Source organism: Mustela nigripes, chromosome 17 (genome assembly GCF_022355385.1).
Source record: "Mustela nigripes isolate SB6536 chromosome 17, MUSNIG.SB6536, whole genome shotgun sequence".
Lineage (NCBI taxonomy): Eukaryota > Metazoa > Chordata > Mammalia > Carnivora > Mustelidae > Mustela > Mustela nigripes.
Genome location: NC_081573.1, coordinates 41362236 through 41430506, shown reverse-complemented (window position 1 = coordinate 41430506; position 68271 = coordinate 41362236). Strand labels below are relative to the sequence as shown.

General features: G+C 53.0%; 4 protein-coding genes across 5 annotated transcripts; 3 read left to right on the top strand and 1 right to left on the bottom strand.

Moving 5' to 3' along the window:
• Positions 1-17231: 17231 nt before the first annotated feature.
• LOC132004964 (uncharacterized) lies at positions 17232-44300 on the bottom strand. The gene is made up of 25 exons (XM_059381627.1): positions 44124-44300; positions 39713-39917; positions 38581-38722; positions 37846-37979; positions 37506-37764; positions 37150-37248; positions 36743-36883; positions 36533-36613; positions 36137-36281; positions 35584-35721; positions 35001-35073; positions 34148-34330; positions 28805-28941; positions 27530-27734; positions 27288-27426; positions 26988-27121; positions 26401-26554; positions 26192-26296; positions 25462-25563; positions 24916-25053; positions 20441-20521; positions 19229-19376; positions 18449-18598; positions 18219-18297; positions 17232-18114 (listed from the first exon to the last, which is right to left on the bottom strand). The coding sequence occupies exons 1-25, from the start codon at positions 44197-44199 to the stop codon at positions 17919-17921; spliced, it is 3444 nt and encodes a 1147-aa protein (XP_059237610.1). The 5' UTR covers positions 44200-44300; the 3' UTR covers positions 17232-17918.
• A 1048-nt stretch (positions 44301-45348) lies between these two features.
• Positions 45349-47317, top strand: CIAO2B (cytosolic iron-sulfur assembly component 2B). The gene is made up of 5 exons (XM_059383805.1): positions 45349-45557; positions 45716-45793; positions 46020-46145; positions 46603-46648; positions 47105-47317. The coding sequence occupies exons 1-5, from the start codon at positions 45414-45416 to the stop codon at positions 47200-47202; spliced, it is 492 nt and encodes a 163-aa protein (XP_059239788.1). The 5' UTR covers positions 45349-45413; the 3' UTR covers positions 47203-47317.
• A 5291-nt stretch (positions 47318-52608) lies between these two features.
• RRAD (RRAD, Ras related glycolysis inhibitor and calcium channel regulator) lies at positions 52609-55924 on the top strand. Of its 2 annotated transcripts, none has more exons than XM_059382130.1 (5): positions 52609-52736; positions 52981-53365; positions 54053-54126; positions 54257-54461; positions 55273-55924. In XM_059382130.1, the coding sequence occupies exons 2-5, from the start codon at positions 52996-52998 to the stop codon at positions 55548-55550; spliced, it is 927 nt and encodes a 308-aa protein (XP_059238113.1). In that variant the 5' UTR covers positions 52609-52736; positions 52981-52995; the 3' UTR covers positions 55551-55924. The 2 variants fall into 2 exon arrangements, with proteins under 2 accessions (XP_059238113.1, XP_059238112.1); XM_059382129.1 differs by having other exon boundaries at positions 54041-54126.
• A 2562-nt stretch (positions 55925-58486) lies between these two features.
• Positions 58487-67827, top strand: CDH16 (cadherin 16). The gene is made up of 18 exons (XM_059381653.1): positions 58487-58595; positions 59545-59602; positions 59890-59973; positions 60389-60544; positions 60614-60752; positions 61103-61261; positions 62011-62207; positions 62824-62946; positions 63155-63305; positions 63521-63748; positions 63829-63905; positions 63979-64167; positions 64269-64507; positions 64957-65090; positions 65862-66104; positions 66257-66364; positions 66592-66708; positions 67457-67827. The coding sequence occupies exons 2-18, from the start codon at positions 59558-59560 to the stop codon at positions 67552-67554; spliced, it is 2487 nt and encodes an 828-aa protein (XP_059237636.1). The 5' UTR covers positions 58487-58595; positions 59545-59557; the 3' UTR covers positions 67555-67827.
• Positions 67828-68271: the final 444 nt, after the last annotated feature.

Here is a 68271-nt window from a genome sequence, read left to right as displayed (position 1 = left end):
GCAGTAGGTCCATAATGCAGTGGCTCCTTGGTGAGGTCGCTGGCATGCTTTTCCACCAGCATCTGTGGCCAAAAGCTGGGAAGGGATGAGTCCTGGACCACAGCTGGAGGGGGCTGGGCTGGAGTATGGTCCTCCTGGGATTGTTCCCAGATGTATGGATGAGGAGAACTGGGCCCAGAGAGGCAAGTGGCTTGCCTGAGGACACACATAGAAGAATAGGCAAAGACAGGAATATTCAGTTTCCCAATTTGTCGGAAAAGAGGCATGTTGAACTCTGCTCTGTGACACCATCTGATCTTGAGTTCTTTCAGGCTTCAAGTGAGTCTTCCTCCCCTCCCCATTTGTCCCACAGACCAATGGGCCCAAACCCATCTCCTTATGGCCATGGAGTTACCAATGTGATTTTAGAGAGTAAGTAGTAGGAAGCTTGAGTCCTGTCCTGATCAGCTTTCCATGGAGGAGTTGGGGAGAGAAGAGGTTTCCCCAGCAATAGTGGGCCCTGCCTCTGTCCCCACCATGGACAGCACATCCTCTTGGCGTTTTCATGGATCTGGTGGGTAGGGGCTGAGGTCCCCCAGGCCCTGGGGGTGGGGGAAAGCCAGCCCCAGGCTGGGCTGGGTGGGAGACCTCTCAGCCAGAGTGTCCTAGGAGCCCTCCAGTGAATAGGGGAGAGGGAGTCGTCAGACCTGGCCTCCGCTTTTGTCTAAAACTCCTTAGAACAATAGGACATCTAGGAGTCTCTCTAAACTTCTACCTCCCCTTCCCTCATCTGTCACCTAGTCCTGTGCAACTGTTTTATGAACTTGCTTGCTGTCTCCCACGAAGGACTCATTCTTTGGTTCTGCATTGCCCTACCCATGCCACTGCATCCAGCACTGGTCAGGAGCCTCAGCACCTTTAACACAGCCCCCTGTGGCACTGATGGGGGGAAACAGAAGAATTGTGAACCTTCCTCCTGAACCCTCCCTGCCGCATCTTCTCTCCTAGAAACTTCAGCCTCATCTAGCGTGTCTTGGGCATAAGCTTACTTTGTCCCTCACTGCAGGACCCCAGTGTGTCCAGCTTGGGCTGGAAAGGGCTCAGTTGGGAAAGACGAAGCCTTGAAGTGGTAGCACCTGACCGTACTGCTCCTCTTCCAGGCCGTCTTTCCTTCACCTGATGCCTCCCTGGACCTCAGAGCTTCTGTAAACTTGGGATCCCGGCCTGGTCCTTGGAGCACCTCCCCTGGCAGCCTGTGGGCTCTTGGAAGGCAGGATTGATCCCTTTTGGGTCTTCTAGAGCCCACAGGTGGCCAGTCACGGCACCGGACCCAGGGAAGGAAGTCCATGATTCATTCATCGGTGATGAACGCTTGTGGCCCTGCGCTGCCCACTCAAATTCCTGCCCACCTCCGGCCACGGGGGCACGAGCCAGCATGGGGGCACCAGGAGGGACCTGCTCTGCGCGCGGGCAGCCCTAGTGGGGCCTTGGAGAGCCAGAAGCCAGGAGAACCACGAGACCGCAAGGGGCTTGGGCAGAACTCACCGGTTCCACGGCTGCCAGAGACTGGGGGCCGCTCCGCTCCACCGCGTCGCCTGCCGCCCGCCGCCCGCCCGCCGGGAGACTGCTGACTGGCGCCTAAGCTCGGGCCGTCACAGGCGCAGGAGCCCTTCGGGGGAGGGAGACCCCCCTCCGCTGCCGCCCCCGACTCCCGACCCAGTCCTCACGCCGCCACCGCGGGAGTTTTAGCTCCCGGCGCCCTCGCGTCCGCTCGGGCTCTGGCCCGGAGCCAGGCGACTGGATCTATCACTGCCGCTGGAGGGAGGCGACGGCGGGTCCCACGGGGCTCCCAGGCCGCCGGCGCTGTCTGCCGGGCCGGGAGAGCGGAGGCGGGGGCGGCGGCGCTGCGGGGGCTGCGGTCAGCTGCGGCACAGCGGATCCGCCGCGTCTCCCGCACTAATTGGCCCTCCCTCCGCCGTCTTCGCGAGTAATTGCTGCTTGGCCGGGTAGAGGTGGCAGGCGGGGTGTCGGAGGGGAGGAAGGGGCGCCGCTTCCGGAGCGGGGCGTGAGGCTCAGCCCGAGCTGAGCCGCGGGGCGGGCTGGAGCCGCGTGTGCGCGCTGTTCCGACGCGGGCTTTGCGCCGCTGTGCCTTCGTCCTCGCGGCGGCCCTGGCACGCCACGGTAAACCCAGGGAAAAGCCACCCAAGTGTCCTGGGGCCTTCACCAAGATCTGTGCACCGTTCCCTGCGGGATGGGGCCTGGCGGAGACTTTAGGAACAATTCTGTCTGGGTGGCCGTCGGAGACTCCGGTGCAGCCAGGAAGCCCAGGTGGACGCAGGCCGGGAGGCGGCCTTCCCCGCCTCCCTCATCCAGTGGTGCCACCTCAGGAGGAGCAGACAAGAACAGGGGCGTCTTCCTGAGAGGACAGGGTGGGTGTGGGGCAGGGACTGTGGGAGGCAGGGGGCCAGCTCACCATCCTGGCTGCCCACTGGAATTCCTCCAGGCTCCAAATCTGAGAGAAGGTCCTAGGGTATCCCTGGGAGTCCTTTATGAGCCTGGCATCTGCTGCAGCCTGCCTGAGCCCTGACTGAATCCTAGTTCCTCCTCAGCGGCACACCCTCCGATTTGGGAGATAACAGCCTCTGGGCAGGTGGCTCTTCAGAGCACATTTCTTCCCCAGACATGCAAGAGAGCCCAAGGAGGGATCAGAGGGACCCTAGGAGCAGGCCTGGACTAACCTGCAGTCAGACCTTTGGACCTCCAGGTCAGGTTATCACGCCCAGCTAGTCCCTGCTGAGAAGTAAATCAAGCCCAGCTAGTCCCTGCTGAGTTGTGCACAGGTGGCCCAGGACCACCTTCCAGGGGGCTGAGCTCCTAGCTCTCACTCAGGGTCCCACTGAATGGCTGTTTGGTTGACTGTTCCCTGGTTAGGGTGGGCGGGGATGTTCTGCTGTATAAGTCCCCTGAGAGTAGGGCTGCCACACCTCCTCTAGAGGCCATCCTCCCTCAGGGATTGCTCCAGGTCTGGATGGAAGCGACAGGGTGGGTCAGACAGGCCTGTATCAAATTCCCACTCTGCCACTACTAGGTCATGACCTTGAGCGAGGCCTTTTATGTCTTGTGTCTCAGTTTCCTTATCTGTAAAATAGGGGTAATAAAATGTTACCCTTGTAAAATAGGGGTAATAAAATCTGAGACAGGGTTGTTGTGAAGATAAATAAGGGGTGTTGTCTCCCTCTTGCAACCGTTCCTTTGCTTTCGGGGCTTAGATGCTGGGGCATGGAAGATTGGGGGACCCTGCCCCCCACCACTCTCTGCAGCTTCTAGTTGTCTCTGGATCTCCGGAGGCCCTAGGAATAGAGACTAAGCATCACTGTAGTTTGGGGCATAAAACCTGTGGGAAACTACATAGCAGCATTGTTCATAGCAGCATTACTCACAAGGGCCAAAAGGTGGAGACAAACCAAAGGTTCATCAACAGATAAATGGAGAGACAAAATATGGTGTGTACATAGCATGGAATATTATTCAGTCTTAAAAAGGTATGAAATTCTGATGCACACTACAACTTGGATGCATTCTGAAGACAGTATGTTCAGCAAAATAAGCCAGACACAATAGGACCGATACTGTATGATTCCACTTCTATGAGGTACCTGGATAGTCACATTCACAGGATAGAAAGTACAATCGTGGGTACCAAGGTTTGGGAATGAGAGGAAATAGGAAGTCAGTGTTTAATAGATGTAGGGTTTCAGTTTGAGATGATGAAAAAATTCTGGAGATGGATGGTGGCAGTGGTTACCTAACGACATGAATGTACTTAATACCATTGAACTGGGCATTTAAATATTACTAAAAGGGCAAATTTTATGTAATATATATATATATATATATATATATATATATATATATATATATATATATATTTGCAAACAAAAACCAACAAAAAACTAAACTAAACCAATAAAACTTGTGGTACAGGTTGGGGTATGCCCAGATCCAGTTGTAGCAGAGGCCAGAGTGAGGAGTCTGGCTGCAGCACAAAAATCTAAATCTATGGACAAGTGAGCATGGAGTATGGATGTCCTTGAGGGGCACACTTGAGACAATGAAAAAGCTGGATGTTTTACAACCCAGGCAAATTGCCATAGCCCCTGTCACTGACTGTAGCAAAGCAGACTCAGCCCAAGGAGGAGCAGGCAGCAGTGCACCCTTCCTCTGAGGACTCAAATCAAGATGCCATCTGCTTCACTCAACCATTTTACAGATGGAGAAGGTCAGGTCAAGTCAACAGGTTTTTTTGTTTGTTTGGGTTTGTTTTTTTTTTTTTCAGTTTTTAAAAAAGATTTTATTTATTTATTTGACACAGAGAGAGAGATCGATCACAAGTAGGCAGAGAGGCAGGCAGAGAGAGAGGGGGAAGCAGGCTCCCTGCTGGGCAGAGAACCCGATGCGGGACTCTATCCCAGAACCCTGAGATCATGACCTGAGCTGAAAGCAGAGGCTTAACCCACTGAGTCACCCAGGTGCCCCAAGTCAACAGGTTTTTATTGAGGACCAATCCTGTGTCCAGGCTTTGGGGGGGAGGATTTGGAGGGGAGGTGAGTAGGGGAGGGAGAGAAGATCCTAAGCTGTCAAAGCTTCATTCCACATAATAAGAAACCTTCCCAAGGCCTCAGGCCAATGTGATATGAACAGACACAAGGCTGAGCAGGATGAATGGTAAATGACAAGCTGAGTTCAATGTTAGGGGCAGTGGCAGTTTGGGTGGATTTCCCAAAAGAAGTGGCTTCAAGTCGACCTCGAAGGGTGGGGAGGATTTTGAGAAGGGTGAGTAGGATTTGCCCTGAGGCTGGGTAGCGGGGCACAGCATAGCAGTAAAAGGATCTGGCCTAACCTGATGGCATCAGCGAGACCTGGGGCATCATGGGATGTCAGGCTGAAGAGGGAAGTACAGGGCCCCAAACAACAAGCTAAGGCTCTAGCTCTGGCCTGGAGGTAGGAGGGAGCCTCTGCAGGGCTTACGTTGGGGAAGACAGGTTGCTTGTTTCAGATGAGTCCATGGCCAGTCTCCCCAAGGCTTGGGTGGTGGCACAATCTCTCAGACTCCCTCCCTGCATAACCACCCTCAGAAATGCCTCTGTTTCTCAGGTCTGCAATGCTGGTGCAGTCACACTTGTCTTACCATGCCTCTTTCTCTTACCCTTCCCTGATTCACCTTCCCTTTGGAAGTTAGGGTCCAAGAAGTCTTTACAGAGATGATATTTAGACCTTTAAGGAAAAAAAAAAAAGAGAGAGAGAGTATGTGGTGGCAAAGGGCTTCCAGGCAGAGGCAACAGTATGTGCAAAGTGTTGGTATGAAAGATCAGGGCTTTTGAAGGAAGCACAATTATAAGATTACAGAAAAACATGGGGGTGTGTGAAGGGGATGGATGTGGAGAGATGTCATAGGAAAGATTTTGAAGATTTTCATGCCAAGAGGCTAATGGTTTGGGACTTTAGTATGGGGGCAGAGGGAAGCCATGAGGAGTTTTAAGCAGGTGAGTGACTTGGTCTGATGATATTTCAGAAAGATCCCTTGAGTGTCATATGGGAGATGGATAGGAAGGAGAGCACACCTCCTCCGTGCTCTCAAAGCACCTTCTGCTCCCCCCAGTACAGCAACTTACTGTTTTTGTTATAACATTAACAAGCAGCTGGAGGATGTGTGTCATGTCTGCAAGATTCTTGAATTCCAGCTCCCAGTATAGGGCTGGGCAAAAACCAGAGCATTATGAATACAAGAGTGTGGCCATGCTACAGAGAAAAACACATTCTAGGGACATTTAAGACCTGGTGACTGGGGATCATGCATTTCCTTTGGGACACACAGAGACAAATACCTAAGCAGCTGGTCAGTGGGTCCAGCACTGAGCAGGAGGACTGCCCAGAGGTGTCAGGGGACCAGACTCAGACTGTATGGGCAAACTTGGCCCAGTATTTCATCATTTGGCAACTCAGCACCTTTTCCTCATCTGTGGAATGTCTGGGGGCCAGAATAGGATGTGACATTTGGAAGAGAACATTCCACCCTGCTCCTTCCACTATTGCTTCCATACCAAAAGACTTTCATTTCGGGGAACATTTCAGATTAGGAACTGCCGTACGGTCGGTCAATGGAGGGGTGGTGTCCCTCACCCCACACTATCCACCCAGCCCTAGGGGCCTTTCCTATCAGCTCTGCCTACCCACCTACCCAGTTGCCCCATCCTGCCCATCTGGCCTCCTGCATCCCTCTGCAGCGACCTCCCACATTCCACTCTTCCTGCCTCTGTTTCATCTCATCATCTTCTCTGGGATAATCAGGGTCCGGAGCCCCGACCGTCTGGTTGCTCAGGGGATCCTGCCTGGTTCTGCCTGGCCCCGCCTCGCCTCGCCTAGTAGCCTCAGTGCGTCCCTGAGACACCCGGTCTTGGGACCATACCTCTTTCCCCGAGAGTTAGGTCCCTCGCCATTGGAGCATCCAGTGAAGTTAGGCGCCGCCCCAGCACGCACGCTTCACAGCCGCGCCCCCACGGCCCCCTCCCCTATCCTTCCATCCGGCCCGCACCTCCTCCTCCCTGAGCCAGAGTTCGGAGGAGGCCGGGTCCCTGGTTCCTCGTGCTGGTCCCCGGCCCTGCCTACCTCGGGAAGCCCAGGAGGTCGAGCCTCGGCTACAGCAGCACCAGCACCGCTTTCTCGCGGGCGCCCTGTTCATAGGCACAGTATGCGGAAGCGGAGCCCATGAGGAAGGCGCCTCCTGGGCACTGGACCATCACCTGGGCACCGGGCCATCACCTGGGCGGGGAGAGCCGAGGCCTGAGAGGGGCGGCGCGCGTGGAGATGAACACTCGCCCGCAGCAGAGCGTCCCCACGCGCGTGCACTGGCGCGTACAAGTTCAGGTACAGACCGTCCTCCCGGAAGCTTAGCCACTTGTATTGTTTTCGAGTGTTGAGATACATGGAGGCGGTCGGCCCCAGGCCTCCTGAAGATCCCTGCGGAGCATACCTTTTGGGCCCAATGGGATGGCCATAGAGGGGAGAATGATTGCAAATCCAGGTTCAACAGTTGAGGGAATAGAGCCAAATGCAAAATTTAGGGGGTGGTGGTGGTGGTGTGTATGTGTGTGTGTATCTGCGTATCTGCCTGTGTTCGAGTGGCTTTCACTAGCGTTAGAGTCCAGGGGTGGGAGGCGGCTTGGTCTCCCCAAGGTCTACCCTCCGCCTGGAGCCTACCCCCATGAGTCTGTGCAGGGAGAAGCTCCCTGCTCCTATTGGAGACCCTGTTGGTGTTGTCAAGCCAGAAACCTGGGTACCCTGAGCACCTCCCTGTCTTTCATGCCCCCTTCCTCCCCTCAGTCTCTGCTCTGCCTCCCAAACAGCTCTTAAATAGCACTCCTCCTCTCTTCCAGAGCTGGTGCCCTGCAAAGGCCATTACCACCTCTGGCAAGGACACTGCCCCAGCCTCTTTACATCCTTTCCAACGCATCCTCCACACAGGACTGAGAGAAAACAGAAACGTGACCATTTCCCTCCCCTCCTTAAAGCCTTCCTGGGCCCCGCTGTGCTCAGGATAAGATCCAGATTCACCTGTACTGTCCCAGACCTTTACCTTCTAGTCTTCTTCTGGCCACCCTTTCCTCCAGATACACATGGACCCTTGCCTCTCACCTCTAAGCCCCTTTGCTTCTTTCCCCTCTGCCAAATGTTTTGTCCTCTGCCTTGCAAAATCCTACTCATTCTTAAGGCTCTGCTCAAATGGTGCCCTCTCTGCTAGGCGCTTCCCCTCTGTGCTTCCCCAAAGCTCTATCCATGTTGACTATAGTACTGGGTTGGAGTTTCATTTGGTTGTTTTTCTCCCCAAGCAGTCATGCACTCCCCAGGGGCAGGGATGGCACCCATGTGGACATTTGTAGAGCTTGGGTCTTGGACCATCTCACCTTTTCTCCCTGCTGGGCCAGCCCTGAGAATGGCTGTTCTCAGAAGTTGGGGCTGGGCCCATCTGACTGGCTACAGGAGACCCTGTTTGCTTATTCTGCTCCATTCTCTGCTGGTTCCCTTGTTGCTCTGGCCCCAAACTAGTCACTATCCAAACTTGTCACTGGTCTTTTTCCCTTCTTAACTACTACCCTGTAGTCTGTTCTAAGCCATCCACAAAGTCTTATACCTGACACTCTGTGTTTCAAACAGCTATTGTCTGACATCTCATTGCCAGTGTTCCAACAACTGACATCCGGACTTTGGTGTAATGGATACTCCAGTCTCTAAACCCCTGATCCTTAGGGCCCTCGTAAAGGCTATCCCATGTTCTGTCACCTGATCCATGGGATTCCCAGAGTGTTCAGAATGACTGGGCTTCTCTCAGTGGTGGACATTGTTCTAATGACTAACACCCCAGCATTCTAGTAACAGCCGTTCGTGTTCTAACAGTGGATGCCCTGTTCTCAACAATCAGACATCCAGGGCGGTGGTTGTCTTTTTTTTTTAACATTCTTTTTTTTTTTTTTTTAAGATTTTTTATTAATTTATTTGACAGAGAGAGAGAGATCACAAGTAGGCAGAGACGGAGGGGGAAGCAGTCTCCCTGCTGAGCAGAGATCCTGATGCGGACCTTGATCCCAGGACCCTGAGATCACAACCTGAGCCGAAGGCAGAAGCCCAACCCACTGAGCCACCCAGGCTCCCTTTTCTTTTCTTTTTTCTTTTTTAAGATTTATTTAATAGAGAGAGAGAGTATGCACATGAGCAGGGGAAAGGGCAGAGGGAGAGAGAGGGAGAGAGAGAGAGAGAGAGGATCTCAAGGCAGACTCCACACTGAGTACAGAGCCCTTGGGGGCCCTGATCTCACGATCCTGAGATCATGACCTGAGCTGAAACTGAAACCAGGAGTTGGTCACTCAACTGACTAAGCCACCCAGGGACCCCGCCTTTCTTCTAGAGAGAGTGAGAGAGGGAGCACCTATGCATATGCGGGATGGGGGAGGGGCAGAGGTAGCCGGAGAGAGAAAATGTCAAGCAGGTTCCACAGCCAGCACAGAGCCCAGCATGGAGTCTAGTGCAGGGCTTGATCTCCCAACCCTGAGATCTTGACCTGAGACAAAATCAAGAGTGGGATATTCAACCCACTGAGCCATCCAGGCGCTCCGATTGTTTTAGTTTTTTCATATCAACTGACACACAGGTTCTTACAATAGATGTTTTTCTAAACCCAGTGCTTTATCTAACTATTAATGATTGCCATGAAAAATGCTGGATGGTGGGTTACTCAAGGATCTGAGTAAATAATAAATACATTTTGTTCTGGGTAAATTTCCAAGCCAGGGCTTCAGAGGGCAGCCATTCTCTCTCTCAACATGCTCATGTGACTCAGGGTTTGAGCCTTGCCAGAGGTTACATTAAGATTCTGGAACATTAAAACCGAACCTAAGCCTGTGAGCTCCCCATCTTGGAGGTCCTCTCACAGCGAAGGGCTGGATGTGCCATGTGGGCTTGTCCTTGGGCTCAAGCCCCAAGTGAGTATCGTGTGTGTGTGTGTGAGAGAGAGAGAGAGAGAGAGAAATAGAGAGAGAGAGAGAGAGAGAGAAAAGGAAACAAGAAAAAGGAAAGAAAGCAAGAACAAATGAATTGCTTGTCAGGAACTCAGCACCCCAGAAGGTCCTGGGTGAGCACCTCCTCCTCACCTGGAGCTTTCCCATTTGAGAGACAAGAACAGAATTATCAGTGCCTTAAACACCATCTAGGCCAATGACTTCATTATACAGGTTTGGAAACTGAGGCCCAGAAAGGGTCCCTGGCCTGCTTATGGCCGCACAGTGTACTCTTTTTAGTGAGTGGTTCAAACTCTGCCTCAGAGGCATACATAGGTCCACCAGCCTCCTTAAGGTTTGCCCACCTCCCAGGCAGTAGTCCTTTGGCTCTTACACAGGGGCATAGGTGGTGGGTGTCTCCCCATGAGCATCTATTTTTCTTGGAGGGTCCCATATTTGGTAACCACTTCATGGTTACCTTGGTGTGCAGGGTACCTAGGAAGAGAGGAGAAGGGTCACTCTGGTCCCTGAAAAGACACTGGCCCATCTCCCATGACCCAGCTGAAGCTTGACGTTTTTCACAATTGTGTATTTGTACCTTTTCTGTGTTTCTCTCAGTATTTTTCTCTCTTATTATTTGATTTACGATTTCAACACTATGTTGGTAGATGCATTAAGGTTCATATCTATTATAAAAATTATTTCTTGTCGGGGCACCTGGGTGGCTCAGTGGGTTAAAGCCTCTGCCTTCAGCTCAGGTCATGATCCCAGGGTCCTGGGATCGAGCCCCGCATCGGGCTCTCTGCTCAGCAGGGAGCTTGCTTCCTCCTCTGTCTGACTACCTCTCTGCCTACTTGTAATCTCTGTCTGTCAAATAAATAAATAAATTTTTTTTTTAAATTATTTTTTGTCATTTAAAGATTTTATTTATTTATTTGACAGAGAGAGAGATCACAAGTAGGCAGAGAGGCAGGCAGAGAGAGAGAGGAGGAAGCAGGCTTCCCGCTGAGCAGAGAGCCCAATTCGGGGCTCGATCCCAGAACCCTGGGATCATGACCCGAGCCGAAGGCAGAGGCTTAACCCACTGAGCCACCCAGGCGCCCCTATTTTTTTGTCATTTAATATATCGTTTAATGTCAATAACATTGTATCATTTTGATTCTGCTTACCTGATATTGATATTATCATACCTCTTTCTTATTGCTAACATAACATACTTCTGGGAAGAAATTACACACATATAAGCATTCTCGTTTGTATGTCTATTCGCATTAATACTCATATGTACATACGAATCTATGTGTGGGTAGGTATCTACGAGCTCAGTTCATTTACAATGAGACATGTGGAAATACAAGAGCTATATGCATATGCATATATATATATGCATGTAAAAACAGTTATCTAAAGGTTCCAGTGTATCTGTATGTAGCATACATTCACATATTACACACAGGCACATGGACATGGACACACTACAAGTAGATCTACATCTTAACCAGCTCTTGGAATAAATATGATCTAGACCAAGTTGAATTTAAACTCTGCCAATGCGCACTTTCTGGGCTTTCATCCTACCCCCCATTTTGTTGCCAAACATCACTTAGCCCTCGCATCTGTTGCCCTTTCCTGAAGCACCCTTGTCCTTTCTTCCTCTCCTTTATCAAGACTGAATTATTCTATGTTCTGATCCCCTGGGGCTCACTCTGCAAATGACAGAAAGCAAATATGATCCAAGTATTACTGAACTTGGCTGTGTATCAGAATCATGTGGGGGAAATCATGTTAAAACCCAGGTTTCTGGGGCACCTGGGTGGCTCAGTTGTTAAGCATCTGCCTTCAGCTCAGGTCCTGATCCCAGGGTCCTGGGATTGAGCCCTGCATCAGGCTTCCTGCTTGGTGGGAAGCCTTTTCCCAATCCTGCTCCCCCTGCTTGTGTTCCCTCTCTCGCTGTGTCTCTTTCTGTCAAATAAATAAATAAAATCTAAAAAAAAAAAAAAAAAAACCACACACAAAAACCAACCCACCCAGGTTCCTAGGCCCACCCTCTGAGTGAAAATCTCAGGGTTGCGTTCGGAAAGTAGATTTACAAACACCTGGCTTCGGTAATAGCTTTTGGAGTTGACAAGATGGAGTGCACCCTAGTCCCTCCAGCTGCAGCTGGCCAAAAGTACTTCTCTGTGCCCGTCTCCAGGTCTCCGCAGGGCTGACAGAAGCAATATCTGGGCACAACGGGGTGGTTTAACAGTGAGCCTGCAGGCACATAGGCAGGTCACTGGGGGCAAAGGGCCATCTCAAACCTCCCATGTGTCCTGTCCTTTGCAGTTTACAAAGCCTTTTCATGTGGTCCTGCCATGTGAGCTTCTCATTGGCCCCGGGGAGAGCTGGGAGCAGCTCAGAAGCCCAGTGTGGGGCAATGACCAGCCTGAGGTCTCATAGGACTGAAAAAGGAAGCAGAAGCCGGCCACATAATCTGGATTTGCCCCAAAGCTTGGGTCTACACACGATTAACTAGCCAACAACCATGAGTTTCTGATGCTTTGCACTGTGCCAAACACTTTACATGGACTATCTCACCTTATCCTCCTAAAATATGTAGAGGGATGGGACACCTGGGTGGCTCAGTAGGTTAAAGCCTCTGCCTTCAGCTCAGGTCATGATCCCGGGGTCCTGGGATCCAGTCCCGCATCGGACTCTCTGCTCAGCGAGGAGCCTGCTTCCTCCTCTCTCTCTGCTGGCCTCTCTGACTACTTGGGATCTCTGTCTGTCAAATAAATAAATAAAATCTTTAAAAAAAATACGTAGAGGGTAAATGTTGTTATTATTGCACTATATAAAGGTGACAATGGAAGTTCAAGGGGGTTCTAAAACTTCCTTGAGGCCACACAGTGAGGCTCTCCTGCTCTAAGTGGTATTGTTTTGTGGTCTTCACTCCAGTCTCTGGGGACACCTAAGCATACAGCAGAGCACTCTACACCCCTGAACAGGAGATGACTTGGAGCGGTCTTCATTGCAGCCTTGCTATCCAGAGACAATGGGTAAGCACTTATGAAAATATTCCACCTTTTGAGTAGACATAAAGTGTTAATTAAAACCAGTAGTTAAAGGGTACCAGGGTGGCTCAGTGGGTTAAGCATCTGCCGTCGGCTCAGGTCATGATTGCTGGGTCCTGGGACTGAGCCCTACATTGGGCTCTCTGCTCAGTGGGAAGTCTGCCTCTCCTTCTCCCTCTGCCCCCTTCCTGCTCATGCATTCTCTCTCCCTCTGAAATAAATCAAATCTTAAAAAATAAATAAAACCAGAAGTTACAACTTCCACCCAACACATTAAAAATTGATGGCACTCAGCTCTGGCAAAGATACAGTGAGAAGGACATTCCCAGGTACTGTTTGTTGGTGGAGGATAAATGGCCACAACGCCTCGGGGAAATCACTGGCCCAAGGTGCAGCAGTCGCATGCTTTGACTCAGTGATTTCCCTTTTAGTTCTTCGGTTCGGAAAAAGAGTCAGAAACTCATCAAAACAAGGGTCTCTCTCTCTCTCTTTTTTTTTTTTTTTTTAGGATTTTATTTATTTATTTATTTGGCAGGGAGAGAGATCACAAGTAGGCAAAGAGGCAGGAAGAGAGACAGGCAGAAGCAGGCTCCCTGCTGAGCTGAGAGCCTGATGCAGGGCTCAATCCCAGGACCCTAGGACCACACCTGAGCTAAAGGCAGAGGCCTAACCTTCTGAGCCACCCAGACGCGCCTAAAACAAGGGTCTTTATGAACCACTGTCATATGTACCACAGGGAGTGCTGGAAACAACAATTATTGTCGGGCCAGACAAATAGCCTCCTGGTCTCAGGTAAAAGAGCCCCACAGCTTGAGGGGAAGAAAGTAGGATGAGGACTCACAGTGAGGTAACAGCTCTTTCCAGAAAAAATCTCTCCCTTAAATCTCCTGCCTCCGAACTCTCTTTTTCAAGCCACGAAAGGCTAAGGGGCCTAAGGGGTGTGGAAATGGTTCTCAGACAATTTTCTACAAAATTCTCATTTTTGATGTGGCTTAGGGACATTTGTATCTACTGCATCCTGGGGTCTTGGTTAACACATCAAGGGTTACACCCTTACTGTTGGCAAAGTAGATGTCTTCATACTCTGATGGCAGGCATGTTAATAACAGACTTTACTAATATCATTAAGCAACATGGAGCAAGAACCTTAAAACTCCCCCATCCTTTGACCAAGAAATTTGGTCCGGGAGACAGTCCAAAATATGTAAAAAATTGTTTATGGGCACCTGGGTCGCTCCGTGGGCTAAGCATCTGCCTTTGGCTCAGGTCATGATCTCAGAGTCCTGGGATCAAGCCCTTCGTCGGGCTCCTTGCTCAGTGGGGAGTCTGCTTCTCACTTCCCCTCTGTCCTGCCACATGTTCATGCTGTCTCTCTCTCAAATAAATAAAAATAAAATCTTAAAAAAATTCTATATGTGATGAGTATCCTGTAGCCTTGTTGGCAACCGTCTCCCCTCAACATGACCAGAAGGGATGGGTGAGGAGGGGTGTTATATCTACATTATATAATTTTGGTTTCACGGTCAGTAATGGTATGTTCTGTAAAAGACTCGATAGCAGTAGATGGCTTAATGTGGTGGTTCTGAGCCAGGCTGCTGGGTTTGAAGTCCAGCACTGCCAATCTTAAGCTGTGTGACCTTGGGAAAATTGCTTGCCTTCTCTGAACCTTGATTACTCTATCTGTAAAAGCAGCATAATAATAGTACTTAACTCATACAGTTGTAGTGAGGGTTAAATGGGCTAATGTAGGGAAAGCACTTAAAACAGGGAAAACCCATTATGTCAGTTGTTGTCATTAGTACTTGGGAAAAGGCTGATGTGGTTTAACAACTTGAAAAGGGCAGAATTTGAAATTACATACTGGCCATAGAGAGTGCACACCAAAACACTCCAAAGATGTCCAAAGTAACAGGAAGTATTAATGTCAAAATGGTGTCTGAGTTGCAGTTATTAGTGATCTTGCTTTTTTTCTTTTACTTTTCTGTATTTCCATATTCTCTTTAACAACAGTAATGGAGGGGGTACCTGGGTTCAGTGACCAACTCGTAATCTCATCTCCGGTCTTGATCTCAGGGTTGTGAGTTCAAGCCCCATGTTGGGCTCCATGCTGGGTGTGGAGCCTATTTAAACAAACAAACAAGCATGGGAGCCTGGGTGGCTCAGTGGGTTAAGCCGCTGCCTTCAGCTCAGGTCATGATCTCAGGATCCTGGGATCGAGTCCCGCATCGGGCTCTCTGCTCAGCAGGGAGCCTGCTTCCTCCTCTCTCTCTCTCTACCTGCCTCTCTGCCTACTTGTGATCTCTCTCTCTGTCAAATAAATGAATAAAATCTTTAAAAAAAATAAAAAATAAACAAACAAACAAGCAAACGGCAGAACAACAACCCACTAAACAAAAAACATAAGTGGAGAGTTCAGCATCAGCGTGGGGTTCAAGAGACTAGGGATGGGAGGACAGGGAAGGCAGGACCAAGGAAGGAGGGGTTACTATAGCTCCGTCTGGTCTGTTCCATGACCCTTTTTCTGGACCACATTCCCCTCCTCATTACCTCCCTCTACCAGCTTACCCTGTGGTTTGTGTGTGGCCACATCAATAGGAGTAAGGAGCCCCATTTGAGGGAGGTGACAGAGCTGCTTGTTTCTTTCACCTAGGATCTGACAAGGTTGTTTACCTTAATGCACTAAACTTGTGTCCCTCAAAGCAAGGGACAAGCCGGAGAACGGAGGACAGGGAGAGGGAGAGGGTGGTAGAGAAGGCAGATAAGACTGCGTGTGTCTATCTGCCAGGCATGGGGGCCTGTCACATATACACTACTCCACTCAGCTGTACAGCAACTTGGCCAGTTCTTTTCTCTTTTTAAAATAATTAATTAATTAATTAATTAATTTGAGAGAGAGGGAGAGAACACAAGTGGGAGTGGGGAGGGACAGAAGAAACGGAGAAACAGACTGCCTGTTCAGCGCGGTCAAATCTGGACCCTTGATTCCCAGCCTGGGTCTGCTCGCCTCCAGGCAGCCACTCACCTCTGTGTCCATCAGTCAGCAGATCTATCTGTCTGCTCTAAATCTAGAGCCAGCCAGTGCCTTTCCACCTAGCTGGAAGCCTACACTGGTCCCCTCGCTGTTCTCCCTATGCCCACTTTCACCACCACGCCCAACCAGTTCACGTCACCTTCTGCTTAAAGCCTTTCCAAGGTCCTTCACTCCTCTCAAGCACACACCCTCACTATAGCCCACAAGGCCCCTCAGAGACGGGTCTTTGCTGACCTCTCCAGCCTTTAGAACTGTTTCCTTAGTACATTTCAGCCTCCAGGCCTTTATGCCTGCTGTTCCCTCTGCCAGGAACACCCTTTCCTGCTGCTGTCCATCCCTCGAGGCCATGTTGCAGCCTGCACCCTGGAGAAATCTCTGCTTGTCCTCCAGGTCTTGGCTTAGGTGTCCTTCCTTCCCAAGTCAGGGCTGGCCTATGCCTTGCTCCTGCTACTGTCCTCTGTGTCCCCAGTGGCAACGTGGTGACTGGGGCTTGTTTATTTGTCAGGCTCTCTACTGGCTTGTGGGTACAAACTTCCCAGGGGATGAGAAGGGGATGGGAACAGGAGGCCTTGGATGCCAGGTGAAGAACTTGGACTTGCCCTAAGGGTGGCAAGGAATCACAGGAAGCTTTTGAGCAGGGGAGTGGCATGACTCAGGGCCCATCTGGCTTTGTATCTTTCCTTCCTGCTCAAAATGGACTTCTCTGAACAGCATTGGTCCCAACTGCAAGTGCTTTTCATGTAACTCTCAGCAGTCAGGAACTTTTTTTTTCTTACTTATTTATTTGACAGACAGAGATCACAAGTAGGCAGAGAGGCAGGCAGAGAGAGAGAGAGGAAGAAGCAGGCTCCCAGCTGAGCAGAGACCCTGACTCGGGGCTCGATCCCAGGACCCTGAGATCACGACCTGAGCTGAAGACAGAGGCTTAACCCACTGAGCCACCCAGGTGCCCCATGCAGTCAGGAATTTTGACTGAGGAAGCATATATGTGGGCTTGAACCTGCAGGATGAGCTAGTGGGGACAGGGAAAGTTTTTGTGGTATGTATTAAAATCCAGATGTTTCAAGGGAATGGGGTAATAGTCCTCAAAAAAAGAAATGTTTGTCCTCACTCAAAAACCTCTGGTTCCTTTTCACCTGTTATAGCCTGAGTGGGTAGGTCTTTTCTTTTCTCTGTGACAACGGCCTGACTGATGCACTAGTCCAGACACCTTCCTCCAACCTGTTCTCCTGTGTCCTTGTAGGTGCTGTGGGGACTATGCTAAGCTCCGCTAGAAGTTGGTCTCCCCCATCTGGGAGGGGAGGGAGGAGCCCAGCTAAGGGTCGAAATGCTAGGGCTGGGAAACTCACATCTCATATCCTAAGAGTCAGGCTCTGGCCTAGCTGGATTCTGTTTTGTCTTATGCAGGAGACAGCTGTGCATAGCACAGAGAAAGTAACTTCCTTCAACCTGAGTCAGGCTTTGGGGGTGATTGCTGCTTGGGGGGGTAAGATCTGTTCTAGGTTGGATCCCCTGAGGTCTCAGGACTCCCCTATACCCCAGGACTGCCTTGTCCACCCTCCTGGCCAAGGAGGACATCTGTGCTGGACTGAGCATAGCTCTTTTTTTTTTTTTTTAAGATTTTATTTATTTATTTGACAGAGAGAATGAGATCACAAGTAGGCAGAGAGGGAGGCAGAGAGAGAAGGGGAAGCAGGCTCCCTGCTGAGCAGAGAGCCCGATGAGGGGCTCGATCCCAGGACCCTGAGATCATGACATGAGCCGAAGGCAGAGGCTTAACCCACTGAGCCACCCAGGCACCCCTGAGCATAGCTTCGGTGGCTGAAGAGCCTGGTTTCACATCCAGCAGCCGCCATTCTCATATTCTCTTTTACTCGTTCATCAAACATCCCTGATTCCAGGTCCTGCCTGACCCTTGTGTGGGAGACACAGAGCAGGGTCAGGCTGACTGCCATCCTCATAGAAGTGAAAGAGACACAGACAGTGCTAGTCTGGGGTGGACTATACTGTAATGGACACAGACTTAGGCCCAAAGAAGGCAGGGAAAGCTTCTTGGAGGAGGGGGATCCCCGGCTTGAAGAATAATCTGTGACTAACCGTGAAGTAAGGGGGAAAGGCACTTCAGGAAGATGGAAGAGTCTGTACAAAGGCCCTTGCAGAAGGCAGCAGGTGACATTTCAACAGAGCACAATGCTAGTCATGGAGGGGCTGATTCTTTCAGGGACATGTCTGTACATCAGCTTGGTTTAAGCTAAAGTTTCTTAGCAGAAGGAGGAAGAAGCTGCGTTGCTGGGACTGTGCCACCCCTCAGAGCTCCCCCAGGGCCTTCCTGCCCTTCTGTGTCTGCTGCCACTGCTGGATCTTGGCAGGAAGTGTCTCCGTCCAGAAATGCATTCGGGCTTCTCTCAGCTTATGGCCAACTCGTGGTGTCGGGCTGATTTCCAGGTATTGCCCCAGCTGGTTGTAGGAGGGCCACAGAGGCAGCCCCTCACCATTGGGGTCCCTGGGAGGGAGGAATGAATGAAGGCTAAGGCCTCCCACACTATCCACTGGGGGAAGATGCGAGTCATCTAGGCCCAAAGTCAGGTGTACCTGCCCATCACTCACCCTGTCCTGGCAAACTGGGTCCACTGAGCCATCATGGTGAGGCTCAGCTGCTGCTCCTCCTCTGTAGCTTCTGGAAAGGCTATGGAAGGAACAGACCAGGATCAGGGTCAGGTGGGTCCTGGAGAGGACCCAAGGGTCCCCAGTGCGGACTGGAGACGTGTGTGCCTACAAGCCCCAGCCTAGCCCGTTGGAGCCTGTAGCCCAAGGATCGCCCGTCTCTGTGTCCTCACCCAGCAGGGAGCTCTCGTCCATGAGGAAAGGACCCCCGAACATGAAGGCTAGCTCAGCCCCATGGTCAGCCCTCACCCACTCCGGCTTGATCTTCGCGAAAGAACTGGGTCGATGCTGGAACTCATAGAAAAAGATGGGGACTCCGGAATCTGTGGAGAGAGGTCTGCCTCAGGGTTAGGTACCCTCAGTCTGATGGGGTCCTGCCTTTGGTAGTAACACCAATCCAGTAACGGTTCTGATGTTGACAACTTCACTGTCAGCAAGCATGTGCTGAGTACTTGCTGGTTGTCACTCACCAAGCCGTGCGCTTTCTGTGTCATCATTCATTTCACCCTCCTGGCAACATACCAATTAGACTGTTACTGTTGCCGTTTTACCGATGAGGAAGCTAAGGCACAGAGGCGCCAGGCGTCTTGCTCAAGGTCACGAAGATAAGAGCTAGGAGCTGTTCTAGTGCTGTGTCAGAGACTAGCCACCAGGCTTGGAGGAAGCAAGACTTCTATCCCAGGAGAAGGGCTGAATGTGGGGAAAATTCACTCATGAATCAGGTGAATCCCTGAGAGTTGGTGATGAGCCCTGCTGGGTGACCTTTGACGAGTCACAGCACCTCTCTGAGCCTTGGTTTACTGGCCTGCAGAGTGACCTGCCAGAGTCATGTCTGTGTCCTGGGGAGGAAGCAGGGTATGGGGCAGCAGCAGGGTGTGGGCCATGTAGCCTGTGATAATCCAGCTCCTGGGCCAAAATGGGAAGGGTGGGGCAGGTGAACAGGATAGGCTCACCTTGGAGGCTTCTAGAGAAATTCATGGCAGGTAAGATGATGATCATGTCAGCTAGAAGCTCCTGGAAAGCATTGCGTTTGGCTTCTGCATCAGAAATGCTGCCTAGGTATTCGTCTATAATGTTGGGTATCACCTCAGGGGGCACATCCTAGGACAGAAGTCCAAGCTCAGGCTTGCTCTGGTCCCACGGCCCCAGCAGACCCTCCCAAGAAGCTCCAAACCCTCCAGCATGGCCTCTTTCATATCCCAGGACTCGTGTGCTGGGTGCCCCTGCCTCCCTTGGGGGTTCTAGATAGTGTCTGGGCAGGATCAGGTCAGATCTGGACCTTTGGCTCAGGTCAGCCAGCTTGGCTGTGTGATCTCCAATAGGTTGAAAGTCATAACCTGCCTGGCAGAGCTGCCTGGCAGCTCATGTGAAGTTCCTGGCTAAGGATTCTGGTGTTCAGGAACTGCCCGGCTGAACTTAACCAGGAAGTTAGTGAAAGAACAAATCATGGGGGCTCCCCCAGAGCTCCAGAGAACAGGGATGAGGTGATATGAATGGGGAGAACTCTGAGGGTTCCGAAGAAGGGAGGGAAATATGCATAGATTGAGCACCTTCTGAATACTAGTTTCCTGGCAGACTTTTCAAATACAGCATCCAGTTTCCTTAGGTGGGAAGTTTATCCTCGCTTACAGATGAAGAAATGGGCTCAAAGGCTAACTGTGGACAAGTAGCCAGGGTTGTGACTGGACTTCAGGTCCAAGTGGCTCCACATCTGACAGGATGGTCTTAACAGCAGAAGCTCTGGGATCAGACAGAGCTGGCAGAAGCTCTGCCTCTGCCCTTTGCTTTTTGTGAGACCTGGAGCCTCAGTTTCCTCTTCTGCAAAATGGGAATAATGAAAATTTCTATTTCACAGGGTTATAATGAGGATTGAAGGAGATGAATGCATGTCCTAGGGTTCAGCACAGGACAGTCTCTGGCACACAGTATGGGCTCATTAGGGGGTAGTCTATGAAGATGATGATGATGATGATCATCTTTCTTTGAGAACCACATTGACTCATGTCCAAGGGGATTTCTAGGTGGAACTAAAATTCAGCAGCTGAACCAAGGGGTTTGGCAGTGTGGGTGTAGCTGTGGGGGATGGAGGGTAGGAGGAAGAGGAGGGTGCCCAACTATTCTGGATAGGATACCATTGGACTACCCCTTTCTCCCTTTTGACTCACCAAATCAGCCAAGTAGGGTCTCAGTAGGGCCAATATTTCTTCTTTGCTCAACTGTTCCATCTTATCCAGGAAACCCCAGCCCTGTGGGGACATCCGGGTCCTCTCATCACAGTCTTATCACCGCCCACCCTCCACTCACAACCAGGAACAGACAGGTGTTCACAACCCTGTGAACAGAGCCAACTGTGACCAGGTATCATATGAGGGCCCACAGGGGAAGTTAAAATGCTGTCTTTAAAGTGAAATGTTGTCTTTATATGTTACAGTTTTAAGGGCATAGTCTCTGGGTTCAAATCCCAGCTCTGCTACTTTCTAGGTGCGTGACCTAGGTCTATTACTTAAGCTCTCTGTCTCAGTTTCTTAATCTGTGAAAAAGAAATGACAATAACCTGCTTCATAGGATTATGAACACCGAGGTTGTAAATATAAGGACCCTGACATACAGTAAACACTACGGAAACATTAATTATTGAAGTTAGTTTCATGGCTACAAGGCTCTTTGCTAATCTTTGTGAAAATAGGAACAAAAAACCCACAGATGAGTAAACACAAAGACTGTATAACCCAAAGGGGATATTACTTGCACTAAAAAGTAAAAGACTAAAGACCACAGTAGCTAAAGGTGCAAATGTCTCAAAAATGATGGTCTATAAGAACAACAGACAAATCAGTTGTGTTTCTACACACCAGCAATGAACAATCTGAAGATGATATATAGAAAACTATTTCATTTACGATAGCATCAAAAATAAAATACTTGGAAATCCACTTCATTAATAAAGTGTAAGACCGGAGTGCCTGGGTGGCTCAGTGGGTTAAGCCTCTGCCTTCGGCTCAGGTCATGATCCCAGGGTCCTGGGATCGAGCCCCGCACCGGGCTCTCTGCTCAGCAGGGAGCCTGTTTCCCTTCCTCTCTCTCTGCCTGTCTCTCTGCCTGCTTGTGATCTCTCTCTCTGTCAAATAAATAAATAAAAAATCTTTAAAAAAAAATAAAGTGCAAGACCTGTATGTTAAAAACTCAAAAATATAATTGAGGGAAATTAAAGAGGACCTATGTAAATGGGAAGACAGCCTATGTTCATGGGTTGGAAGACATCATCTTGTTACGATGGCAATGCTTCCTAAACTTAACTATAGATTCAGCATGATCCCTATCAAAATCTCAGCCACTTTTTTTGGGGGGGGGGCGCAGAACTCGACAAGCTGGTCAGAATTCATATGGAAATGCAAGCGACCCAGAATAACCAGAACAATTGTTAGGGACTGATTTGGGTCTCCACAAAGAGATATGTGCAGTATTGCAGAATGTGACCTTATTTAGAGATGGGGACTTTAGAGAGGTAGTCAAGATGATTACAAAGGTAATCATTAGGCTGGGTCCTAGTCCAATATGACTAGTGTCCTCGTAAAAAGGGGCAATTCAGACACAGAGATGGATGGTACTAAGGAAGGACTATGTGAAGACAGAGGGGGAATGCCATCCATAAGCGAAGAGCTAGGGATGCCTGAAGCTACCAGAAACTAGTGAAGAGGCTTGGATTCTCTTACAGTACTCTGGAGGAACCAATCCTGCTAACGCCTTGATTTCAGACTTCTAGCCTCTCAAATTGTGAGACAATTAATTTCTGTTCTTTAAGTGCCCCACCCTGCCCCACATTGTGGTCTTCTGTTGTAACTCTAGTAAAGTAATGCAGCCATCTGGAAAAAGAAGAAGAAAGTTGGAGGGCTCACACTTCCCCATTTCAAAACTTAGTACAAAACTGTAGTAATCAGGATAGTGTGGTATTGACATAAGGATAGACATATAAATTAATGAAATAGAACTGAGAGTCCAGAAGTAAGCCTTTACATTTATGATCAATGATTTTCAGTAAGGGCACCAAGACATTTCAATAAGAAAAGAAAAGTTTTTCTAAACAAATGATTCAGGAACAGTTGGATAACTTCATGCAGAAGAATCCCTAACTTAAACCATACACAGAATTAACTTCAGATGAATCACAGACCTAAATATAAGAGCTAAGACTATAAAATTCTTTGAGAAAAACATAGAGGTAAATCTCAATGACTTTGGATTAAGCAATCACTTCTTAGATATTACTCCAAAAGCACAAGCACAAAAGAAAATAAATCAGATGTCATCGAAATGAAAGTTTTTTGTGTTGTAAATGATACCATAACAAAGTGAAAAGACAACCCATGGAATGGGAAAACTAGATTTGCAAATCATATATCTGATAAGGGACTTGTATCTAGAATACATGGAAAAGTCTTCGACTCAACAATAAAAAGGCCATGCAGTTTTAAAATGGGCAAAAGATTTTAAAAGACATTTCTCCAAAAAAGATATAAAAATGGCCAATTATTACATAAAAAGATGCTCAACATCCTACGTAATCTGGGAAATGCAAATCAAAAACACAATGAGATACCACTTCACCCCAGTAGGATGACTATAATGAGAGCTAATGAGTATTGGAATGGGAAATGGAGCAGCCACTTTGGAAAACAGACAGGTCCTCAAAGAATTGAACAGAGTTCCTCTAGGACCCAGCAGTTCCCCTCCTAGGTAAATAACCAAGAGAAATTAAAACATATACATGTACATTAATGTTCAGGGTAGGATTACCCATAATAGCCAAAAGGGTGGAAACCACCCAAATGCCTATTAACTGATGAATGGCTAAACAAATCACACCATATCCATACTAGACACCGATCAGTCGTAAAAAAGGAGGAAGTGCTGATACATGCTACGACTTGGAAGAACTTGGAAACAGCCTATTAGATGAAAAAGGTCAGACAAAAAAATCCACATATTGTAGAATTCTATTTATTTGAAATGTCTAGGGGGTGCCTGGCTGGCTCAGTTGGTGGAACACGTGACTCTTGATCTAGGGTCTGTGAGTCTGTGCCCCACTTCCTGTGTAGAGATTGCTGGAAATGTCTAAAATAGGCAGATCCACAGATTTGACAGAAAGTACATTAGTGGTTGCAGGGGCTGGAGGAGGTGGGGTGGGAAGTGATGGCCAGCAGGTATGGGCTGCATTTTAGGGGTGATGTCAAGGTTCTGGAATAAGATAATGGTGATGGTGGCACAAATTCGTGGATATATAAAGCCCACTGAATTATATACTTTTTAAAAGGGTAAATTCTATGGTATGGAAATTACATCTCAATAAAGTTTATATTTTTAAAATTATAGTCTGCAAATGCTGGTAAAGTTGCAACAAAACCTGGGGACTCAAGTTGCCGGCCACAGTTGAAACTGGCGTAGCAACTTCGCCAAGTGCTATGCCAGTGGCCATGCCTAAGAGATGGTGAGGCCTCCATACGGGGTCTCGATTACTTTCCATGGCTAAAGCTTCCACCATGGACATCCAGTAAACGTCTAGTTGGCTGAGAAATATACAGTTGTGCCCAGAGGGATAACAAGAAGAGTGAAGAGAATGCCTGCACCAGTGAGAAGGTGAGCAGTGCCCTGAGCCACCCAATTCCTGAGAAGCATCTGTGGCTACAAAGTCCCAGGCACAGGGTTCTGTACCAGGGAGGCTTGCCTGGGGCCTTGGGAGCCAGCGGGCTTGGCTCTTTCTCACCATTCAATTCATGGCTCTAAGTTGACAGTGTGGGGCCAAGGCTGCCTGCCAGGGTCCAGGGCACTGTTTCCCCCAAACACTTGTCTGCCATTACACACACACACACACACACACACACACACACACACAAACACACACCCCTGGCCTGGAAACTTCTCTAAGTTTTGTCCTTGAGTGTCAAGATTGCATGAGCCTGTCATCCAGCAAACACCCAAATGTCCTTCCTGGAGAGGAATTCCAAAGGAAGAAATCAAAGGACAAAAGCTACGGACGTGCAGATGTTCACTGCCTTATTCGTTTCCATCATAAAAACTAGATAGTGCCCAAGTTTGGAAATTAAGGAATGTTACGATGAGACGCTCCCTTTGTAAGTTTTGCAGTCATTAAAGTCCATCACTGTAAAGATGGGTAGAAGAAAGAGAATGATAGGAAAGAAGCACAGAAGGAAAGCATCATGTTAACACTTTGTGTGGGGAGTTCTGTTCACCTGGAAGGGACTGGAAGGCACTTGGGCCATGATGTCCCCCACTAGTTTATTGTTATCTGGAACCTGAAAGTCTCAGGTAATCAGACTCCCAGGCACAGAGACATACTAACCAGTCTCATAGAGTTTGATGTATAAACCAGACACCAAGGCAAGAATATGCTGCGAATCAGTGCTGCCCAGAAGGCTACTTTGTGCAAGAGCCTGGTCCCCAAGCATTTGCTTTTGGAAAATTAATCTGGGTAACCTTAAGCAAGTCCCATAAACCTCCCTGAGCTTTCCTTTCTCACCTTTCAAATGGGAGTGTCAGCTCACAGGCTGCGGTGATGGTGTTGGGGCAGCAGAGGACTGGCTGGGGCAGGGACTTGAAAGCACAAGAGCCAAATGACACTCACCCTGGGGATGAGCCAGCCAAACTCATGATTGTTGAACCCCATGAGGAAGGGCACAGAGTGGAAGTGTCTTTCCCTCAAGAGTTCCATGGGCCTCTTGGGAAAGAAGGTTCCATCAATGGTGTAGAACGCTGTCATGTTCTGCAGGAGAAAGCAAGGCACAGGTCTTCCCAATCAGGCCCATGCCCTAAAAAGATGGCATCTGGGGCTCACCCAGATGAGGTGCATCTGGAGGGGTGCATGCCTGGGTGGCTGCATGCCTGGGTGGCTGAGCCTTAGAGGAGATAGAGGTCACCAGGGTTGGAGGACCAGGAGGAATAGGGAGCCCAATCAAAGGATGCTTCCAAGCAGACCTCTTTTCTAGAAGAGGTGGCCCTCCATTCATGCTCCCAGACCTGGCTGGGCCCTCCACAGCCAGGGGAGCCTTCCCTTCAGGGGAGGCTGCCCTGAGCCTCACCCCAGACTGATGACAGTTTCTCGGCTGCCACGAGAGCTGGACAGACCCCTCTGTCCCATTGCCTGCCACCGCCCCCTGAGAGGTAGGCATACCATCTTTATGTTAAGGATCTGTTCTTCCTTTGGCATCTGCCGGAGGCACTGCAACATCTCAGCCGAGGAGGTGGAGCGGCAGCCCAGGGAGTCTGCAAAGCCCTTGGGGATAGACAAGAGCTTTGCCTCTCCCTCCCCCATCAACCCCCACCTTCCAGACCTCTGCCTCCCTGTACACACAGGGTGTATCAGTAGGAAAGACGGGCAGTGATGTCAGAGATGGGGCCTCGGGACTGGCCAGAGACCTGCCACCAACCCAAGGAACCCAAGGCTTCCTTGCCCACAAGCTTGAATGGTCCCCAGGCACCCCGTGTGTCTCCCATTGCATCATACTGTCATTATCCGTGTGGGTAGCCGAGTCCCCCTACCCTCGAGAATAGTATCATTATCTAGTTAACTCTATTCTCAGAGCTAGCGGGCTCAGTCATGCTGTGCAGAGTGAGTAAGGAAATGAGACAGGGTTCAGAGAGGAGGGATTCCAGCAGGGCTAGTGTGGCAGGGAGGGGACAACAGGGGTGCCAGGCTGGGGGGGGGGTGTCAGCGGGAAGGGAGGCACTGGTGATTTTCTGAGCCTCCATGGACATTGTGCTTCTTTCATCCCAGTGGGTCCCTCTCCACCAACAGAGGTAGGGATCTCCCTACCAGTGACACCCTCTGGAACTTCAGGACAAGCACAGGGCAAGTTGGGGCTGGCCCGTGTTGGGTGAGAGAGAATGAAAGAAATGCAGACCTGAGCCAGGACCCTTGGGTTAGAATCCAGTAAAATTGGGGTGGTGATGACTCCACTTTGTGCGATGGCTCTGTGGAACAGTCCTGCGGCCAGCGGGGACAGGACCTGGGTGCCGTGTGGAGGACATGGGGGCTGTCAGGGGTGGGCAGAGACCCTGGGAGGTCTGGGGCCACGGGAGATATGGCTGCTGGCTCCCTGTGGAGACTCACCAGGGCAGAGACGATGCAGGAGCCAGCAGAGGTGCCTGAGATGGTGACAGAGTTGGGGTCACCTCCAAAGGGGGAGATGTTCCCCTGCACCCACTGCAGAGCAGCCACGACATCTAGGAAGCCCCAGTTGCCAGGTGCATGCTCGTCCCCAGTGCTAGGGAGCCGGGGGTTGGGAGCAGTCATTAGGGTAGGCTGGCTGGCTTGTCGTCAGCCTTTAACCAACCCCCAGGACGGCAGACCCTCCCCTTGCCCCAAGTCTGGCCTGGGTAGGAGGCAGGCTCAGGAGCCCCCTGCCCTGCCTGCGGTGTGGGTGTGCCCAGCTGGGCAGCCTGCCAGAGCTCAGTCCTCTTTGCCCCTATCCCTTGCTGGGATCCTGGCGCCAGGTCAGGAGTCCACACTTCCTGTCCAAAGGACCAAGTTCTCTGTATAACTCTGGGCATTGGGGAGGAGCCCTTGGTCTCCAGCCACCCTACTTGCATGAGAAATCTGCATTCAAGTTCTGTACCCCATCCCAGTTCTCTGACGGGCCTCCCAAGCTGGCCTCTGCCCAGTGCCAGCAAGGCGCTCCCCCGGGCTGGCCACCTCACCTGAGGAACCCGAGGAAGCCCAGACGGTACTGGACAGTGACCACTACCACATCTCCGTAGGCAGCTAGGGCTGACCCGTCTTGGGAGGTGGCAGCGCCAACCACCAGAGAGCCTCCATGGAACCACACCATGACCTGCAGAGAGGCCATGGGGCAGTGACGCCCAGTTCCTAAGACAGCAGCTGCCCTCCCCTCAACCCAGGGTGTTCTTGGGACCCCTGTGGCAGTATGAGAAAAGGGCTGGGGAGAGGACAGGCCAGGCGGAGCTGCAGGTGCAGTCGGGGCCCTCAGGGCTGCACACCGGCCGGCCAGCCCCTGCCGTGGCTTCAGCTGGGCTGTAGATGTTGAGGATGAGGCAGTCCTCTGAAATAGGGAAGAGCTGGTGCTTTCCATTCAACACAAATCTGACATTTTCTGCTCTCTCCAGATCTTGCAGGCACCTGTAGCCAGGGATGGGCCCGAGGGCCAGGGCGTCAGCCCACCAGCCCCAACATCTAGACCCCTGCCACCCACCAGCTTGTCCACCTGCAAGGGGCTACTCACATGGCAGGGGCAGTGCTGGCGTCCCGCACACCCTGCCAGGGCTGTGCCGGGCGTGGGGCTGAGAACCGGCCGGGCCCCAGCGGTGCCTGGGCGAACGGGATGCCCAGGAAGGCATTCACCAGGCGGTCTGTGCCCTTCACGGCCACCTGCCGGCCTCGCACGCGGCCCAGGGTGGTGTCCACTTCAGGCCGTGTGACCTCAGGCCCTGTGGGCAGGACAGAGGGCCAGTGAATGAGTTTGCAGCCTCCACAGGGGATGGTGGGAGGGAGGTGAATGGACTCACAGTGAATGTACCCGCTCTGTGAGCTGTGTTCTGAGCACTTAGCACCCAGGGCTGTGACTAGCCTTCCCAGCAAGCCTGGGAGATGGGCCTTAGGATGACCCCCCACTTTCTCCTCCCCCCTTGAAGGTCTGCCAATCTCCTCTAGGCCAATGAATCCACGGAGGGCGAACTAGGCTGTCCTGGGACCCACAGACCTGCCATGGGGCTTTGGGCCATCAGGCTAGCCGTTCACCCTCAGATTTCTCATCTGCTGAATTAAGTGTAATAACCATTTCATTTTGTTTTCTTTATTTTGATGCCCTGCAGACTCTGGAGACACTGTGCACCTTCCAGGGCTGGCCAGTTCTTAGAGCTAATAAACAACTCCCAGAAAGGTGTCTTTCAGATGCAAACCAACCAATCCAGAGCCTGAGCCCCCAGCCACCTCCTCTGGGCTTCTCAGATTTCCCATCAATAACCCCTGCCCTAATCACACCAGGGCAAGATACCGGATAAGGAAGGACAGCCCCTGCCCCAGAGCCTAATGTGAATATTTGAATCAGCCTCTCCAGAAGCTGCTTAGCCATCTGGCCGGTTCCTTCTGCAAACAATAAAGTCTCTTGCCTACGTTTTCCCTTCCCCTCGTCCGCCTCTTGACTGACCCGGTGCTTCCCTGCACACTGCTTGTTTCTAGAACTGTGGGGAAATCTTTCCTGACCCTCATTCCTACGGCTGTGCTTGCTGATTAATCAAATTCTGGGTGCCCTGAAAACACAAGGAAGAACATGGCCTCTGGAGGCTTGCTCTGGAGATCACACATGACTGCAAGGGCAGCGGCTCTGCCCAGAGATGGTGCGTACAACCCCTGCCATTTCTGAGAACTGAGGGCTTCCTCCCCAAGCGAGCAGGCTGCCCACCCCTCCTCGTCTCTGCCTCCCGCTTGTCCCCTCCACCCAAGTCCTCCCAGCAACCCCGAAGCTCCCACCTGGGTAGGCTCTGCCTGCATATCTTACCAGTGGCTGTGACAGGGAACACCAGGAGCAGCCAGGCCACCCAGGGTAGGACCCTGGACCCACTCCGTACCACTGTCCCCATGCTCCTCACAACTAACTGGGAGCAGAAGTAGTGGAAGGTATGGTAAGGCCCCACCCTTTGGCACAACCAATCTCTGAAGGGTTATGTTATAAAAACCTTAGTGGACCTCCCCATCTGGCTGGTGGCCAGCCCTAGGACACAGTACCTCTACCCAAGTTGGGGAGGGAGGGTTCAGAGATCCACTGCAGGGGGGTGGATGTTGTGATATTTCCCCAGGGGTGGGGGGGTGGCAGGCCGGCAAGGGGGAAGGGAAAGAGCCTGAGCTTTGGAGCTCCGAAGCCCTGGGTTCAAATTCCAGCTCTCCTGACCCAGGGAACTCCACCAGGTCCTGTGTGCTCACGGCAAGAGACACACAGCACCCATCCAAGGGAATGGTGGCCAGGGACCGTGCTGCAGTTCCAAGGGAGCCCATGGCTTGGGGCAGGGGCTAGTGTCCAGTCCTACTAGTCAAGGGGGTGCCTGAGCCCCCTGATGTTGGATACAGGGAATTGAAGGTGATATTATTTGTTTTTTGTTTTGTTTTAAATTGAGGTAAAATTTATGTAATATACAATTAACCATTTTAAAGTATGTAACTCAGTGGCACTTCGTGTATTTGCAATTTTGTGCAAATACCACATCTTTCTTGTTACAAAACTCTTTCATTACTTCTGCAAAATATCCCATACCTGTTCAATAATCACTCCTATTGCTACATGCTCCGCCATCTCCTGATAACCTGATAACCATTCATCTGCTTGCTGCTGCCCTGGATTTCCCTATCCAGGATCTAGCCCATAATAACCATGCTCCCCCATCTCCTGATAACCTGATAACCATTCATCTGCTTGCTGCTGCCCTGGATTTCCCTATCCAGGATCTAGCCCATAATAACCATAATAACCCTTTGTGTCCAGGTTCCTTCACTTAGTGTAATGTTTCTGAAGTTCACTCCAGTTATGGCACGTATCAGTACTTCTGTCCATTTTGGGCTGAATAATAATATTTCACTGTATGACTCTATCACAGTTTGTTTTTTCGTTCATTCAAGGATGGGCATTTGGGTGGTTTGTACCTTTTGACTATTCTGAGGAATGCTGCCGCAGACAGTGGTGTACCAGTTTCTCTGAGTTCCTAGGTTTTCATTTCTCTTGGCTGCATTGATACTCTTGGGAAGCCTCAGGGCCTTGGGCCTAGGTGGCCCTGCCATGGGGCTCCAGGTCCAAGGATGCCCAGGGTGTATTTGGGGCATGATTTTCTCCTGTCAGCTCCTCTCTCTTGAGGCTCCTCAAGTAACAGGGAAGAAGCCAGGCATTGCCCTCAAGGGGCCCCTGGACTCCTGGCAGGAGGTTCTGAGGTCTGCAGAGAGAATGGAGTAAGAGGAGCTGGAAGCTTCTTATTCACAACTCAAATCCCACTCCGAATCCCGGGATGGTGTAGTTGAAGGGCCAGAACTCCCGCATTCAAATCCAGGCCCTGCTGAGCGCTAGCTGTGTCACTTTTTACCCAGAGCCCTGGGTCTGGTTTTGTCGTCTGTGAAACAGTGACGATCCTAGGAAGCACCTCACAGGGTCTGAGATTACATGTGTGAAAACACAAGACACGGAACCTGAGGCCATGGAAGCCCGTTCTTGCCACAGGCTGGGCAGTTTGTCAGGGGGTCTGTCTCTCTGGGACAGCCTCTAGCCCAAGTAAAGGCAGGACTCAACTCTGGGCCTTAGTGTCCGGAGCATGGCTGGCCGGGAGTCGGCATGGTGTGGGGGATGTGTGGGAGTGCGAGGCTCTGGCAAATATTTACTGATTCAAACAGAAGTGCTGGCTTAGTGAGGAGCTGGGTGAGGGTCATGCCTAGACAAGATGCCAGATTCTCTCCTGGGGTTCCAGGTGGCATTCAGAGCTGGAGAGGCCCAGGGTCAAACTTCCCTCCATGAAAAATAACCAGTGCACCTCCCTGGACTGTCTTTGGCAGCCTCTCAGGTGGGGCCCATCCCTCTCCCTGCACCTTGATCCATTGGTACATGCAGCAGAGCAGGAGCAAGGAGGCGAGAGAGACAGAGACAAGGACAGAGACAGAAAAAGACACTGAAACAGGGAACAAGCACACTAAGATACCACTACACACCCACTACAATTAATCAACGGTGGAAGACGGGTAAGACCGAGTGTGCACAAGGCTAGGGAGCAATTAAAATCCCCATAGATGGCTGGTGGGCGCATAAACATGTCACTTTGGAAGGCAGCTTGGCATTTTCTTTAAAAGTTAAACATGCGGGGTGCCTGGGTGGCTCAGTGGGTTAAAGCCTCTGCCTTCGGCTCAGGTCATGATCCCAGGGTCCTGAGATGGAGCCCCACATCAGGCTCTGCTCAGCAGGGAGCCTGCTTCCCTCACACTCTCTGCCCGCCTCTCTGCCTACTTGTGGTCTCTGTCTGTCAAATAAATAAATAAAATCTTAAAAAAAAAAAAAGTTAAACACGCACTTGCTATATAACCCAGCAATTCCACTCAGCTATTTTCCCCCCAAAAATGAAACATTGGGCACCCGGTGATTCAGTCGCTAAAGTGTCTGCCTTCAGCTCAGGTCATGATCCCAGGGTCCTGTGATTGAGCCCCACATCGGCTCCTTGCTCAGCTGGGAGTCTGCTTCTCCCTCTCCCTCTGACCTCCCCCCACCCCAGCTTTTGTGCTCTCTCTCTCTCAAACAAATAAAAAAAAAAAAAGAAAGAAAGAAAACATGTCTGCACAAAGACCTGTCTGAAAATGTTCACAGCAACTTTATTTATTTTTTTAAGATTTATTTATTTATTTATTTATTTATTTGTTTGACAGAGAGAGATCACAAGTAGGCAGAGAGGAAGGCAGAGAGAGAGAGAGGGGGAAGCAGGCTCCCCGCAGAGCAGAGAGCCCAATGTGGGGCTTGATCCCAGGACCATGGGATCATGACCTGAGCTGAAGGCAGAGACTTTAACCCACTGAGACACCCATGCGCCCTTCACAGGAACTTTAATAAAAAGAGCCAAAAAATAGAAATCACTTAAACATCCATTAATTGGTGGATAGAAAAAATGTAGCATGGCACATATGGAATACTACTTTGCAATAAAAAGGAAACCACCGGTTGAATCTCAGAAACATTATGTTAAGTGACAGAAATCGGTAATAAATGATTTCACTTCTATGACATTCTAGAGAAGGCAAACTATTGCAACAGGAAGCAATTTGGTGGCTATGTTGGACCAGGGTCAGGGCAGTGATTGACTGCAAATGGGCACGAAAGAACTCTTTGGAGCAACAGAAACATTCTAAAACTTGAGGGATGCCTGGGAGACTCAGTCAGCTGAGTATCTGCCTTTAACTCAGATCAAGATCCTAGGGTTCTGGGATGGAGTCCTGCGTAAGGCTCCTTGCTCAGCGGGGAGCCTGCTTCTCCCTCTGCCTGCTCCACCAGCCACTCCCCCTGCTTCTGCTCTCTCTGACCAAAAAAAAGTTAAAAAAGAGAAATATTCTAAAACGTGATGTGATGGTGGTTGTATGTCTCCAATATTTAGCCAGCTTTGTGAAACCATACACCTAAAGTGGGTGAATTTATTTATATGTAAATTATTCCATAATAAAACTGTTTAAAAAATAAGATGACTAAGAAACTAATACTGGGAATCCACTTTTGGAAAATATATCGTGCATCTGCAGGACTGAAAGACCTACAGAGGCATGCATGCTGTGGGTGCTCAGCAAATGCTTCTGGGATGCAGGAGCTGCGTGATGCACCAGAGGCCACTAACAGGAAAGCCCCTCCCCTCTCCCTAATTTTAAGGTTATTCTTGTCTGCCATCTGGTGGCCAGTCTCCATCCCTCAGGCCTCTCTTCAGGAGGCTCTGTGGTTGGGCTCACATGCAGTGGAGGGAAAGAAGGGGACTTTCCTCCTGGAAGATCTAGTGCCTGGAGAGGGCAAGTTGGCCAGAGGCAGGGGCATAGCAGGACTCCTAGGTCTATGAGAAGAAGGATACAGCCTCTGAGAGACAGAGAAAAAAGTGCTTTGGTGAAACAAAGAGGCAGAGTGAACATAGTTCGGTATCTTTGTGCGCTGTGATCAAATACTGCAGAAGAGAAGGTTTCCTTTGCAGGGAGGATGCACAAGGTGAGGGAAGGAAGAGTTTAGGGAAAGCAAGGAGAATTCCAAAAGGCAAGAGGAGAGACCTCCTTGGATGGAGAGAACTTTGGAAACAAAGAGTCCCTTATTCTGGACTTTCTGGTCTCCCAGTCCAACTTCCAGGAACCATCTCGCAGATACGGACCATGATCTGGATGGATGTGCTACAATTGTGTAAGGTTTGCGCCGCCTCGCCCTGCACCCCTCCCCCAACCCTGTGGTAGGTTGAGGGACCCAGCTGGCTCTCCTGGCCCCCAAACAGCTCGTCCAGGCTCCAGGGGCACATGGACAAGCTCAGTCTTCTTACAAAAATGGGGTCAGTCACCTTGTGGGACACAGGTAAGTGACTGGTTGGGTGTTGCAATGTCAGTGGTAGATGACATTTACTCCCAGGGACAATGGACAATGGGGACTTTGTCCTCAGTACTTGGCGGCCTCAGTGGCCAGTACCTCGGAACTCCTGGGTTCCTGGCATCCAGGCTTTCTACTGGCTCCTTACAGATATGACAGCCCGTGGAGCTCGCTGAGAGCCAGATGTGGGTAACATTTCCCAAAGAACCCTTCTTCAAAGGGGGAGGACAGGGAGGGTAGGGGTGGGGTAGAGGGGAGGAGAAGGGGATGGGACCTGAGGCTCAGCGCGGGGTGAATTTCCATCGAGGTTCGCTCATTCACAGCTTCATGCGGGGGATTCACCGAGTGTGTCTAACATGAGAGGACCTATGGGGGGCTTGGCAACTAACATGATGCACTAGGTTCTTTTTTTTTTTTTAAGATTTTATTTATTCATTTGACAGACAGGGATCACAAGTAGGCAAAGAGGCAGGCAGAGAGAGAGGAAGGAAAGCAGGCTCCCTGCTGAGCAGAGAGCCCGATGCGATGCGGGGCTTGATCCCAGGACCCTGGGATCATGACCTGAGCTGAAGGCAGTTGCTTAACAACTAAGCCACCCAAGCACCCCAATGCACTAGGTTCTTAATAAAGGTTTGCTGGCTGGCTGGCTGGCAGGACGAATGAATGGCTGCAGGAAGGAAGGAAAAGCTCCTGGCTCCTCAGTGGGTGTGCGTGGGTATAGCCGGCAGACCCCCACCTGCACTCAAGCCCCCCATCCCCAGCCCTTCAGCCACAGGGAGTTACAGCTCTGTGTGTTTCTCCTCTGCCTCCATCAGCTCCCGTATCTTCTGGGGTAGGGTCTTCGTCCAGAACTGAAGTCTGTGGGCCTTCAGGGCCCGGCCCACTGCAGGCTGTGTGCTCAGCTGCAGGAACTGCTCTTCCTGGTCCAACACGGGCCAGTGGGGCAGACCCTCGCCATTAGGGTTCCTGTAGACATGCCCTCCCGGCAGGGCAGGGGGTAGTCTCTCAGAGCCCCACTGAGCCCAGGCCTGGCACCCCAACTGGGGTCAGGTGAGGCATCCGACAGGACAGGTGGGGTTGGGGAGTGACAGGGGGATGTTTCTAAATCTAGGAAAGAGATTACCTCCCACTAGAGTGTCACCAGGGGGCAGGGTGACTGGGACTGTTTTTTTGCTTCCCGTCAGAGAGGCTCTGTGGGTAACATGGCACTGTCCCCTTCTTCCAGGTCACCTGGAGATGGGCGGAGCATCCAGCACCCACAAGGCCCCAGGTCTATGTGGGACCTGGAACTGGGGAAGGAGCCACCTTGCAATTAAGGATACATGTACGCGGGGCGCCTGGGTGGCTCAGTGGGTTGAGCCTCTGCCTTCGGCTCAGGTCATGATCCCAGGGGCCTGGAATCGAGTCCCACATAGGGCTCTCTGCTCAGCAGGGAGCCTGCTTCTCCTCATCTCTCTCTCTGTCTCTCTACCTATTTGTGATCTCTCTCTCTGTCAAATAAATAAATAAAATCTTTAAAAAAAAAAAAAAAAAAAAAAGGATACATGTACGCTAATGAGATCACAACAGAAAAGGAGGACCCCTGAATGGGTTCAAGCCCCACCCCCCGAAGCTAAGGTGGGATGTGACATCTTACCCATTTCGAGCAAAGTTGGCCCAGTACTTCATCATTCTCCTGCTCAACAGCTTTTCTTCCTCTGTGACTTCAACTACAGAGAGCAAGAGGACAAGGGTCTAGGTGGGGGCCAACCCCTGTCCAGCACACGGGTCAGCCCCCACCACACTCACCAGCCCACGTGCAGCTTTTCCTTGGGTCCTCTTCTGCCCTCCCCAGCCTGGCTCTCTGCCCACTCCCCCCACAGCTTTGGGGTGCCAGGCCCTCTCCTCAACCCAACTAGGCTCATTCCTGACCAAAAAGGCTCCCTTCTTCCTTCTGACACCAGGAAGTCACTTAAGAAACAAATATGCCTCCAAAATACCCTCCTCTGCACCCCTGCCATGCATCCACGGCTCGGGTGGGAAGGGGTGGAGGGGAGCGAGTTCCAGCTCAGCCTCTCTAGCTGTAAGATCTTGGGCACCTGATTCCACCCTCTCTCTGAGCCTCAGTTTGCTCATCTGTACAGAGAGGACAATCACCCTCACGCAGGGACCCAGGCAAGGTCCCACCCCACATTCTGGGAACAAGGAGTCTCTGAGGGACCCCGCCCAGGAACACTCACTGTAGCCTTTCCAAGAGATGGTTCCAAAGACAAAAAGTAACTCATCACCATGGTCTGCCCTCACATGGGGCGGCTTGATGTCCTTGAGGAAGCTGGGCCGATGCTGGAACTCGTAGAAGTAGACCGGGGCGTGTGAGCCTAGAGGGTGGGGAGCACAGGCTGTGACATGGTGGTCCCTTGCCTGGGGCTCTCCTGCATCACCCATGGTGACAAGATAGCTAGGTCTGAAGCTGGTCTAAATCTGAACAGTGGGGTGAGGGAGCCCCTGGCTGGAGCAAGAGCAGTGGGAAGGACAAGGGTTCGAATCATGATCTTGGAACTTCCTAGCTATATGGTTTTGGGTTAAGTCACTGAAGGTCCTCATTGTAAAGTGGGGGAAATGCCCATCTCTTAGACTAGCTTCGAGGATTTACTGAGATGAGGGACATCAAGTGTCTGGCACCTAGGGACCTAATATATAGGCATGGGTTGGGACCGGCACACCAACAGACCTCACGTGGGACCCACAGAGCTGCCCCCTCACTGCTGTGGCCTTAGTCATAGATGTACTCACGCTGAAAATTGGCTACTTGGAGTGCAGGGATCACGAAGATGGCATCCCCCATCATCTCATGGAACTGAGCTCGGAGGGTCTGGGGGTCCCCACTGTCCCCCATGTACTCCTCCATCAACAGGTCAACAGACTCAAGAGGCAACATCTAGCCCAGGTGGATCAGAAATAGGCAGGTCAGGCAGCGGGCAGCAGCAGGGAGGCTGCAGAGTCAGGTTTGGGAAGACGGATCCTGGGATGGTACAGGGAATGGGGAGGAAGAGGCCGAGCTCTGGGGTGACCCCAGCCTTTGCTCATGGGGGACAATGCATGGACAAGCTATCTTGCGGATGGGTTTTCCCTTTCCTCTGGACAGGAGAGAAGTCCCCGTCCACTTGGGCAGGACCCCAGAAGCCTCACCAACATTGTCAACATTTGCTGCAGAATAGCCTTCACGGTCTCTCTGTCCATTTCCTTCCAGGTCTCAGAGCTGTTCATGAACTGGGTAGTGAGGGAATCTCCAGTTGAGAGTAGGATGGGCCTACAGCTATGATGCCCTGAGCCCTGCCAGAATCCCCTCTCCCGCCCTGTGCCCGCCCCCGCACCTGGGAGCTTGGGGCTGGGCCTCACCGTGGGGATGATCCAGCCATACTCATCGTTGTTGACACCAATGATGCTGGGGACAGGTTGAAAGTCAGCGGAGGCCAGCAGCTCCTGGGGGTGCCTGGGCAGGAAGGTCCCATCCACTACGCCAGGGATGATCATGACAGGCTGAGAGGGCCCACAAAGCGAGGTCCCAGACATTTTCTAATGGGCTCTGAGTCCCATTCACCCCCTCCTAGCTCATCCAGGATGCTCACACCCCCTCCCCCAAGAGATCCTGCCATTGGCTTTTCATGGCCTGGCCTCAACTTCCCACCCAGGTCTGTGAGGACACCAAGGTGTGGAGATGGAGTAACTTGCCCAGAGAATGTAAAGGACCTGCTCCCCACCCCCACCGGTCCCCTTCTGCCACACCCATGTCCATTCGGCCCAACCTGTTGGATGGCCAGAAGCTCCTCTTCAGTTTTGCCCCGCAGACAGCCTACCAGGGCCTCTGAGTCAACCTGGCCACAGGAACACAGGTTGGCCACCATCTGTAAAGAGACCAGGCAGGGGCTGCCTCATCCTTCCAGACAGGGGAGAAGGATTTGCCCAGGGTCGCAGCTGGGGGCAGGTGCACCCCAAATCTCACAAGGTATCAGGTGTGGATTCAGATGTCTCAGCCAGAGGGGCTGCCTAGACAGTCCTGCCCATGAAGGGGCCCCTCATCATCCTCATTTAGCAGAGTGATGGAGGCTGAGAGGTCTGAGAAGAGGCAGTGGTCTGGTTTCCCACAGCTGGGGGCACTCACCGCAGACACTGCATCGGCTGAGCTGGCAATGAGGCCGGGCAACAGGGCTACACCGCTCTCCATGATGGCACGATGGAAGAGTCCTTGGGACAAGGGGGACACAACATGGGAGGACACGCTTGTGCCACCCGCGGACTCGCCGAAAATGGTGACATGGCCAGGGTCTCCTCCGAAAGAGGCAATATTTTGCTGGACCCAGCGTAGCGCAGCCACCTGATCCAGGTAACCCCAGTTGCCGGGGGCATGCTTGTCTCCAGTGCTGAAAGGTGGCACGAACAGGGGTCACGGGGCGGTCCTGGCTTCTCTCCACCAGTGCTGCCCTGCCCAGCCCCAGTCTCACCTGAAGAAGCCCAGAATACCCAGGCGGTACTGGATAGTGACCACCACCACGTCCTCAAAGGCCGCCAGCACCGAGCCGTCATACATGGAAGCCATGCCCACCACAAGCCCGCCACCATGGATCCACACCATCACCTGGGGAAATCGAGGCACAGACACCATGTGGCTCCCACCCTGCACAGACCCCACGGGGGCTGCTAGCCGGATTCTCCACCACTTTGGCTCTAAGTGCCGAGCTGCATAAACAGAACTCAGGCAGGACAGGGTGACCTTCTTCGTGACTTAGACTGAAAAGGACCTAATTTCTATCAGGAAAACTAGATCTCCCATACTTTGTGTCCCACCCTATGTACCGAAGTCTGGCTTCATTTCTCCTGGCACTCTCTGAGCTGGAAGAAAGAGGCATCTTCCTGATCATCCCACAGGAACATTACTTAAGTTTCTCCATTCTCGTTGCTTCCACAGATCCAGCCCCTGAGTGGGTCTCCTGGGCATGAGTTGGTTGGATGAGTCTTGGGTCCATCCAGCTTCTGACCTCTGGGAGCAGCCAGGGTTCTATGACCCCAGGCCCAAGGGTCAGCACTCATTCTGGGTAAGAAACACTCTTAGACCCAGTAGTGAGGGGCTTCTCAACAGGGTCACACTGCAGAGGGGCCCAGGCTGATCCTGTCCCTTCTGATCTTCTTACAGAAGCAATATGCTCTCGCCCCCCAGGTGGCAGGGGCTTGGCACTCACCGGCAGACTGGAGCCTTCATGGGCATGGGCAGGCGTATAGATGTTAAGGAACAGGCAGTCTTCGGACATGGAGATCAAGGGCAGGCTCAAATTCATCAGCTTCATAGCCATCATGTTGAAGACTGTGATGTTCTGCGGACATCTGGTGGGACCGTGCCATGGTCAAAACCAGATCCTGGGCCCAGATTTTCTCCCCGCTGCCCTTAGTCCCACAGGGGATGGAGCCCAGTCTTCCAGGGAGGCCTCAAGGGCATGAAGGCCTTGGATACCAATCCCCCCGAGGCTGGGAAATCTCGACTCTTCGGGGTCTCTGCGAGAGCCACGGGCTGCTCATGTTGACATTCCCCACTGTATTCCTGTACCTGGACCGGTGTGGAACCAGGGAGTAGCCCACATCTGTGTGCTGTCCGAACGAATGGAGAATTACCCCCTCGTAAGAAGGGCAATGGGGGGCACCTGGGTGGCTCAGTGGGTTAAGCCTTTGCTTTTGGCTCAGGTCATGATCTCAGGGTCCTGGGATCAAGTCCCGCATTGGGCTCTCTGCTCATCAGGGAGCCTGCTTCCTCCTCTCTCTCTGCCTGCCTTTCTGCCTACTTGTGATCTCTGTCAAACAAATAAATAAAATCTTTAAAAAAAAAGAAGAAGAAGGGCAATGGGACAGCCTTCATCTCAAGTCAGGCTCTCAGGGAACCACATCTCTTCCACTGTTTCCAGATGCAAGAACACACACATGCCCTTTGGCCCCAGGCAGCTGGCCCTGGCCCTGGCCCAGTAACTGTACAGAGAGGGGGTCGTCCACCCCTCAGGGATCTCAGTATCTGCTGCTGAGTCAAAGGCTCTTACGGGGTTCATGGAGCCAACCCAAGCCTCTGCTGGTGGCAGAGAATGCCTGACACGACTAGAACTGAGGCAGGTGTGTATCTCTGTTTTAAGTGCCAAGCCCAGAGCCTGGGCAAGTTACTTTACCCTTCCAAGCATCTGCATGCTCATGGGAAAAATGCATGTGGGGAGCCACCAAACTCAGAGGGGAGACTGGCTGTAGGGGTTTAGATGAAATGACATCTGCAGCCTGGCCCAGGGTTCGGAGTACCCGCCACCCGAGGGACTGGAGTTCCTTGGAATCCCCACTTACATGGCTGGGTGGGAGGTCCCATCCTTTACACCACTCCAAGGTTCAGGAGGCTCGGGGGGTGCAAATCGCAGGGGTCCTAGAGGCGGCTTGGCAAAGGGAATTCCCAGGAAGGTGTGGACCCCCACATCAGTGTTTTTCACGTGGACGAGGCTCCCTCGCACCTGCCCTGTGTGTGTGGTCCGGACGGGGCTGGCAGAATCCTGGCCTGTGAGCATAGAAACAGACACCAGGGTTGAGTCTATCCATCAGCGGCTTTCCCAGGCTACTGATGTTGCCTGCCGCTTCCTGTCCTCAGCTCAAGGGACTCTGATCTACAAACACTTGCTTTACAAATTTCCTGCCTTTAACCCTGTGTGTGCACTGTCCCCCCAACTCCTGCCTACTCCCCCCACTCTCTTCCCTGGGTCTGGCCCCAGCCTTTCCCATCACATTCAGTGGGACCTGGCACCAAAGTTTAGCCCCAGGAGCTTCAAACAAATGGGTCACATAAGCTTGAAGGGGTGGGAGTATCCTTTCTGTCAACTGTGTGGGTCTCATGAGGCAGTAGAACTGTGGGAATTAAACACTCAAGGCTCCTGTCCTTAGGGATCTCATGCTCTAGGTGGCAAGAAATGACATAAAGGGAGCATCCTTCAGGAGCACCTGGGTGGCTCAGTGGGTTAAAGCCTCTGCCTTCGGGCTCATTCTCGGGTCATGATCCCATAGTCCTGGGATAGAGCCCCACATCAGGCTCTCTGCTCAGCAGGGAGCCTGCTTCCTCCTCTCTCTCTCTGCCGCCTCTCTGCCTACTTGTGATCTCTATCTGTCAAATAAATAAACAAAATCTTAAAAAAATAAAGAGAGAGCATTTTTCAAACCAAGAGTGATGATATGGTGATGACAACTACAAAAGCGAGGCACCACTGTAACTAGAAGGTAAGAACGACCCCCTGCCTTACTAGGGGAATCAGGGAGGGAGGAAGGGGCTGAAAGTCGCCTGACACAAGGAGCCCTGGGATATTCTTAACACACAAAGAATTTCTACAAAAGATGAAGAAATGTGCCAGCTACGCATATTTGGTTAAAGAATATGAAATAATGAGGGATAGAGTAAGGAATACTAATAAATGGCTCATACGCTAAGGAAGAAAAGTTCACCTCATTCATGCTAAGAGAAACATTTGCTGAAATCTGACTGTGACGTCAAACAACTTACTTTGCCACAAAAAGCAAGACAAGCAATGTATGTTTTCTGATGGAAGTCCATCGCCCTACACAAAGTAGTCTTGCCCCAAAACATAACAAAGCAGAACCTGAAACCGAAATCCAATCAAGCCTGTAGAATACAAGTAATGAGTACAACTTTACAGGCATGCCAGGGGCAGAGAAATAGTTAAAAGACGTTATATGGATATAATAAGCAAAGCCCAAACTCTGGGATCCTCTCCAGAACTGAACTGGTTTCTTCCATGGAAAAGCAAAATTACAAGGAAAATAGATTCAAAGAGATTCACGTAAGAGATTCTGCTAACAACATACGTTGGTAAGGACATAGAAAAACTGAAACCCTCACACCTCGCTAGTGAGAAGGTGAAGTGGTGCAGGTGTTTTGGAAAGCAATCTGGCAGTTCTTCAAAAAGTTAAACATAGACTTACCATATGAGCCAGCAATTCTACTTCTAGGTATAAACCTGTGAGAACTGAAAACATACAACCACACAAAAACCTGCTCGAGAATGCTCATTGCAGGATTATCTATAATTTACAATCCAAAGGTCCATCAACTGATACACGGAGCAATAAAATGTACTGCGTCTGTACAATGGAATATCATCCAGCGATACAGAGAAAAAAGTACTGAACATGTTGACATGGGTTAACCTTAAAAAATTTATGTGTTGGGGCGCCCGGGTGGCTCAGTATGTTAAAGCCTCTGCCTTCGGCTCAGGTCATGATCCCGGGGTCCTGGGATCGAGGCCCACATCGGGCTCTCTGCTCAGTGGGGAGCCTGCTTCCTCCTCTCTCTCTGCCTGTCTCTCTGCCTACTTGTGATCTCTGTCTGTCAAATAAATAAATAAAATTTTTTTAAAAAAAAAGCTTATGTGTTATACTGTTCTACAACAGACTGGAAACCCTTTGGTGCTGTGTGGCTGCGGGCAGCCCCAACACTCTCCATCCCTCGGGGTGCAGGGAGATGAGGGGTCAGGCTCCCAGTTCCTCTGGTGTCCTCCACTGGCTCCTCCCTGCCTGAAGCTTTCCTTCTGCAGTTTCAGGTCCTGCTTCTGCAGAATTTGGCCAATCTGAGCCTGGTTCCATAATAAGAAGTAAAAAACCAAACCAGACAAACAAACAAACAAACAAACAAACAAAAAACAGCTTCAGGGATCTATACTACCCACAGACCAGAGACAACAGAAGATGAGGGCCCTTGACGGTGGACCCAGAAACTGAGTCCTGAAAGCAAGGAGGAGCTCTCAGGATGGGCAGTCATACCTCCCTGCCTCTCCTCATGCAGTTCCTTCACCCTGAACGAAGGTCGTTCCCATTTCTACATCTGTGGGAATCCTGATCGCACACCTCCTCACGGAAGCTCTCCCGGGTTCCCCAATCACAGCTTATTGCTCCTGCTTTTCAGCCCTGAACACCTTTATCAGGCCAGTGACCATGAGGACAGTGAATGCAGTGACTCCAGATTTGAGGAGACGGTTGTGGGTATTATGGAGGGGCTGCAGAAGCCTCCAGCCCCTTCTGAGGAAGCCCAAGGGGGCCCCCAGGCAAAGGGGAAGTGGCCATGCCAGTGCCTGCCTGTCACTGGGTTTTGCCTTTTCAGTCTCACTCTCCTGCTAGACCTACCTTTCCCTTCCCAGCTCGCCTGCCCATTCCCTGCTCAGATCACCTATTGGGTCAACACTGATGCACACTGATGCACATCAGGCCATGCCTGATGCAATAGCAGGTGGATTTGGTCAGAGTCAACAGCCACTCACAGGTTCCACAGAGGGCAACTGAGCAGTGTCTTTCCAAGTCAAAGGCCCACCCCTGTTCCCAGTAACATCTATCTACACACAGTTCCTTGGCAGCTGGGATATCTGTCCATGTAACTCACTGTGGCCACTGGCTTCCAATGCCTGAAGGTTGTTATGGCAAAGGACACAACCTGATGTTCCTGATCAGAGGCTAGTTACATAAAGGATCCTTTCTCCTTGAAGAGAAACCCTTGCATGAAACAGTACGAAGAAGCTCTAGCACATACAGATGTGGGGAAGTTGCCCCCTATGTCAAGAAGTGGAAAAGTTGTGTGCCAGAAAGGGAGGGGGTTTGTGATCATTTAGGTGAAAACCAAGGATGTGTGCACACACTCATTCTTGAGGAAACTCTTGAGTGGTGTGTAGAAGGCCCTGGGGATCCTAATGGCCCCTGTGAAGGAGCCAGGATAGGATGGGACAGGAGAGGGTCAGACATATCACCTGTGCCCTCTAACACCTTATCCAATCTAAAATATTAAACATTTTTCAAAGGGAGGTATCAGCAAGGCCTAACAAATTGTCCTGCTGGAGGCTCTTGGTGACCTCTAAGAGCCTGGTGAGTGGCTACTAAGGGCGGAAGCCCCTGGGGGTGGGCCATGCGGAATGGATTAATGTGGATGTCTCCCAAGTAAATTGGCCTGGGAAGGGGAAGGACAGTTGGGGCTCATGGTTGGGCCATTTGGGGTGAGAGGATCACACTGGCAAGAGGGGACACAGTTGCTGTGGAGGCCTCAGGCATGGTGCCAGAATAACCTAAGCTACTGGTAACAGCCAAGGGGAGCCAGGAAGTGGTGACACGAAGTGCAGTCACCTTTGCTCTGAAGGCCAGACAGCGCCCTCACCCAGGATGGGTGCATGGGGTGAAGAGAAGGATATGACAGTCTCTCCAACACATGGGCTGTAGGATGCAATGGTAGGGGCTTATGCAGCCAGATTCCCCAAGAGCCAGTAATCTTGACTGGGGCCCCTTTGGAAGGACACTCAGTGGGTGCCAGGACATCCCTCTAGCCAAGGGCACAACACTCAGGGCCAAACTGCAGCAGGAAGATACTTATTGTTATTTTTCACAGGGAGTGCTAGCTCTATCACAAACACTAAGGAGGAAACGCTCTGAGTTACGACCCCCCACTTCCACCTACCATGCCAGGCTGTGCTCAGAGTTCCTGGCCTCCCTTGCCCTTCAGTACTACATGACCTATGTGACCTCGGTCAGCCACCATTCTCTCTGCACCTCAGGGACCCAACCAGGGCTTTCAAAGCATTGGGTCAGGTGCAAGTTTCCCCACACTATAGTTCTCCACCCTCACCATCTCCCTGGGGCCTTCCCTCCTGCAGCTTCACATCCTGCCTCTGCAGAATCTGGCAAGATAACCCCCAGTCCTTGCCCCCCAGTGAAAGAGCCTCACCCTGGCCCAGGACGAGGAAAAGCAGGAGCCCACAGACCACAGCGTTCAGCCGCAGGCAAAGTCGGTCCAGCAGCATTGTCTACTCGCAGCACACCGCTGTTTTTCACCCAAAGACTGCCCAGGGGCCCTTCCTGCTGCAGTTCAGGGAGTGTCCTGACCAGGTCTGAAGTTTAGGCTCTGCTGGGAGTAGGCGGGGCAAGCTGGGAAGGGAAAGGCAAGCTGGGAGGGGAAAGGGGGTTGAGACTGAACATGCAAAAACCAGTGCCTCTGGGCACAAAAACCAAGCTTCTGGGGCTTGCGCAGAAGGGGCTGGAGGCTTCTGCAGCCCCTCCACAATACCCACAACGGTCTCCTCAAATTTGGAGTCACTGGGTTCCCTGTCCTCATGGTCACTGGCCTGATAAGGGTGTTCGGGGCAGGAGCAATAAGCTGTGATTGGGGAACCCGGGAGAGCTTCTGTGAGGAGGTGTGCGATCAGGATTCCCACAGATGTAGAAATGGGAACGACCTTCATTCAGGGTGAAGGGAACTGCATGAGGAAAAGCAGGGAGGTGTGACTGCCCATCCTGAGAGCTCCTCCTTGCTTTCAGGACTCAGTTTCCGGGTCCACCTTCAAGGTCCCTCATGCCCTATTTTCCCTGATCTGAGGGTCTCCGTGAGCCTTCTCCCTCCTCAGCCACAGCCTGCCAATGCACCCATGACTGGGACAACCGCAACCCAATCCTATGGCTTTCCCTCTCCCCACCTTCCGCAAAGATCGAGCTCAAACTCCTTTATTGACAAATAGATTGACAACGTTTAAAAGCGTGCTTGCGGGTCCATGTGCTAGGAACTCCGCGGGAACACTCTGGGGCCCTAGGTGGAACGGGCGATGCAGGAACGTCACCTAGAGGCTCCGAAATGCAATAAACGGTGCCAGGAAGAGGACACTTGGACCGTAGCGACGCGCCCAGCCTGAGGGCCGACTTCCTGAAGTGGTGCCCGAAGTTACGCCTGACCGAAGAAAGCCAGCCGTGACCTCCGCGGTCCAGCACCTACGCGCTCGAACGCCCCGAACCGTTCGACTGCCTTCTCTGTGTATTCGCCGGGGCAGTCTGCACGTTTCCGGATTAACGTACAGAGGGCGCCGAGGCCACCGCTCCCCCTACACCGCAAGCTGAGGTCTGGGAGGGCAGCTTGTCCCTCTAGCGACCCCGTCGCCACGCCACGCCCCCCCCACCCGGCCGTTCCCCGGAAGTGCTTCGGCCGGAGCGGAAGTGCACGCCTACGGCGGCCGGCCGCAGTTTCGCGATGGTGGGCGGCGGTGGGATGGGGGGCGGCCTCCTGGAGAACGCTAACCCGCTCATCTATGAGCGCTCTGGGGAGCGACCGGTGACCGCCGGCGAGGAGGACGAGCAGGTTCCAGACAGCATCGACGCGCGCGAGATCTTCGATATCCGCCGCTGCCGCGCGGGGTTGGGTTCTCTGGGGCCTGGGAGGGGGCTGAAGTGATGCTGTCCAGTAGTTAGTGGAGCTTATCGGTGCTGGTCATTCCCCGCTGAGGGTTCTGAGTGGGCCAGCGCACACAGTCCCTTTTCCTTCACTTGCCACATCTGATTCGCTCCATCAATGACCCAGAGCATCCACTGACCCTGGAAGAGTTGAACGTAGTGGAGCAAGTCCGGGTTCAGGTGAGTCACTGCCTGCGTCCGAGAGGGGCAGATGGTTCGGAAGAGTCAGAAAAGTTTATCTGCACCAGGAGCTTACGGACTTGTCAGGATATCTTCGGAAGGGGGAGGATTGCTGTGCCCATTTTATAGATAAGGAAACGCCTATGGAGGCTAGACGATTATCCTGAAGCAAAATACTAAGGCGAAGGAGAAGGCAGTCCTTTTGAGATCTCATTCTTCCAACCAGGTGAGCGACCCCGAGAGTACGGTGGCTGTGGCCTTCACACCCACCATTCCACACTGCAGCATGGCCACTCTTATCGGCCTGTCCATCAAAGTCAAGCTTCTTCGATCCCTTCCCCAGCGTTTCAAGGTAAATTGGAACTGAGCCCCAGGGATAGGGCAGGGGTGAGCTTGTGCTACTGAGGAAGCCTCGGAGAGTGTGAACAGGGACATCAGAGTGAGGCCTGCAAGGATCCCAACTAACAATGATGAAACTGGGAGGAGCCTTTCCAGTTGAATGGGACAACAAGGATAAAGGCCTGAGGTGGGAAGTGCAGAAAAGTAGTGAGTGTGGCAGGAAGGGGAGTGGAAGCTGTAGCTAGATTTGGAGCAGGGATAGGGCACAGGCAGTCCTTTAAGCCAACAGTAGGACCCAGTTCTTTGGGTAGAGATGGAGTGGCTTTGGGTGGGTTTGGGGCATAATGGAAGGTCCAGAGTCCACAGTCACCATTAGGAGGTGGGATCGGTGGGAGGTGGGGAGTGGGGGGAAGAGGGTCGAGGGGGTAGACAGGTGATAAATGCTCAGGCCCCATCTGTCTCCCTCCCAGATGGATGTGCACATTACACCAGGAACTCATGCCTCGGAGCATGCAGGTGAGTGTGGGCTGATGTTGAGGCATTGGCCCTGAGGCTTCCCCCTTGCCTTGGTGGTTTGCAGGGCAAGATGGAAGGAGGGGGCCTGGGTGGGTGACTCCTCAGGGAAGGCGGCAGCTTAGAGTGAAGCTGGCTTAAGTCTCCTGTGCTTACCATGTTTCTCCATTCCTGCTCTCTCTCCTAAGGACATAGCACCAGGGTGTGTCAGACGTGATAGTACAGGAGGTAGCAGACACAGGCAGCCAGGTGGGAGGGATCCTAATAGGGTGGGGGTAGGTGTTGGCTCAGGTGGTTTGGGTGGCTTGGTCAAGGCTTGGGGTCACGGGAAGGAGGTGACAGGAGGTTGGTGCAAGTGTGTACCTATATATGCAAAGGTTAGAAGTGGGGTTGGCTGGCAGGTTGGCCAGCCTGGCTTTGATCCTCCTTCCCCATTCCTTCTTTTTTTTTTCCATCCAGTGAACAAGCAGCTTGCAGATAAGGAACGGGTAGCAGCTGCTCTAGAGAATACCCACCTGCTGGAGGTTGTGAACCAGTGCCTGTCAGCCCGCTCCTGAGCCTGGCTTTTTGCCCCCAGTCACACCCAGGGCTCAAGGCCTTGTTTTTTTGAATCACTGACAAGTCATTAAACTAACACTTTACATTTTGTAATAAACCCTTAATTTATATTCATTTCCAGTGTGTCTCAGAATTTTTCATCTTGGGTCATTCCAGGTTTGAGAGGAGATGGTGATCATGAATGCAAGTTCCTCTACAGGCTGAGTGGATGAGATGCAGTGCATTTTAAAAATTTCTTCCAATCGAAAAGTTACAAGCATACAAGAATTTTGAGAGAGTAGTGTAGTGATCACACCTGTATACCCATCATCTATATTTAATAGTTGTTAATGTGTTACGTCACCGGTCTCATACTATGAATATATTGAGAGTAAACTGCAGATAAATGGCCCTTCACTTCTAAGTATTTCAACTCGGTCTCCTAAGAGTACTATAACCATAGTACTGTTATCTGGCCAAAAAATGAAAAATTCCCGGGCACTTGGGTGGCTCAATGGGTTAAAAAGCCTCAGCCTTTGGCTTAGGTCATGATCTCAGGGTCCTGGGATCGAGTCCCACATCGGGCTCTCTGCTCAGCAGGGAGCCTGCTTCCCCTTCTCTCTCTGCCTGCCTCTGCCTACTTGTGATCTCTCCCTGTGTGTCAACTAAATAAAATCTAAAAATAAAAAAGAAAGAAAAATTCCCTAACACTATCTAATATCCAGTTGTTTATGAATTTCCCCAAAATGTGATTCATAGTTGGTAATTTTTTTTTTTTTTTTAATCAGGCTTTGGGGCACCTGAGTGGCTTAGCTAGTTAAGCATCTGACTCTTGATCTCAGCTCAGGTCTGGATCTCAGGGTCATAAGCTTGAGCCCCTCATTGGGCTCCATACTCAGTGTGGAGCCTATTTAAAAAAAAAAAAAATAATGCTCCAGTGAAACTTTATTTGCATTGGTATCCCTCTTTAGCCTCTTCTAAAACTGTCTCCCCACTCCCCATGTTTTGATCTTTTTTTGACAGTGACTTTTTTGAAAGATGAGTTGTCCTGAAGAAGTCCTGCAATCTGATTTCTTCTTTGTCGGTTATGTTTCCTATTAACTGGAAATTGATTGAGTTCAGGTTTGAGTTTATTAACTCAAGAATTTCCTATATATCCTTTAGCATCCACCTGTAGCTATATGATGCCCGCTTGTCTCACTGTTGGTGATGCCCGGTCTGGTCCCCTGGTCAGGGCAGTGACAGCCAATTTCTCTATTGAAAGGACCCTGAAGCGCCCGCTCCCCTAGCATCCCCAGAGATGTGTGTCACTTCAGGTGCTGGGGTCTGGGCCCTCTGCCTCCCCCAACCCTGTGCCCAAAGCACAGTCTGTCACCAGCATGGTCCATGGGGCTTGGATCTAGGATCAGCCAGTTAGGAACTATAATGCCATGATTCCCTGCCTCAGTTTCTTTCTCTGAGGATACAAAGGATATTAAGAAGCCGTGCCTTGGCCACTTCATCCCTGCAAAGGCTCCGGTGTGATTGTGGACTTCCAGAGGCTCTTTGCAGATCTCTTGAGGGTCTGCTGACAATATTGAGCCTGTCCTGAGAGTGGGCACTAGCTGAGAGCTTTGCATATACTACCTAGTCCGTCAGTCCTCCACCCAGCCCTGTGTGGCTGTTTCTACCCTTTATTATCCCTATTTCACAGATGAGAAAACAAGCTTCTGAAATAATTCACTCCCCAAGGCCTCCAGTCAGGGAGTAAAGAGGAATGTAAGCAGTTTGGCTCATACTCCTCAGCTGGCAGGGGGCGCTGTTGCCTGGATGGAAGGGCCTAGGCTCCCACCCTCCCCACACAGCTGCCAACCCCCAATTCCAGGAAGGAGGGGCTTTGCCACCTAGTGACCAAGATCTGGCTGCCCACGCTCAGACAGATGAAGTCATCAGTCCACATTCCCTGGTTTCGTCATGTGTAATGTGGGCATAGTTGTGACAATTACCAGGGAAAAGGCAAGGTGACCAGCCAGGGTCCCTCGGGCCCAGGGAGCATTCCCCACCACCTATATCCACATGTGGGCTTCACCATGTGTGTACCTCTGCACTGCCTACCCCTTCTGTCTAAGGTCTGCTGGGGGTAGGAGGTCATGAGGGACATAGGCGTCACTGAGTGATTCAGCTGGCCCTCCTAGCAGCCAGGCCATGATGGGCAAGGGATATCAAGCTGTTCATATCACAGCTGGCATATCAGATAGTCCCCTTGTCAGTCTTGACTCATCTGTGTGTGGCCCCTGGCTGCCTGCAAGGACACCATCTGTGAATCTTGGGCTAGGGCCCAGGGAACTTTCTGGAACTCCATCTGTTGTATATGGGTATGAGATGGGGTGAGCTTTGAGGTCTCTGAAGCCCTCTGTCAGGTGTGTCTGGCTCTGCTATTTCTGGCCCGTGACTTCTCAGGCTTTGGTTGCCATGTCTACAAAATGGGAACAACAAATCATAGCTGGAGAGGTTGGCGCAGGGATTAGATGACATGTATGAACATGCCCAGCTATGTCCATTTGTGCTTATTATCATGCCCACAGCACAGGGGCTGACACACAGTAGGTACTAAGTACAGGTCAGTGAGATGAATGAATGGAGCCTTATTTATTTATTTTTAACTTTTTTTGTTAAGTAGCCTCCATGTCCAGTGTGGGGCTCAAACTCACAACTCAAGAGTCACATGCTTTACTGATTGAGGCAGCCAGGTACCCCTGAATGAAATGAGCCCTAGAACAAACAGTGTGGGGCATAGCAGCTGTGTGAGGAGGGCTGGAGATACTGAAACCCAGCCAAGTTCCCTCTGTAAATTTTTGTTACTAGAGGGAGGGGGAAAGGTGTGGCATCCCACAGAGGGAAGGTGGGTATGGAGTGGCGGGGAAGGGTATCTGCATTGCCCCTCTCTAGGCAAACCACTGTTTTGGAGACAATGGAACAGAAGCAAGCAGCAGCAGGAGGGGGACACAGATTCATTCAACCTGTCCCATCCAAACAAGAATGGTAAAAGTGTTCGTATTGAGATATGACTATATGCCAAGCATTTTACCTCTGCATTTCATATTGTTATTTACATCTTACAGCAACCCCCATACAAACATTATCTCTGTTCTACACAGGAGGAAGCTGAGGCTCACCCAAGATAAATGGACAGAAACAGCTAGTAAGTGGCAGAGCTGGGATTTGAAGGCTGGGCTGTCCTAGGTGTGTTACTAGGACAGATTCAGTTTGCTCCAGGGCAGCCAAGCTCAGCCCACAGAGCTGGGAGGACCAGGAGGTGGGAGTGGGGATGTCTCAAGGTCATGTCCTGGTCTTGGTTTCTGGAGCCCCTGGCCATACCTAGGCTTGTGGTGAGCCTGGCCTGTTGGGGAATGCCTGGGGCCTGACTAGCCCAGTGTGGATGCAGTTCCCTTGGCAATGAAGAAACACTGCTGAAGTCGAGGGTTCAGGTTACTGGAGGGGAAACCCAGCCCTAATTCCTCGCACAGCTCCCTGCTGGGAAGTATTACAGCTATGCCGCATACCTATCTTCTGCTGGACATTGGGGGGTTATTTTCAGGGGTAGGAGGGGTCATAAACGGCCCGGGCCAGGGTTCCTGATGGGAAGTGGTTTGCTGGCTTTTGAGGCTTGTGTCCTGGCTGGAGGCTCCACCCACCAAGATGAGATTCTTGCTACTGGATCTCATCCAGGAAGCTAGGGCCAGTAGGGGGTTGCCCAGGCCCCCAAGAACACAGGACCATGGGAGGGACAGTAGTGGCCAGGTCACCCCCAGTCTAGCCCCTGCCTACTTTGAAGATCTCAAGACCAGAGGGTCCTGTGTGAACCGCCTCCTACTTACCTAGCCAGGCCTTCCTCATCCCAAGGCCCCCTGAGATGTTGCCAAGGAAACTGATAGAGCCTCCAGAGAGCCCCACCCAGGTCTCCATAGCAACCTACCACAACCCACCAGGATCTCCATCAGTGATGTCACCTGAGCCTGAATGGGCAACCCCCACCCCCACCCCACCACACTCATCACAATCAAACGTCAGAGTCTGATAACAAATCCCTGTCACAAAGCACCTCATAGCCTCCCTCGCCCCCCATCCTCACACACCCAGACATGAGTCAGGGAGGGAACAGGTCATTTTATAGTTGGGTACCCTGACGCAGGGAGAGGAGGCAAGACACAAGCGTGGAGGCAGAGACAGGTCTAGAAACCAAGCTCCCTCATTATATCTCCTCCCCTCCAGGCCCTGGAACCCACCCTAGTTCTAAGGGGTAGGTGAGCTCTGGGCAGTGGGGACTCCACATGGTGGCTCATCCCACCCACCAGCTCCAGCCCTGCCCCAGCTGCACTCTACATCTATGCTCCTAGATGGGAGTCTGAATGCCCTGAACTACAGGCCCATCTGGGACCAGAAGGAAGGAAACAGACCTTGAAGACTTACAGCAGCTGAATCCAGCCCTGGTCCAGTCCCACCCCTAGCCACTCCTACTGCCATCTGACACCTGTCTGCCAGGATTTCCCCAACTTTGGGCAACCTCCAGCCCAGGAGAAGAACAACCAGGAGCAGAAAGTCCAGGAAGGGCGAGGACCAGGTATTTTTAGCAGAGTTGCTCGCAGCTGTCTGGGGGGTGCTGGGAGGTGAGGTGGTGCTGACTGAGTTCATCATTTCCCTTCTCTGGACCTCTATTCCCTCCCTCCAAATCAGGCATGCATCTCTACCCGCAGTACACTGCCAGAGCACCTCCTTTTCTTCACCCCCCACCCCAAAGTTCTCCACGTGCTCCCCGAGGCTCACAGGGTGACACTAACCCTCACCCTGAAGGGCAGGCTCATCAGGTAGAACCTTCAATTTCCCAGGGCAGGGAGGGGAGGTAGGCAGGACTTGGCGCCAAGACTTGAAGCTCAGATTTAGGACCCTTCAGTTCGACCTCATATAAGGGCCCTTTCGGGAGGGGGTGTCCTGAACAGAGAAGGGTGAAGTCTGACCAGCCTGTATCGGTTGGCTTGCTTGGGCTGCAGGCCAGGGCTGGGGGAGAGCAAAGGAAGAATTCACTGTTAAAGGGCCAGAACTAATTCTTCCCCAGAGGGGAGCTGGCACAGTTGGCTTGTCGGGCTTTTCCCCTTGACCACAGCCATGTTGATACCCCCAACTCCAAGCCCCTCCCACATACCACTCAACCTAGTCCCCCTCCTGGTTCCTTCCCTGCCTTCCACCCCACACACGCTCTGCCCGGGCTTTGTCTGTCCAGTCGGTTGGGGCGGGGTCTCGGTGGGTGCGAGGTCCTGGGAGGGGGGCGGGGGATTCCCCCGAGGGGGAGGAGGACCGACACGTCAGCCCCCGCAGCAGCGGGGACGTGGGTGAGGGCGGGGGTGGGGGCGGGGGCGGGGGCGGGCAGACACTTAAATAGGCAGCTCTAGAGCCGGGACCCAGAGCGGACCGAGGAGGCGGCGGCTGCGGCAGCGTCGGGTGTCCGAGCCAGGGTCTGCGAGGGGACTGTGTCGGGGCCTGGAACCTACTTCTCTTGACCGTGTCCGTGTGCGGTTGGGTGAGTGTCCTGGCGGAGCGGGGTGCAGGTGGTCGTACCGTCCAGGGTACGGATGGATGGACGAGTCGGGAGGGTGGCTCACGAGTCAGCGCGCCAGGACCTCCACGGCCGGGAGGGGACGTACCGCTGTGTCCTCGACGCAGGCCCTCGGCCCGAGCGTCGAGCCTGAGCCCGCGCCGGGGGTCCAGCCTCCCATACCGTCTGTCCCACGGCTGACCCTGCCGTCCCCACTCCCGTTCCTCAGACGGCGTCGGGCGCCATGACTCTGAATGGCGGCGGCAGCGGAGCCGGCGGGAGCCGCGGCGGGGGCCGGGAGCGCGAGCGCCGTCGAGGCAGCACACCCTGGGGCCCCGCGCCCCCGCTGCACCGTCGAAGCATGCCGGTGGACGAGCGTGACCTGCAGGCGGCGCTGGCTCCGAGCGCTCTGGCGTCGGCCGCGGCGGGGACCGGGGCCCAGGGTGCGGCGCTCGACTGGCCCGAGGGCTCCTCCGAGTCGCTCAGCTCTGGGGGCAGCGACTCAGACGAGAGCGTTTACAAGGTGCTGCTGCTGGGGGCGCCTGGCGTGGGCAAGAGCGCTCTGGCGCGCATCTTCGGTGGTGTAGAGGATGGGCCTGAAGCAGAGGCTGCAGGTGAGGGGCTGGGACTATTTAAGGGAGGGGAGATGCCAGGGGAGGACTGAGGGCACGGGGCTGGGGACCTGAATTAAAAGCGGCGCATACCATGGCACTTTCAGAGTCATGCCTCTACCTACCCATTTCACAGATGGGGAAACTGAGGGAGAAGGGACCTCCAGCCCTTGGTAAGGGAAGAAATGCCCAGAGTAGCAGTCCCAGGCTGTACCTGAGGCAACTCTGTAGGATGGGGATAGGACATCCCTCCTTGCCAGGGGTGGCAGGAACACAGCCAGAGGGAGTTTCTAGGAGAAGAGCCCTAGGTGACCAAGGCTCCCAAAGAATGTGACAGTCAGTATTCTAACTTAGGCTGCTATGGTCAGAGCTACCCTGGGGCCCATGCAACAGGAGGGTGGGGAACACGGGAGGGGCAACCCAGGACATTGCCAGCTTGGGGAAGAGTTGTCTAGGTGAGGTCAGGCACAACATGTCCTCTACATCCTGCTTCTCAGCCCTGTCACCTCTTTGTCGCATAGTGACCATCAGTGGAGGGAAAGGTTGGCGGGGGTTTGGGGTGGGGTGGGGGGTGGGGAGCCCTCTATGGTGAAGTTGGAGGGTGTGGCCAAAATAGGAATCCTGGCACATGGTGTGGGAGGGTGGCTTTTGGGAACCAGCAGGTAACCTGACTGCTAGTCTCCTACCTAGGGCACACGTATGATCGGTCCATCATGGTGGATGGAGAAGAGGCATCACTCATGGTCTATGACATTTGGGAGCAGGTAGGCTGCAGGCTGAGACCCAGGCCTGGGTGGGAGGGCTGACCTGGGGTTAGGAGCCTGCTTAGAGGGACAGCCTTGTAGCCTGGGCATGAGACCAATTGGCAGATATGCATGTGTATGTGTTCCCCAGGATAGCAGCCGCTGGCTACCTGGTCACTGCATGGCTATGGGGGATGCATATGTCATCGTGTACTCAGTGACAGATAAGGGAAGCTTCGAGAAAGCCTCAGAGCTGCGGGTCCAGCTGCGGCGGGCACGGCAGATGGACGACGTGCCCATTATCCTAGTGGGCAACAAGAGCGACCTGGTGCGCTCTCGAGAGGTCTCCTTGGATGGTGAGCAGGGAGTGGGTCGGAAAGGGAGGGACATCCTGGTTGGCCTGTGGTCCATTAAGTCTTGGCTCAGCTCAAGTCCCTGGGGATCATAAGTGGCTAAAAATGTTCAGGAAGAATACTTGAGGGGGAAAGCTGCTGCCCTCCCACAGGACTCCCAGAGGGCTGAGAGGCCTGGGGGAAGGACCAGATGCACTGGGGGTAGGGGGAGGAAGCTGCTGGGCACTGAGCTGGGCCACCTCAGGGCCTTCCTCTCCTGTATCCTTTGGGCCTGGCCTGACAGATGAGGAGTGAGGAGAGTGCAGGGAGCTGGGCTAGGAGGTCAGAGCATGGATTCAGGGCTGGGGCTGGTCTCGGCATGGTCTTGAATCTGGGGAGGATCTGCCCCTCTTGGGCTCAGTATTCTCTATGGCCCTCAGAACTGAGTCCCTCAGAGGAACCTAGCAGTGACTTGGTGACATCCTCCTCCCAATTTCACTGGTTATTCATCATCATATAACATCAAACCATGAAATATTAAGGTGCCCATCAAAGCTCTCCTTGTCTTGTATTGACTGCTAAGGCATTTCCATTTGAGTATCAGGCTTCAAATTATTTCCATAAATGAGTTTCCTCTTGTGAGCCTTTGTGAGCTCCTTAAAGGTGGGCACATTTTGCCAGTTAGGTGACCCAGCAATGCCTTGTATCCTCTGTAGGAGACCTGGGGTCTGTGTTTCTGGGGACCACCAGGGCTCCATCTCTGACCCCTGGATTCCTGAGTGGTAGCTGCTATGGGGTGGCTAGAGTTTAACCAGCACATCCCTGTCCCCACCAGAGGGCCGGGCCTGTGCCGTGGTCTTTGACTGCAAGTTTATTGAGACATCAGCAGCGCTGCACCACAACGTCCAGGCCTTGTTCGAGGGTGTCGTGCGCCAGATACGCCTGCGCAGGGACAGCAAAGAGGCCAATGCACGTCGACAAGCAGGTACCCGGCGGCGAGAGAGTCTTGGCAAGAAGGCAAAGCGTTTCTTGGGCCGCATCGTAGCACGCAACAGCCGCAAGATGGCCTTTCGTGCCAAGTCCAAGTCCTGCCATGATCTCTCGGTGCTCTAGACTCCACAGACCCATACCGCGTTGTGCATACAAGTGGACAGATTGGTGGGCTGGCCCACCCAACTGCCCTAGGTGCCTCAGGGCTGGCTCAAACTCTGGGCATACCCCACCTCATGGTTATGGACAGAGAGATGGTGCTGCCCAGGCAGCTCCCACGGGCCATCAGGGGCTGGGCCCACAGTGATACGTGTATAGGCCGGTGTATATGTGTCCCAAGCAGCAGCCCAAGCCCAGCCCGTGGGGCAGGCCTGTGTGTGGGGATGGGACTCCAGCTTTCTCCACACTTGGGGTGTGCATGCTCTGAAGGGAGGCTGTTCAGTGCAGTGTTTATTTGTTTACATGCAAACTTTTGTAATAAAGACTATTTCCTGATAGATCAGGGCTGTTGACTCTGTGTTTCCTCCCGAAGGGGGCTGTAAAAGTAGGGGGCATTCCTGGGGTTGAGGGACAGGGCCTCACTGCCCTACCCTAGCGTGTGGCCTTGACTCTCCTAATATTTGGGCTCCGATCTAGCCAAATGGACCAGAAGGGCAGGTGTGGCTTGTGACCTGACCGGAGATCCAAGCAGTAGGAGGAGACAAAAGCCCCTTTCAGCCCGCTATCCAGATTTTTCTCTTACCCTGGGGCCTGGCATTGCCTAGCTAATTAAGGGTTCAGTCACCCCGCTATATATAAGGAAAACGTAGGCTGTCTGAGGGACCATACCCTGCCCCCGTCTCAAGGCCAAACAAAAATCCTGGGTCTGACTTCTGGGCTGGTGTCTCCATTTTGCCTCCCGAGGGGCTGGAAATTTGCTGAGGTAGGGTAGCTGTGGAATACTTATGAGACTCCCCAGCTGGGAAAGGAGGAGGTGAGTGGCTGGGGCTGGGCTACCAAGCAAGGGCCTCACTGCTCTCTCCTCTGGGAGGGGCCAGGAGAGAGCATCCCATGCTCAATTTTAGGTAATGTGGTCTTGGCAGGAGCCCCTCTCCGGGGCCCTCCCTGCCTAGAATGAGAGGCCTTGCATTTGTGTGGGAATATGTGTATGTTCACTGATTGCTAGAGGTGTGCCTGTCTCCCTGCCACCCACACCCACCACAGGTGACTGCTGGGACTTTCCCCATATTGTTTTGGGAAGGAATAGCTCCATTTAGCAATGGCACATGGGAAACTGAAGCGATTGCCTGCGGTCGCACAGGTGGAAGTGGCTGAGTAGGGACTGGTATATATGTCTGCTGGTCTCCAGAACCGAAAGCAGCCTGTAGTGAGGCACGGGACAGTTTCTGAGAAGGTTCTGGGCAAGATACATTTCCTTCATTGGTTCAATTTATTTACTCCACAGACCCCTAGGAGCTCTTGCAACCTGGTTAGAACACTGATGGCAGTTGTTCAATGGCAGGTGTCAAAGCCACTCCTTAAGGTGCAGGACCTCTCTTGACTCACCCACACACCCCCCAGGGCAGTGTTAACTGCTCCAAGCTGCTGCGGCTCTCCATTCCCAGCCTGCAACATACGTAGAGGCATGTGGAAGGCATGGTTTTCTCAGAGCAGGTGAATGTCCTGAGGCCTGAAGAAGAATCCAGGCCTTCTCAGCCCTGCTATTTATTGGCTGTGTGGCCCTGGGCAAGCCACTCAGCATCTCTGTGCCCTAGGGTGTGACATGGGAACAATGACCCTTCAGAATGGAGGTGGGGGTGGATAATGAAGTCATGTGCTTAGAGCAGTACTAGGTGCATGGTAGGAGCTCAACCCATATGAGACCCCTTCAACAACTCCACAGTGCCCTGCTCCAGGCTGAGGTGCCTGGGGAGCCTGAGTGGCCCTGAGGCAGGTGCGCTGGGCTTGTGGCAGACAAGGTTGGAGGCAGCTGAGGGATCCCCGCCCATCCTCCAGATATGAGGTGGGAAGGACTCAGGGAAGACCATGGGAAACTCCAAGGACAAGGATGGACTGACAACGGGGTCACTGACCCTTCCCCCACACACCCCTCCCCTTGTCGGATTCCCAGGCCTCAGAAGCTTCTCCTGGCTCCACTTGGCTGCCCTTGGTGGGGGAGGGGGCCTCTGGCAAGCCCTGCGATTCTCTCAAGGTCACCTGAGCTGGCTCAATCTGCTCTTCCTTCTCAGAGGCACTAGACAGGCTGTTGTCTCTGGCTGGCTGTGTCAGCAGCCGGTGCGAGCCCTCAGAGAGCCTCAGGAGATCTCACAGGCTGCTGTGTCTCCCACCCACTGGTCCCACTGGTGGGTGGTCTAGAGCCCCAAATATCCAGTTCAGGCCATGCTCATTTATCCTTTGTGTGGAACCTCCAGCTCCTTGTTTTTGATCAAGTTAGAAGCTGGCAAGGCTAAGGAAGGGCAAGGTCATTACCGGGTTCCTGAGACCTGCCCTGGAGGGGTTCCAGTCTGATGAAAGAGATAGACAATGACAATCTGGTGTCTTTTCTGCTTTGATGGTGGTAGCACAAGGCATGGAGTAGAGGGTATTCCAAAAAAAAGAATCCTGAACCAGCCTGGGAGCCCAGGGAAGGTTTCTTGGAGAAGGGAACATTTGAGCTGAGTACTGAAGCCTGAGTAGGTGCTCAGTAGACAGGTGAAGGGAGGGAAGGGCATTCCAGACAAAAGGAACAGAGTGGGCCAAGGTAGAGCTGCATATGCTGATCCACAGTGGAGAAGTGCGATTGAGTCTGGAATCACAGAAAAAGAAGTAATGTCCAAGCCCAAGAGCCAAGAAGTCCCCACTGGGCTGTATAGGAACAGGAGCAGTGCCAGGCCAATGATCTCCCCACCTCCTGGGGCTGGCAGTTACGGATGCTGAGCAGCCCCCAGCTTTCCAAAGTCAATGAGTAACCTGGGGGGCTGGGCACGGCCAGGCCTGCTGCTGTGGGCCCAGTGGTGTTTTCCATTCCTGAGCAAGCATGGCTGGACCGCCTACCTGCTCAAGTGTCCGCCCTGCCCTACCCCACCCATCCCGGCCTGGCCAGCACTCCCTGGAGAAAGAGCCCTCTCACCTGGCAGCTGGACCAAGGGAGCCCGCCTTAGGCACCGGAGGGTGCCCTGGAGTGGAGGGGTGAGCAGGGCTGAGGCTGGGGTCGGTGGTAGGTGAAGGAATAACACTGTCCTATCCAGCCTTTGTTCAGGGAAAGAATTGCCAGGAATGGCTGGAGTGGTTGTCCATTGCTCTGCAGGCCCAACTCCATGCTCTGTGCTGGCAAATATGAAGACGAGGGCAGGACTCCCTCCCTGAGGGGACTCTGTGTCTGAAGGATGGCAGTGGGTGGGAAATCAGGGCGCAAGACCCTGAACCGTGGGTCCTCTGTTCCAGGAGGAATTGTCCTGTGGTAAAGTCCTGTGTGACCTTGGTCGGGCCTTCGCCTCCAGCATGAGGTGGCTGCAGAAAGTGACCCTCAGAGTCGTCAGGGTCTTTCCAGCTTCAGACTTTTGTGATATTTGGGGTGGCTGGGCAATTACCACTTTGGGATCTCCGTACAAACTGGGGAGGCTATGTCAGGAAGGAGCCAAAAGTGTGGAGGTGAAACGCCAATGGAGATTCTTGTGGGGGCAGGAACCGAGAGACAGGATGGCTGGGCCTGGGGGCCTGGGTGGGCCTGCTTGAGGAGCTGGATGGCCCTCAACCCTGCAGGTGATGGGGACCCATGGACTCTAAGGGGAGGAAGAGGAGGCCAGTGTGTCTTGAGGTCCCTCTGGCTATTGGTATGGAAGGATGACAGTGGGTGGGGGGCAATGTCCAAGTGGATGGGATGGGGAGGGGCAGCTCTGAGAGTACAGAAGGACAGGGGCAGAAGAAGGCCTGGCTGCCTTTCCCATAGTGACAGGTAGCAGGAGGTCCAGCTTCTGGAAAAGGCTGGAAGAAGGGACAGTTGCACCCTGTGGGGCCTGTGGAAGCCATGGCTTGGGCTGAGTGGGAGTGAAGGGAGGGACCCTCTCTAGGAGGAGAGTATTAGGAGGGAATCCTTGCCTACCGATCCTGGCTGGATCCTTACTGCCCTGTCCCTCAGGCCCATCCTGACCATGGTCCCTGCCTGGCTGTTGCTGCTTTGCCTCTCCATAGCCCAGGTGAGCTGGGTCCCACTCGTCTCCTTCAGACCCTGGCCTTGGGAGTTGGCACCCTTCTCTCCCATTCCACCTGGGCCAGTTGCACTGACCATAGAAGGGACGAGTTGTGGGAGGGTGTGCAGAGCTGACTATAGACCTCGTTGTGGGATCAGGAGGTCAAAGGCCAGAAGGTGGTTGGGCTAAGGTATGGCCAGGCCCCTAGAAGGGGCAGAAATTCCACTTCCTTGTCAGGCACCCATGATAGGAAGGTAAAGCCTGGAGACAAAGCCTGGTAAAACCTCCCCTAGGTTTTCCCCGAAGACCAGTATGCAGAACTGAAGGTGGAAGTCCCCGAAAACTATGGTGGAAATTTCCCTTTGTACCTGATCAAGGTGAGCCTAAGAACTGGGTGGGCTGCCCTCCCCCAGGTCACGCTTCCCCTGCCTCCAGCATTTCTATCTCTTTCTTGCTCTGCCTTTCTTTCAATCCTCGTTCCCAAACAGAATGTGATAGAGTGTGAGAGACTAACAAAATGTCAATTCCAGTAGAAAGTAGAGTTTTAATAAACTATTGGTGGTGGGGTTTCAAGCTTTAGAAAGGAGGGTGGGGAGTCCTGGGGCGCATCAAGTACAGGAGAAAGGGCTCTGGCTTTGAATGTTGGTCCTGTGATTTACTGGCTGTGTGACTTCAGGCAAGTGCTAGCCCTCTCTGAGCCTCAGTTTCCCTACATATAAAATGGGGCCAATGGGTGGAGGGGCACCCCCCAGGCCTGGTTCCCACTGCCTTTACCTCTGCTCTCCTCCATAGCTGCCACTGCCCCCTGAGGAAACAGAGGGCAAGATTGTGCTGTCGGGGACCCCAGGCATGGTAGCTGAGGGCCTCTTTGCTGTGGATCCAGAGTCTGGCTTCTTGCTGGTGACCAGGACCCTGGACCGAGAGGAACAGTCCGAGTACCAGCTGCAAGTATGACCGGGCCAGTGTCGGGGAGAATGGTGTAGGCGGGCCGGGGCGCTGATGACCCTTCCTTTCCAGGTCACCCTGGAGACTGAGGATGGACGTGTCTTGTGGGGCCCACAGCCTGTGCTTGTGGATGTGAAGGATGAGAATGACCAGGTGCCCCACTTCTCTCAGTTCGTCTACAAATTTCAGCTGAGCCTGGGCACCAAGCCTGGTGAGTGCCCAGGGCCACCAGCGAACGACAGGTCAGGTGGGCCCTGAGGAGAGAACAGAGAGTAAAGAGATGGCCGGCCATTGGCATAAGGACAGGGCAGCCAAGGGCCAAGCTGCCCCCTCCCATTTCTGTCCCATCCTGCTCCATACCCCACTGAGAGTCCTCCAGTCCCTTCCACTCTTAGCCTCAGATGGCTCCCCTGCAGAGTGGGCTGAAAATCTGTGGCTCACCTCCAGCTTCCTGACACAATGATAGATATGGAAGGAAGTACCAGAGAGAGATGAGGGAGGCGGGGAAACTCTCCCCACCCCTCTGCACCCCTTATGGCTTGCCCTCTCCACACACACCAGGCATCCCCTTCCTCTTCCTTGAGGCTTCGGACGGGGATGAGCCGGGCACAGCCAACTCCGATCTCCGATTCTACATCCTGAACCAGGCCCCAGCCCAGCCTTCCCCACACATGTTCCAGCTGGAGCCTCAGCTGGGGGCTCTGGCCCTCAGCCCTGAAGGTGAGCCTGAGCTGGGTGTGATGAGGGGAGAGGGTCGGGGAAAGCTGAGGAAGGCGGCATGTGAGCTGCCATGGAAGAGGGGGTCGGAGCTGGAGAGAGGAAGAAGAAAGAGCATTCTAGGTGGAGAGTGGCAAAGCAAAAGGCTTGAACCATGCATGGAGAGAAAAAAATTGTATGAACAGAGTAGCCTCAGCCCTACACTCTGGACCCCAAGCCTAAGGGGCAAGGATAGGAGAGACCTGGGGTGTTGTAGCCTAGGATGTTGCCAGGAGAACTTTGGACTGATTGTAAGGGAGTTCAGGCCAGAGGCACAGGCTGGGGATGGAAAGAAAAAACCATATACCCACCCAGCCAGTCCCCCATTCACCCATCTGCCACCCAACCACATACACTGCCATTTACTCAAACAGCTATCCAAAAGAACGCATGCACACACCCAACTCCCCATCCATTTCCTAGCCAGCCATCCACTCATCCAGCCGGTCATCTACACATCTACACATCCCCCCATGGACCCTCATCCTGCTCCTAGTCATCCAGTCCATCAGCCATTCACTGTGTGCATAGATATGGAAATGGCTTTGCAACTTCTAAGCCCTGCTTGGGTGCTCACTCTGGTGCTCAAAGCACCTCTTGCCTTTGGGCCCAGAGGGCACCTGAACACTTGCCATAGGCTTGGCTTTGTGTTTGTTACTCACTGAGAAGGAAGCCCTGGACTCCTGCTCAGCTGGCCACCCTGCCCCTTCTAGGAAGCACCAGCCTAGGCCAGGCTGCGGAAGGGCTCTACCAGCTATTGGTACAGGTCAAGGACATGGGTGACCAGGCTTCGGGCCACCAGGCCACTGCCACCGTAGATGTCTTCATAGTAGAGAACACCTGGGTTCCCCTAGATCCCGTCCACGTGCCAGAGAATCTCAAAGTTCCATACCCACACCCCATAGCCCAGGTGAGTGTGGCTTCCAGGGGCTGAAGTCGCCCCATGGCTGGTACAGCTGGGCCTGAGTCTCAAGATCTGGGGGGTGGGTCTGAGGCCCAGCTTAACCCCTGTTCCTCCCCTACCTATATTCCTCCCTCTACTGTCCCCATTGGCTCCCATCATGGAGTAGGGTCTCCAGGGCCCTGGGACCAGAGCCACAGCCCCTCACCTATTATCCTCTGGCCAGTGTGGCTCTGGGCCATGACCTGACCTTGCCCCAGGCTTCCTTAGGGAGAACAGCTGCTCCCTCCCTGCTGCCATGGGGATTGTCACCCAGGCTTGGAATGTCTCAGACTTCCTCGAGGAATGCCCTTGGGTCAGGCCTGGCCTGGGAGGGCAGAGAATAATACAGCCTGGTCCTTGAGGCACTTTGGGTGGGGACCAGGCTTGGACTAAGGCCACCAGGGACTTGCTACAAGTGTTACAAACAAGAGGACCCTACCTGGGCTCCAGGGAGGAGAGCAACTCGCTTGAGATCCCCCAGCAGCAGGGGCCCAAGCTCCTCACCCAGGAAGAGTTGTGGCATAAGAGCTGACAGCCCCTGTCCCTCGTCCCAGGGTGCCCTCCTTCCGTGTCCCCCTCCCAGGTACACTGGAATGGGGGAGATGTACATTATCACCTGGAGAGCCAGCCCCCTGGCCCCTTTGATGTGGATACAGAGGGAAAAGTCTACGTGACCAAGGAGCTAGACCGAGAATCCCAGGCTGAGGTGAGGTGAGGGGGAAGCCAGGAGGGCAGGTTGAGGGGTGCCCGGTCAATGTCTGGTTGGCTTCTGGGGGTATCACATCCCCTGCAGGCACTGAAACAGTGGAAGGGCACCCAGAAAGCTGGAGCTGGCCACCGGAGGGGAACGCAGACCCTGGCCAGGCTGAAACTGCCCTTGGCCTTCATCTGAAGCTCCCCACTGCCCACTTCAGTACCTGCTCCAGGTGCGGGCTCAGAACACCCACCGTGAGGACTACATAGAACCTCTGGAGCTGCGACTGGTGGTGATGGATGACAATGACAATGCACCTGTCTGCTCTCCACGGGACTCCCCAGTCAGCATTCCTGAGCTCAGCCCCCCAGGTGGGCTATGCGGCTTGACAGGGGGTGGGGGAGGGTTGCGTCCTTGGGAGCCGTCCCATTCTGCTCTTCTCTGAGATGGGGCCAGCCTTAGGTCCTTCCATCCATGCCCCTACCTTCCCACGAGCTCAGGTTCGGCCCAGCACTACAGACGAGGGCGTGGAATGGGGCTTCCAGATTGGGCTGTGGTCCCACCTAGGTGGGTGCTGTCTTCACAGGCACCAAGGTGACTAGGCTGTTGGCAGAGGACATGGATGCCCCCGGTTCCCTCAATTCCCACATTGTGTATCAGCTGCTGAGCCCTGAGCCTGAGGAGGGAGCAGATGGAAGAGCCTTTGAGCTGGACTTCACCTCAGGCAGTGTGACACTGGGGGATGCCCCGCTCCGTGCTGGCCAGAACATCCTGCTCCGGGTGAAGGCCGTTGACCGAGGTGGAGCTGAGGGTGGTAAGTGCCCGATGGTGACCCAGGTTCTCTCCCTCTCTGTTCCCTTCCTGGTCTCTCTAACATGCCCTCTCCTGCCTCAGGCCTCAGCAGCACGTGTGAGGTCGCTGTCACAATCACAGATATCAATGACCATGCCCCCGAGTTCACTATTTCCCAGGTAAGCAAGAACAGGGGAGGAGACCTTGGGAAGGTACTGATGAGGGACTCACAGCCCCTTTGCATCTCTCCAGATTGAGCCTGTGAGCCTTCCTGAGGATGCAGAGCCAGGGACTCTAGTGGCCACACTCATGGCCACTGATGCTGACCTTGAGCCTGCCTTCCGCCTCATGGACTTTGCCATTGAGGCAGGGGATATGGAGGGAACCTTTGGCCTGGATTGGGAGCCAGACTCCAGTCATGTCCAACTCCGACTCCTCAAGGTAAGGGGCTGGGGCTGGGGAAGAGGCACATGTGGCACCTCTCAGGTGAATGCACAAGTGTGCCCTGGCCCAAACAGTGACCCGGACCCCATTGGTTCTAGAACCTCAGCTATGAGGCAGCTTCCAGTCACAGGTTGGTGGTGGTGGTCCGGAGCGTGGCAGAATTGGTGGGGCCAGGCCCAGGCCCTGGAGCCACAGCCACAGTGACGGTGCTGGTGGAAAAGCCGGTGCCACCCCCCAGGCTGGACCAGAGCTACGAAGCCAGTGTTCCAGTCAGCACCCCAGCTGGCTCCCTCCTGCTGACCATCCAACCCTCAGAACCCGTAAGCAGCCCCCTCAGGTGAGCCAGAAGCCCAGCCTCTAACTGGACAGGACCTCCCCTGCTCCCCAGGGATGACCCCCAGGGCCTCAGAGCGGACTCACGTTGTTCCTCTAACAATGCTAATGTTCCTCTAACCAATGCTAATGGCGAGGTTGTGAGTCCTGAGGGTGGGTCAGAGCTGGAAGAGTTGGATAGGGCATGGAGCGGAGAGTTAAGACTCCACACGAGCTCAGAGGCTGCCTCCTGCACTGTCCTGGATGCCAACCACCCCATCCCTCACCCAGACTGCAGCGCAGACGAGTTCTATTCCCCGGCCCCATCCTGTCCCTTTAGGGGACACCCCCAAGTCACAGAGAGGATGTGGAACTTGAGCAGGTCACAAGGCCCGGGGGGTGTCTCTGAAAAAAACCCCATATATGGTCCCAGTGCCTCCCTCCCCCACCCCCCCCATCTTCTCTGGGCCTCAGGTTCTCCCTGCTCAATGACTCAGAGGGCTGGCTCTGCATCAAGGAGGTCTCTGGGGAGGTGCGCACAGCCCGGCCCCTGCAGGGCGCCCAGCCTGGGGACATGTACACAGTGCTCGTGGAGGCCCAGTACGAAGGTATGGCCGGGCATTTGTGGGGCCTCCGCGAGGGACAGTAAGCCTTGGGGAGATAGAGAGATGGATAGGGCTGAGCTTCCTTCCTGGGGTCCTTCCTGGCATCCACTCTGCCCCTGGCAGGAAAGAGGAATGAGGGCTGGGGCCAACGTCGGTCTCTGAGATGCCTGGCATCCACATCCCCTCTCAGACCAAGCTCCTCACTGGACACTTACAATCCTCCAAGCCTGCCCCTCGGCCCTGGAGGGCCTCTCAGGTGTTGGCTTCAGATGTAGGCTAGGAGCAGAGGCTGTGGGGCCAGGCAGGTGGAAGGAATGCTGGGGGCCGTGTCTCTGCAGGCCAGGACATAAGCCAGGCTGGGCCACTGAAGCCAGGTATGGAGGACTCTGAATGCCACACTGACTGGATGAAAAGCTGGCCCTGACATGGCTCTATCAGGGAGGCAGCTCTGCTCTGGGCTGGACTGTCCTGTGGTGCATGACAGACCCAGCAGAGCGAGTGTCCCTATAGTCAGGGCATTTCCACGGGCCCTGACACTGGTGGCTGGGGTGGGGTGGGGGCTGAGGGTGAGAGCAAGCGGGGTATCCAGAAAGGCACAGAAAGGCCTGGCAGCCATTTGGATAGCGAAGGGGACAAGGTGCACGGTGAGGAAGAGACAGGTGGGAGGATGCGGCTGGGGGTGGCAGGGGAGGCGGGCAGTAGAGCTGGTGTGGCCTAGATGCTGCAGGGTAAGATCTCCCGGCCTGGGACTAGCTCACACGGCCTCCTCTGCAGACCGGCCGACACTGAGCACCTCTGCAACCCTCGTGATCCACTTCCTGAAGTCTCCGTTTGCCTGGGCCCCAACCCTGAACCCTGTTCCCACCCGCCACCTCTGCACGCCCCGCCAGGACCATGGCGTGGTTATCAGTGGACCCAGAGAGGACCCTGACCCGGCTGGTGGGCACGGTCCCTACAGCTTTGCCCTTGGCCCCAACCCTACGGTGCAGCGGGACTGGCACCTCCAGGCTCTCAACGGTGTGTGGTGGGGAAAGGTGGAAGACCGTGGCCAAGGCGGGAGGCGGGGGTGGGGGGGCATCGGAGATGAGATGGCCCTGTGCTGTGGTGGTGGGGCTGGGCCTCAGGCCTGCCCGGACTAGGGACTAGGGTCACTGCTTGCGGTCCCACAGGTTCCCACGCCTACCTCACCCTGGCCCTGCACTGGGTGGAGCCACGTGAGCACACAGTGCCTGTGGTTGTCAGCCACAACACTGGGACGTGGCAGCTCCTGGTCCAAGGTAAGGTCAGGGCTCTGTGTGCCTGCAGTTCCCGAGGCGACCATTGGGGTGTAGGGGGAGGGACTGGGTACAGCGCACAGAGGCACTGCATGCAGAAGAGTAGGCGCCCCCCCACATAAATATACACATGTGCCCCAAATCGTCTATCAGCTGGCTGCTCAGAAGCCTCTGAGCAGCTGGAGCTCCGGCCCCCAGACCCTTACCTTCCCCCGTCCCCTGTCCCCCAGTGATTGTGTGTCGCTGCAACGTGGAGGGGCAGTGCATGCGCAAGGTCGGCCGCATGAAGGGCATGCCCTCGAAGCTGTCGGCGGTGGGCATCCTCGTGGGCACCTTGATGGCGATAGGTAATGGGTGCGGGGCTCGCTAGCAGGGGAGGATGGTGGATGCTCAGAGTTATAGCCTCTGGGTACACAGTGCCCTGTCCCGCGGGGCTCCCCAGGGCTGGAGAAGGAACCCCACAGCTCTCCTAGTCATCTGTTCCTCCTTCATACTATCCTACTCACCATCATCATCATTGATGACAGCATTTGCTCTTCTGTGATTATACATTGACTGTGTAATATAGGATTATCAGAGTCAGTCCTCACAACCCTGTGAGGTAGATTGTGGCATCTCTCCATTTTTCAGATGAGGTCCCTAAAGTTCAGAGAGGTCAAGTGACTCGTCTGAGATCACCCAGCCAGAATGTGGCAGAGCCCAGGTCTTCCTAGCCTAATCCTTCTAGTCCAAGCCTCCCTCTTTATCCCCTTGATTTCTTTGGCCCTCTGGATTTCCCTTGGCTGGTTTTTTTGTTGTTGGTGGTGGTGGTTCTAGCACAATACTTCCTGAGTCTATGGGAACAGCTCAGTGGCTCCCAGATGACTTCCACCAAACTGTTCCCCGGAGAAGGGGAACGAGGCTGGGGTGTTCTGGATAGCCACAGTCCAAGCAGTCAGGCTTCTTCTGGGCCCAGGACCACAGTCATATGCACCCAGCATTGCAGATCCTGCTTAGGAAATTTTACTACCCTATTAAACCAATAGCAACAGCAGGGTGGTGGACCAATCCCATGGCTCCTCCTGAGAGCTGATGCATCCTTCTTGGGCCTCTCAGGCATCTTCCTCATCCTCATCTTCACTCATTTGACCTTGGCAAGGAAGAAGGATCTAGATCAGCCAGTGGACAGCGTGCCCCTGAAGGCGGCTGTTTGAATGGTCCAGGCAGCCCCAGCCGGGAGCTTGGCCTCTGCCTCCATCTGGGTTTCCTGGGAGAGGGCCCAGCACTGTGGATCACTGGGGGCTAGGACAGAGTTGGAGCCCCTTCCCCTGCCTGTGATGGAGCCAACATCACCAGACAAGTCTGTAGAGCCTGAATACTGACTTGATGGGCTGCCATGGGAATGTTCCATATGGGGCCATGTTTGTCTACCAATAAAGCCTCAGAGAGCAGACAGGGCCTGTGCCTGCTTCTCAGAGTCATGTGAATGTGTGCATTACTCATGTCAACCTTCATTCCTTTCACATCTCCTACTGCGCAGAGAGTCTAGGGACTTGAGGGACAAGCCTGGGTCCCCTTTGAGGAGGGATATTGGGGCATCACGTTGCTTCTTGGTGAGAACATGAGGTTGGAGCACGGTGGGTCATTTTTCCAGGCATTTGGAGACCATGGCTGCAGACCCTGGATGGGTCAAGTTGAGGATGATGTCCTTGAGAGTGCATTCTGTGTTTTCCGGGACACAGAAAACTGTGTTTGCTAGGGGAGGGCTCCTGTGCTTATGTGGGAGCACACTGCTGTATTTGCATGTGGGTGGGCAGAGGTCCCATAATTTTAAGAGGGGTCTGTATGGGAATCATGAGGGTCTAATCGGACTGAAAAAGGAGAGGTGAGGTTGGGAATGGGTCCCTCTGCTCCAGCACAGGCCCCAGGGC

What these genes read in the sequence shown, in the direction of transcription:
- LOC132004964 (XM_059381627.1), bottom strand. Translation starts at nt 44,199, where the DNA reads ATGCTGCTGGACCGACTTTGCCTGCGGCTGAACGCTGTGGTCTGTGGG. An exon ending in TTTCTCTAGAAGCCTCCAAG is followed by an intron (nt 18,599 to 19,228) that starts GTGAGCCTATCC and finishes CTCTCTCCACAG; the next exon opens with ATTCCGGAGTCCCCATCTTT. An exon ending in ACCCAGTTTGCCAGGACAGG is followed by an intron (nt 18,115 to 18,218) that starts GTGAGTGATGGG and finishes CCTCCCTCCCAG; the next exon opens with GGACCCCAATGGTGAGGGGC.
- CIAO2B (XM_059383805.1), top strand. Translation starts at nt 45,414, where the DNA reads ATGGTGGGCGGCGGTGGGATGGGGGGCGGCCTCCTGGAGAACGCTAAC. An exon ending in ACGCGCGCGAGATCTTCGAT is followed by an intron (nt 45,558 to 45,715) that starts ATCCGCCGCTGC and finishes CACTTGCCACAT; the next exon opens with CTGATTCGCTCCATCAATGA. An exon ending in TCATGCCTCGGAGCATGCAG is followed by an intron (nt 46,649 to 47,104) that starts GTGAGTGTGGGC and finishes TTTTCCATCCAG; the next exon opens with TGAACAAGCAGCTTGCAGAT.
- RRAD (XM_059382129.1), top strand. Translation starts at nt 52,996, where the DNA reads ATGACTCTGAATGGCGGCGGCAGCGGAGCCGGCGGGAGCCGCGGCGGG. An exon ending in GCCTGAAGCAGAGGCTGCAG is followed by an intron (nt 53,366 to 54,040) that starts GTGAGGGGCTGG and finishes CCTGACTGCTAG; the next exon opens with TCTCCTACCTAGGGCACACG. An exon ending in TCTATGACATTTGGGAGCAG is followed by an intron (nt 54,127 to 54,256) that starts GTAGGCTGCAGG and finishes TGTGTTCCCCAG; the next exon opens with GATAGCAGCCGCTGGCTACC.
- CDH16 (XM_059381653.1), top strand. Translation starts at nt 59,558, where the DNA reads ATGGTCCCTGCCTGGCTGTTGCTGCTTTGCCTCTCCATAGCCCAG. An exon ending in AGTCCGAGTACCAGCTGCAA is followed by an intron (nt 60,545 to 60,613) that starts GTATGACCGGGC and finishes CTTCCTTTCCAG; the next exon opens with GTCACCCTGGAGACTGAGGA. An exon ending in ACCGAGAATCCCAGGCTGAG is followed by an intron (nt 62,947 to 63,154) that starts GTGAGGTGAGGG and finishes TGCCCACTTCAG; the next exon opens with TACCTGCTCCAGGTGCGGGC.